Source organism: Blennius ocellaris (genome assembly GCF_963422515.1).
Source record: "Blennius ocellaris genome assembly, chromosome: 15".
NCBI classification, from domain to species: Eukaryota; Metazoa; Chordata; class Actinopteri; order Blenniiformes; family Blenniidae; genus Blennius; species Blennius ocellaris.
Window position 1 is genome coordinate 23,738,547 of NC_137664.1, and position 71,669 is coordinate 23,810,215.

At 47.3% G+C, this 71,669-nt stretch overlaps 2 protein-coding genes across 4 annotated transcripts in view; both read left to right on the plus strand.

The window, feature by feature from the left end:
* The first annotated feature begins 4,719 nt into the window (after positions 1-4,719).
* Positions 4,720-59,272, plus strand: ror2 (receptor tyrosine kinase-like orphan receptor 2). 2 transcript variants are annotated; one of them, XM_080510600.1, is made up of 9 exons: positions 4,720-4,953; positions 27,737-27,808; positions 42,257-42,544; positions 42,637-42,667; positions 51,890-52,011; positions 52,087-52,401; positions 53,385-53,639; positions 56,011-56,216; positions 57,062-59,272. In XM_080510600.1, the coding sequence occupies exons 1-9, from the start codon at positions 4,866-4,868 to the stop codon at positions 58,520-58,522; spliced, it is 2,838 nt and encodes a 945-aa protein (XP_080366726.1). In that variant the 5' UTR covers positions 4,720-4,865; the 3' UTR covers positions 58,523-59,272. The 2 variants fall into 2 exon arrangements, with proteins under 2 accessions (XP_080366726.1, XP_080366727.1); XM_080510601.1 differs by lacking the exons at positions 4,720-4,953; positions 27,737-27,808 and having other exon boundaries at positions 42,494-42,544; positions 42,642-42,667.
* A 9,360-nt stretch (positions 59,273-68,632) lies between these two features.
* The window catches only part of nfil3 (nuclear factor, interleukin 3 regulated), a 7,070-nt gene continuing 4,033 nt past the window's right edge, over positions 68,633-71,669 (plus strand). Inside the window, exon 1 of one of the 2 annotated variants that reach the window (XM_080510395.1) lies at positions 68,633-69,133. The gene's annotated coding sequence lies outside the window, so the exon portion shown is untranslated. The remainder of the gene's footprint in view (positions 69,134-71,669) is intronic. The other variant, XM_080510396.1, reaches the window with a different exon arrangement.

The window sequence follows — 71,669 nt, forward strand, 5'->3', positions numbered from 1 at the left end:
TCATTAATGTTTGGTCAGTAGTTAATAATGTTTGGTCATTAGTTATTAGTGTTTGGTCAGTAGTCATTAATGTTTGGTCAGTAGTTAATAATGTTTGGTCATTAGTTATTAGTGTTTGGTCAGTAGTCATTAATGTTTGGTCAGTAGTTATTAGTGTTTGGTCATTAGTTATTAAGGTTTGGTCATTAGTTATTACAGTGTTTGGTCATTAGTTATTAGGGTTTGGTCAGTAGTTATTACAGTGTTTAGTCTTTGGTTATTAGTGTTTGGTCAGTAGTTATTACAGTGTTTGGTCATTAGTTATTAGTGTTTGGTCATTAGTTATTAGGGTTTGGTCATTAGTTATTACAGTGTTTGGTCATTAGTTATTAGGGTTTGGTCATTAGTTATTACAGTGTTTAGTCTTTGGTTATTAGTGTTTGGTCAGTAGTTATTACAGTGTTTGGTCATTAGTTATTAGTGTTTGGTCAGTAGTTATTACAGTGTTTGGTCAGTAGTTATTAGTGTTTGGTCATTAGTTATTAGTGTTTGGTCAGGAGTTATTAGTGTTTGGTCAGTAGTTATTAGGGTTTGGTCATTAGTTATTAGTGTTTGGTCAGTAGTTATTACAGTGTTTGGTCATTAGTTATTAGTGTTTGGTCATTAGTTATTTCAGTGTTTGGTCATTAGTTGTTAGTGTTTGGTCATTAGTTATTAGTGTTTGGTCAATTGTTATTAGTGTTTGGTCATTAGTTATTAGGGCTTGGTCAGTAGCTATTACAGTGTTTGGTCATTAGTTATTAGTGTTTGGTCATTAGTTATTAGTGTTTGGTCAATTGTTATTAGTGTTTGGTCATTAGTTATTAGGGCTTGGTCAGTAGCTATTACAGTGTTTGGTCATTAGTTATTAGTGTTTGGTCATTAGTTATTTCAGTGTTTGGTCATTAGTTGTTAGTGTTTGGTCATTAGTTATTACTGTTTGGTCAGTAGTTATTAGGGTTTGGTCATTGGTTATTAGTGTTTGGTCATTAGTTGTTTCAGTGTTTGGTCATTAGTTGTTAGTGTTTGGTCATTAGTTATTAGTGTTTGATCAGTAGTTATTAAAGTGCTTGGTCTATAGTTATTAGTGTTTGGTCAGTAGTTATTAGTGTTTGGTCATTAGTTATTAGTGTATGGTCATTAGTTATTAGTGTTTGGTCAGTAGTTATTACAGTGTTTGGTCATTAGTTATTAGTGTTTGGTCATTAGTTATTAGTGTTTGGTCAGTAGTTATTAGGGTTTGGTCATTAGTTATTAGTGTTTGGTCAGTAGTTATTACAGTGTTTGGTCATTAGTTATTAGTGTTTGGTCATTAGTTATTTCAGTGTTTGGTCATTAGTTGTTAGTGTTTGGTCATTAGTTATTAGTGTTTGGTCAATTGTTATTAGTGTTTGGTCATTAGTTATTAGTGTTTGGTCAATTGTTATTAGTGTTTGGTCATTAGTTATTAGGGCTTGGTCAGTAGCTATTACAGTGTTTGGTCATTAGTTATTAGTGTTTGGTCATTAGTTATTTCAGTGTTTGGTCATTAGTTGTTAGTGTTTGGTCATTAGTTATTACTGTTTGGTCAGTAGTTATTAGGGTTTGGTCATTGGTTATTAGTGTTTGGTCAGTAGTTATTAAAGTGTTTGGTCTATAGTTATTAGTGTTTGGTCAGTAGTTATTAGTGTTTGGTCATTAGTTGTTTCAGTGTTTGGTCATTAGTTGTTAGTGTTTGGTCATTAGTTATTAGTGTTTGATCAGTAGTTATTAAAGTGTTTGGTCTATAGTTATTAGTGTTTGGTCAGTAGTTATTAGTGTTTGGTCATTAGTTATTAGTGTTTGGTCATTAGTTATTAGTGTTTGGTCAGTAGTTATTACAGTGTTTGGTCATTAGTTATTAGTGTTTGGTCATTAGTTATTAGTGTTTGGTCAGTAGTTATTAGGGTTTGGTCAGTAGTTATTAGTGTTTGGTCAGTAGTTGTTAGTGTTTGGTCATTAGTTATTAGTGTTTGGTCAGTAGTTATTACAGTGTTTGGTCATTAGTTATTAGTGTTTGGTCATTAGTTATTAGTGTTTGGTCAGTAGTTATTAGGGTTTGGTCAGTAGTTATTAGTGTTTGGTCAGTAGTTGTTAGTGTTTGGTCATTAGTTATTAGTGTTTGGTCAGTAGTTATTACAGTGTTTGGTCATTAGTTATTAGTGTTTGGTCATTAGTTATTAGTGTTTGGTCAGTAGTTATTAGGGTTTGGTCATTAGTTATTAGTGTTTGGTCAGTAGTTATTACAGTGTTTGGTCATTAGTTATTAGTGTTTGGTCATTAGTTATTTCAGTGTTTGGTCATTAGTTGTTAGTGTTTGGTCATTAGTTATTAGTGTTTGGTCAATTGTTATTAGTGTTTGGTCATTAGTTATTAGTGTTTGGTCAATTGTTATTAGTGTTTGGTCATTAGTTATTAGGGCTTGGTCAGTAGCTATTACAGTGTTTGGTCATTAGTTATTAGTGTTTGGTCATTAGTTATTTCAGTGTTTGGTCATTAGTTGTTAGTGTTTGGTCATTAGTTATTACTGTTTGGTCAGTAGTTATTAGGGTTTGGTCATTGGTTATTAGTGTTTGGTCAGTAGTTATTAAAGTGTTTGGTCTATAGTTATTAGTGTTTGGTCAGTAGTTATTAGTGTTTGGTCATTAGTTGTTTCAGTGTTTGGTCATTAGTTGTTAGTGTTTGGTCATTAGTTATTAGTGTTTGATCAGTAGTTATTAAAGTGTTTGGTCTATAGTTATTAGTGTTTGGTCAGTAGTTATTAGTGTTTGGTCATTAGTTATTAGTGTTTGGTCATTAGTTATTAGTGTTTGGTCAGTAGTTATTACAGTGTTTGGTCATTAGTTATTAGTGTTTGGTCATTAGTTATTAGTGTTTGGTCAGTAGTTATTAGGGTTTGGTCAGTAGTTATTAGTGTTTGGTCAGTAGTTGTTAGTGTTTGGTCATTAGTTATTAGTGTTTGGTCAGTAGTTATTACAGTGTTTGGTCATTAGTTATTAGTGTTTGGTCATTAGTTATTAGTGTTTGGTCAGTAGTTATTAGGGTTTGGTCAGTAGTTATTAAAGTGTTTGGTCTATAGTTATTAGTGTTTGGTCAGTAGTTATTAAAGTGTTTGGTCATTAGTTATTAGGGTTTGGTCATTAGTTATTAGGGTTTGGTCAGTAGTTATTTCAGTGTTTGGTCATTAGTTATTTGTGTTTGGTCAGTAGTTATTACTGTTTGGTCATTAGTTATTAGTGTTTGGTCAGTAGTTATTAGTGTTTGGTCATTAGTTATTAGTGTTTGGTCAGTAGTTATTAGTATTTGGTCAGTAGTTATTACAGTGTTTGGTCATTAGTTATTAGTGTTTGGTCAGTAGTTATTACAGTGTTTGGTCATTAGTTATTAGGGTTTGGTCATTAGTTATTAGTGTTTGGTCATTAGTTATTAGTGTTTGGTCATTAGTTATTAGTGTTTGGTCAGTAGTTATTACAGTGTTTGGTCATTAGTTATTAGGGTTTGGTCATTAGTTATTAGGGTTTGGTCATTAGGTATTAGTGTTTGGTCATTAGTTATTTGTGTTTGGTCAGTAGTTATTACAGTGTTTGGTCATTAGTTATTAGTGTTTGGTCAGTAGTTATTTCAGTGTTTTGTTATTAGTTATTTGTGTTTGGTCAGTAGTTATTACAGTGTTTGGTCAGTAGTTATTAGTATTTGGTCAGTAGTTATTACAGTGTTTGGTCATTAGTTATTAGTGTTTGGTCAGTAGTTATTACAGTGTTTGGTCATTAGTTAATAGGGTTTGGTCATTATTTATTAGGGTTTGGTCATTAGTTATTAGTGTTTGGTCATTAGTTATTAGTGTTTGGTCATTAGTTATTTCAGTGTTTGGTCATTAGTTATTAGTGTTTGGTCATTAGTTATTAGTGTTTGGTCAGTAGTCATTAATGTTTGGTCAGTAGTTAATAATGTTTGGTCATTAGTTATTAGTGTTTGGTCAGTAGTCATTAATGTTTGGTCAGTAGTTAATAATGTTTGGTCATTAGTTATTAGTGTTTGGTCAGTAGTCATTAATGTTTGGTCAGTAGTTATTAGTGTTTGGTCATTAGTTATTAGGGTTTGGTCATTAGTTATTACAGTGTTTGGTCATTAGTTATTAGTGTTTGGTCAGTAGTCATTAATGTTTGGTCAGTAGTTAATAATGTTTGGTCAATAGTTATTAGTGTTTGGTCAGTAGTCATTAATGTTTGGTCAGTAGTTAATACTGTTTGGTCATTAGTTATTAGTGATTGGTCATTAGTTATTAGTGTTTGGTCAGTAGTTATTAGTGTTTGGTCAGTAGTCATTAATGTTTGGTCAGTAGTTATTAGTGTTTGGTCAGTAGTCATTAATGTTTGGTCAGTAGTTATTAGTGTTTGGTCAGTAGTTATTAGTGTTTGGTCAGTAGTTATTAGTGTTTGGTCAGTAGTCATTAATGTTTGGTCAGTAGTTATTAGTGTTTGGTCAGTAGTTATTAGTGTTTGGTCAGTAGTTATTAGTGTTGGTCATTAGTTTAAGGAGTTGATTGAGTTGTCATTACACAGCTCATCCAGCAGATGGAGCCCTCCAGCCCCAGCTCATCTCCCGGTCGCTCCGCTCGGACTCTTCTCTGTATGAACGCGCCTTTGTTTCGGTCTGAACCGCATCAGTCCCGCAGCTCGGAGCCCGCGTGCGTGAGGACGTCGAGTTGGAGCAGCAGTGCGTGGCGTGCGGGCTGCTGGAAGCTGCAGAGAGCGTCTGGATGAGAGGGTGAGCTGCTGCTGCTACTGCTGGATGAAACTCTCCCCGGAGCTGTGAAACTTTCTCCCCGGATGGGCGTGCTGGAACTCGGACTGATGGCTCCGCTGCTCCCGGCGCTGCTCTGGATCTTCTGCGTGGCTCCGAACCTCCCGGCGGACGGTACGTTTCTCTCGCTGGGTCTCATTCTCTTCACTTTCCTCTGGTCAACCTGGAACAAGCTTCTGTCTGTCCTGCAGATACAGGGCTGAAAGTCTGACCTGGGTCTGCAGAGACAGTAGAAACAGTCTAACCTGGGTCTGCAGAGACAGTAGAAACAGTCTGACCTGGTTCTGCAGGGACAGTAGAAACAGTCTGACCTGGGTCTGCAGGGACAGTAGAAACAGTCTAACCTGGGTCTGCAGGGACAGTAGAAACAGTCTAACCTGGGTCTGCAGGGACAGTAGAAAGTCTAACCTGGGTCTGCAGAGACAGTAGAAACAGTCTAACCTGGGTCTGCAGGGACAGTAGAAACAGTCTGACCTGGGTCTGCAGGGACAGTAGAAACAGTCTAACCTGGGTCTGCAGGGACAGTAGAAACAGTCTGACTTGGGTCTGCAGAGACAGTAGAAACAGTCTGACTTGGGTCTGCAGAGACAGTAGAAACAGTCTGACTTGGGTCTGCAGAGACAGTAGAAACAGTCTAACCTGCAGAAACAGTGAAAGTGTTTAGTTGAATCCTCCTGATTGATTATTGATTATTGATTGGTGCTTCAGAGTTAAAGTGGAGTTTCAGTTTCAGCCACTTCAGGTCTGTTCCTGCTGCAGCTCGTCGACCTGTTTCTTCCTGGGGGGGTCTGGATCGGACTGAGAGTCTCTGTGTCTTTGTCATGTTAATTGATGAATAGCTGGAGGTGACCTGAGTCTTTGTCAGTCCTGCTGATTCATTTAGGGCTGGCTGGGGGGTGAGGGGGGGGTTTCCTGTTTGTAAGACCCACCATTTGGTTTGAAGTGAAAGGGGCTGTTGGGGGTGGGGCAAGGGGCCGTTGGGGGGGGGGGGGGGGGGGGGGGGGGGGGGGGCTTTACCACCTCTCTGCTCCTCTGGTCTGCAAACAAGCTTCTCTTTCAGTGTTCCAGAGTTTCAGTCTCCCTGCTGAGTGTCTGCTCGTTCAGGAGTCTGAAGAAACGTCATGTTTCTGAATCATGAGGCTCGTTTGACGTTCTGCTGTTTGCATGTTCTTCATTTGCTACTGTTTGGATTTGTCTTGTTAAAAGAGCTGGGGGCCCCCGTCCCCCAACCCACTGAGCAGCAGCAGTCCAAACCCCCTCTTTAATGGACCTTTCTCATTGGATAGTCCAGGACTTGGTTTACTTGGGAGTGTTCGTCATTTGGTTCAGGTGGCATTCACATTGACTAGAGACTGGACCAAACCTCATCAGTGACACCAGCTGCTGTCGCCTGGAACAAACTGACCAGAGAGGAAGTAAAGAAGAAACACGGCTCATTGATTGGTCTGGATCGAAAGAGGAAGTCCCGCCCCTTCAGCCTGTGGCGGTGAGGCGAGTTAGCGCATGGCTAATGGGTCGCTACAAACAACCGTGATATATAATCTTCAGTCCAGATATCAATGAGTCTTCCTCATTACTTCTTTCTCTCTATGTCCTCTCTTCTTCCTCTTCTCTGTGTCCTCCTCTCTAGTTCTTCCTCTCTACTTCCTCCTCTATACTTCCTCCTCTATACTTCTTCCTCTCTACTTCCTCCTCTCTACTTCTTCCTCTCTACTTCCTCCTCTCTACTTCCTCCTCTCTACTTCTTCCTCTCTACTTCCTCCTCTCCACTTCTTCCTCTCTACTTCCTCCTCTCTACTTCCTCCTCTCTACTTCCTCCTCTCTACTTCTTCCTCTATACTTCCACTACTCTACTTCTTTCTCTCTACCTCCTCCCTACCTCCTCCCTACCTCGTCTACTTCTTTCTCTCTACTTTCTACTTCCTCCCCTCTACTTCTTCCTCTTTACTTTCTGCTCTCTACTTCTTCCTCTCTATTTTCTCCCCTCTACTTCTTCCTCTCTACCTCCTCTACTTCTTTATCTCTACTTTGTACTTCCTCCTCTACTTCTTTATCTCTACTTTCTACTTCCTCCCCTTTACTTCTGCCTCTCTCTTCCTCTCTACTTCTTTTCTCTACTTTCTACTTCTTCCTCTCTACTTCCTCCTCTCGACTTCCTCTTCTCTACTCACTGCAATCTGTTACTTCTGATTCACGCAGCTTGCTTTGTTCACTACCCAGAATGCACTGCGCACTGCATCCTCTCACCCCCCCTGCTATAAATTTCATTAGTAAACAAACGGAGACCCAGGCTTTCGAGGGGACCAGGGACCTTGTTTCTCCGATTCAGAATTTGTGGGCGTTTTCTCGTCGTCCAACAGAAAGGTGTCGTCCCTTAAGAGGGCTGCGGTCTGGACCGAACAGGAGAGTGTGAACGTTCTCTCTATACTTCCACAAGACGTCTCCAGGGAGGCCAGCATGAAAGTTCTCTGTACGTCTTTCCTGGACATTGCATGGACGTCCTGTCTGGACGTCATATTGACGTCTAAACAAGACCTCTCGATGTACGGACGCAATGAAGAAAATAAATAAAAGTGACCCCACCTGGAATTGAACCTGAACCTCTTTGATGACCGGCCAGACTCCTGTCTTCTGGACCAACACAACACCCTTATTCTGATTCTGACAATAGTTTTGTAAGCATGTCATTTCTATATGAAAAGTTTTAGTATCGTATGAATCAATGTTGTCCAGGGCTGTTGGTCTGGTTACTATACTTTTAGAAGCTTTTCCTATAGAAGTGACATGCTTACAAAGCTGTTGTAAGAGTTAAGGTACTCTAGAGTATTCTGTTGGTCCAGAGAGGTGGTCATGGTCTTCTTCTCATGGTATTCTCATGGTCTTATCATGGTATTCTTCTCTTGGCCTTATCATGGTTTTCTCATGGTCTTATCATGGTTGACTTCTCATGATCTTCTTGTGGTCTTCTCATTGTCTTGTTCTCATGGTCGTTCTCTAGATGCCTCATCACAGAGCTGCTTTGCTAGGAGCTGCAGCTCATTGTAGACTGCCGACACACTCAGGAGTGTGAAGCTGCTGCACACACACACACACACACACACACACACACACACACACACACACACACACACACACACACACACACACACACACACACACACACACACACACAGTGAGTTTTTGAGGGGCTGCTGGCAGGTATGTGCTGAGGAATGTGTTTTATTGAAGTGCAGTGAACACTCAGGTATCATCAGTGTATCGTCACAGAACACGTGTGTGTGTGTGTGTGTGTGTGTGTGTGTGTGTGTGTGTGTGTGTGTGTGTGTGTGTGTGTGTGTGTGTGTGTGTGTGTGTGTGTGTGTGTGTGTGTGTGTGTGTGTGTGTCTGGTTTGGGGGGTTGGGAGGGTCATGGTGATGAATGAGTGAATGTGTTACGCCCTGTGGAGCCAATGAAGCTCTTTGTTTTGGTGATTTGGATGGATATCCACTATGTAGCTGTATGCCCCCCCCCCCCCAGGTTTTATCAGTTGTTTGGACAGGAAGTGGTCTCCCTAACGTCTTGAACTGGGTTATATAAACTGTATAGTCTACCAGGAGCCCCCCCCCCCCCCCCCCCTGCTACACCCCACCACTGTTCTTCTTGACCTCTGCAGCAGGACTGTTTGCTCTTCTCACTGTTTCCTCTTCTCACTGTTTCCTCTTCTCACTGTTTCCTCTTCTCACTGTTTCCTCTTCTCACTGTTTCCTGTTCTCATTGTTTCCTCTTCTCACTGTTTCCTCTTCTCACTGTTTCCTCTTCTCACTGTTTCCTCTTCTCACTGTTTCCTCTTCTCATTGTTTCCTTTTCTCATTGTTTCCTCTTCTCACTGTTTCCTCTTCTCACTGTTTCCTCTTCTCACTGTTTCCTCTTCTCAATGTTTCCTCTTCTCATTGTTTCCTTTTCTCACTGTTTCCTCTTCTCACTGTTTCCTCTTCTCATTGTTTCCTCTTCTCATTGTTTCCTCTTCTCATTGTTTCTCTTCTCACTGTTTCCTCTTCTCATTGTTTCTCTTGTCACGGTGTTTCCTCTTCTCATTGTTTCCTCCTCTCACTGTTTCCTCTTCTCACGGTTTCCTCTTCTCATTGTTTCTCTTCTCATTGTTTCCTACTCTCACTGTTTCCTCTTCTCATTGTTTCTCTTCTCACTGTGTTTCCTCTTCTCACTGTTTCCTCTTCTCATTGTTTCCTCTTCTCATTGTTTCCTCTTCTCATTGTTTCTCTTCTCACTGTTTCCTCTTCTCATTGTTTCTCTTGTCACGGTGTTTCCTCTTCTCATTGTTTCCTCCTCTCACTGTTTCCTCTTCTCATTGTTTCCTACTCTCACTGTTTCTTCTTCTCATTGTTTCCTCTTCTCACTGTTTCCTCTTCTCATTGTTTCCTCTTCTCATTGTTTCCTCTTCTCATTGTTTCTCTTCTCACTGTTTCCTCTTCTCATTGTTTCTCTTCTCACTGTTTCCTCTTCTCATTGTTTCTCTTGTCACGGTGTTTCCTCTTCTCATTGTTTCCACCTCTCACTGTTTCCTCTTCTCACGGTTTCCTCTTCTCATTGTTTCTCTTCTCACGGTGTTTCCTCTTCTCATTGTTTCCTACTCTCACTGTTTCCTCTTCTCATTGTTTCTCTTCTCACTGTGTTTCCTCTTCTCACTGTTTCCTCTTCTCACTGTTTCCTCTTCTCATTGTTTCCTCTTCTCATTGTTTCTCTTCTCACTGTTTCCTCTTGTCATTGTTTCTCTTGTCACGGTGTTTCCTCTTCTCATTGTTTCCTCCTCTCACTGTTTCCTCTTCTCACGGTTTCCTCTTCTCATTGTTTCTCTTCTCACGGTGTTTCCTCTTCTCATTGTTTCCTACTCTCACTGTTTCTTCTTCTCATTGTTTCCTCTTCTCACTGTTTCCTCTTCTCATTGTTTCCTCTTCTCATTGTTTCCTCTTCTCATTGTTTCTCTTCTCACTGTTTCCTCTTCTCATTGTTTCTCTTCTCACTGTTTCCTCTTCTCATTGTTTCTCTTGTCACGGTGTTTCCTCTTCTCATTGTTTCCACCTCTCACTGTTTCCTCTTCTCACGGTTTCCTCTTCTCATTGTTTCTCTTCTCACGGTGTTTCCTCTTCTCATTGTTTCCTACTCTCACTGTTTCCTCTTCTCATTGTTTCTCTTCTCACTGTGTTTCCTCTTCTCACTGTTTCCTCTTCTCACTGTTTCCTCTTCTCATTGTTTCCTCTTCTCATTGTTTCTCTTCTCACTGTTTCCTCTTGTCATTGTTTCTCTTGTCACGGTGTTTCCTCTTCTCATTGTTTCCTCCTCTCACTGTTTCCTCTTCTCACGGTTTCCTCTTCTCATTGTTTCTCTTCTCACGGTGTTTCCTCTTATCATTGTTTCCTACTCTCACTGTTTCTTCTTCTCATTGTTTCTCTTCTCACTGTGTTTCCTCTTCTCACTGTTTCCTTTTCTCACTGTTTCTTCTTCTCACTGTTTCTCTTGTCGCTGTTTCCTCTTCTCACTGTTTCCTCTTCTCATTGTTTCCTCTTCTCACTGTTTCCTCTTCTCATTGTTTCTCTTCTCACGGTGTTTCCCAGGCCAGATGCTCTGGACTAGAAGACCTGCAGCCGTGTGTCGTCTGTTAGTAATTATGGTGTTTCAGTGTTGCAGGATGTGTTCTCATGTTTTATTGGACATTCTTCTCTACCGGTGTAACTCTATTGTGGGACTGATTGCCTTGAAGTTGACGTAACAGTGGAGCTCAGCTCACATTCCTGCTGTCTCAAACTCTCAAACACTGCTCTGTCCACCACTGCTCTGTCCAATGCTCAGTCCACTGCTCTGTCCACCACTCTGCTCTGTCCACTTCTCTGTCCACTGCTCTGTCCACTGCTTTGCTCTGTCCACTGCTCTGTCCACTGCTCTGCTCTGTCCACTGCTCTGCTCTGTCCACTGCTCTGTCCACTGCTCTGCTCTGTCCACTGCTCTGCTCTGTCCACTGCTCTGTCCACTGCTCTGTCCACTGCTCTGTCCACCAGCTCTGCTCTGTCCACTCCTCTGCTCCATCCACTTCTCTGCTCTGTCCACTTCTCTGTCCACTTCTCTGTCCACTGCTCTGTCCACTGCTCTGCTCTGTCCACTGCTCTCTCCACCTCTCTGCTCTGTCCACCACTCTTCTCTGTCCACCTCTCTGCTCTGTCCACCACTCTTCTCTGTCCACCTCTCTGCTCTGTCCACCACTCTTCTCTGTCCACCTCTCTGCTCTGTCCACCACTCTTCTCTGTCCACCTCTCTGCTCTGTCTACTGCTCTGCTCTGTCCACTGCTCTGCTCATTCCACTTCTCTGCTCCGTCCACTTCTCTGCTCCGTCCACTTCTCTGCTCCGTCCACTTCTCTGCTCCGTCCACAGCTGGAAGTTAATCTGCACCTTATGTGTTGAGCTTGACACTGATGAAGTTTCTTATTAACTGCACTGCAGCAGGAATAAGCACAGCAGAGTCTGTTCCTCTCTGGACCTGCAGGAACAGGAACTGATTCCAGTTGTTTTCTCGGAGCTGCATTGGAAACATTCTGATTGTTGATGTAAAAAACAGCTGATTTTCTGCTGACTGGATTCAGTGATTCTATCAGGAGCTGCTTGGCTCTGAGCTGGGAATTAGAATGATCCGTGCAGTGGTTTACTACCTCTGGAAGAGCTGTGGACTGTCTCAGTGACTCTGGACTGTCTCATTGACTCTGGACTGTCTCATTAACTCTGAACTGTCTCATTGACTGAACTGTCTCATTGACTGAACTGTCTCATTGACTCTGAACTGTCTCATTGACTCTGGACTGTCTCAGTGACTCTGGACTGTCTCAGTGACTCTGGACTGTCTCATTGACTCTGAACTTTCTCATTGACTCTGGACTGTCTCATTGACTCTGAACTGTCTCATTGACTCTGAACTGTCTCATTGACTCTGAACTTTCTCATTGACTCTGGACTGTCTCATTGACTCTGAACTGTCTCATTGACTGAACTGTCTCATTGACTCTGAACTGTCTCATTGACTCTGAACTTTCTCATTGACTCTGGACTGTCTCATTGACTCTGGACTGTCTCATTGACTCTGGACTGTCTCATTGACTTTGAACTTTCTCATTGACTCTGGACTGTCTCATTGACTCTGGACTGTCTCATTGACTCTGAACTTTCTCATTGACTCTGGACTGTCTCATTGACTCTGGACTGTCTCATTGACTCTGGACTGTCTCATTGACTTTGAACTTTCTCATTGACTCTGGACTGTCTCATTGACTCTGAACTGTCTCATTGACTGAACTGTCTCATTGACTCTGAACTGTCTCATTGACTCTGAACTGTCTCATTGACTCTGAACTTTCTCATTGACTCTGAACTTTCTCATTGACTCTGGACTGTCTCATTGACTCTGGACTGTCTCATTGACTTTGAACTTTCTCATTTACTCTGGACTGTCTCATTGACTCTGAACTGTCTCATTGACTGAACTGTCTCATTGACTCTGGACTGTCTCATTGACTCTGAGCTGTCTCATTGACTGAACTGTCTCATTGACTCTGAACTTTCTCATTGACTCTGGACTGTCTGATTGACTCTGGACTGTCTCATTGACCCAGGACTGTCTCATTGACTCTGGACTGTCTCATTGACTCTGAACTTTCTCATTGACTCTGAACTTTCTCATTGACTCTGGACTGTCTCATTGACTCTGAACTGTCTCATTGAGTCTGGACTGTCTCATTGACTCTGGACTGTCTCATTGACCCAGGACTGTGTCATTGACTCTGGACTGTCTCATTGACTCTGAACTGTGTCATTGACTCTGGACTGTCTCATTGACTCTGGACTGTCTCATTCACTGAACTATCTCATTGACTCTAAACTTTCTCATTGACTCTGGACTGTCTCATTGACTCTGAACTGTCTCATTGACTCTGAACTTTCTCATTGACTCTGGACTGTCTCATTCACTCTGGACAGTCTCATGGACTCCGGAGTGTCTCATTGACTCTGGACTATCTCATTAACCATGGACTGTATCATTGACTCTGGACTGTCTCATTGGCCATGGACTGTCTCATTGACTCTGGACTGTGTCATTGACTCTGGACTGTATCATTGACTCTGGACTGTCTCATTGACTCTGAACTTTCTCATTGACTCTGGACTGTCTCATTGACTCTGGACTGTCTCATTGACCCAGGACTGTGTCATTGACTCTGGACTGTCTCATTGACTCTGGACTGTCTCATTGACTGAACTATCTCATTGACTCTAAACTTTCTCATTGACTCTAAACTTTCTCATTGACTCTGGACTGTCTCGTTGACTCTGGACTCTCTCATTGACTCTGAACTTTCTCATTGACTCTGGACTGTCTCATTGACTCTGAACTGTCTCATTGACTGAACTGTCTCATTGACTCTGAACTGTCTCATTGACTCTGAACTTTCTCATTGACTCTGGACTGTCTCATTGACTCTGAACTGTCTCATTGACTCTGGACTGTCTCATTGACTTTGAACTTTCTCATTGACTCTGGACTGTCTCATTGACTCTGGACTGTCTCATTGACTCTGGACTGTCTCATTGACTTTGAACTTTCTCATTGACTCTGGATTGTCTCATTGACTCTGGACTGTCTCATTGACTCTGAACTGTCTCATTGACTGAACTGTCTCATTGACTCTGGACTGTCTCATTGACTCTGAGCTGTCTCATTGACTGAACTGTCTCATTGACTCTGAACTTTCTCATTGACTCTGGACTGTCTGATTGACTCTGGACTGTCTCATTGACCCAGGACTGTCTCATTGACTCTGGACTGTCTCATTGACTCTGAACTTTCTCATTGACTCTGAACTTTCTCATTGACTCTGGACTGTCTCATTGACTCTAAACTGTCTCATTGACTGAACTGTCTCATTGACTCTGAACTGTCTCATTGACTCTGGACTGTCTCATTGACTTTGAACTTTCTCATTGACTCTGGATTGTCTCATTGACTCTGGACTGTCTCATTGACTATGAACTGTCTCATTGACTCTGGACTGTCTCATTGACTCTGAACTTTCTCATTGACTCTGGACTGTCTCATTGACTCTGGACTGTCTCATTGACTCTGAACTTTCTCATTGACTCTGGACTGTCTCATTGACTCTGAACTGTCTCATTGACTGAACTGTCTCATTGACTCTGAACTGTCTCATTGACTCTGAACTGTCTCAATGACTCTGGACTGTCTCATTGACTCTGAACTGTCTCATTGACTGAACTGTCTCATTGACTCTGAACTGTCTCATTGACTCTGAACTTTCTCATTGACTCTGAACTTTCTCATTGACTCTGGACTGTCTCATTGACTCTGAACTGTCTCATTGACTCTGGACTGTCTCATTGACTTTGAACTTTCTCATTGACTCTGGACTGTCTCATTGACTCTGGACTGTCTCATTGACTCTGGACTTTCTCATTGACTCTGGACTGTCTCATTGACTCTGGACAGTCTCATGGACTCCGGAGTGTCTCATAGACTCTGGACTATCTCATTAACCATGGACTGTGTCATTGACTCTGGACTGTCTCATTGGCCATGGACTGTCTCATTGACTCTGGACTGTGTCATTGACTCTGGACTGTGTCATTGACTCTGGACTGTCTCATTGACTCTGCACTGTGTCATAGAGTCTGAATAGTCTCATTGAGTCTGGACTGTCTCACTGAGTCTGGACTGTCTCATTGACTCTGGACTGTCTCATTGACTCTGAACTGTCTCATTGACTCTGGACTGTCTCATTGACTTTGAACTTTCTCATTGACTCTGGATTGTCTCATTGACTCTGGACTGTCTCATTGACTCTGAACTGTCTCATTGACTCTGGACTGTCTCATTGACTCTGAACTGTCTCATTGACTGAACTGTCTCATTGACTCTGAACTGTCTCATTGACTCTGAACTTTCTCATTGACTCTGGACTGTCTCATTGACTCTGAACTGTCTCATTGACTCTGGACTGTCTCATTGACTTTGAACTTTCTCATTGACTCTGGATTGTCTCATTGACTCTGGACTGTCTCATTGACTCTGAACTGTCTCATTGACTGAACTGTCTCATTGACTCTGGACTGTCTCATTGACTCTGAACTTTCTCATTGACTCTGGACTGTCTCATTGACTCTGAACTGTCTCATTGACTCTGGACTGTCTCATTGACTTTGAACTTTCTCATTGACTCTGGATTGTCTCATTGACTCTGGACTGTCTCATTGACTCTGAACTGTCTCATTGACTCTGAACTGTCTCATTGACTGAACTGTCTCATTGACTCTGAACTGTCTCATTGACTCTGAACTGTCTCATTGACTCTGGACTGTCTCATTGACTCTGAACTGTCTCATTGACTCTGGACTGTCTCATTGACTTTGAACTTTCTCATTGACTCTGGATTGTCTCATTGACTCTGGACTGTCTCATTGACTCTGAACTGTCTCATTGACTGAACTGTCTCATTGACTCTGGACTGTCTCATTGACTCTGGGCTGTCTCATTGACTGAACTGTCTCATTGACTCTTAACTTTCTCATTGACTCTGGACTGTCTCATTGACTCTGGACTGTCTCATTGACCCAGCACTGTCTCATTGACTCTGGACTGTCTCATTGACTCTGAACTTTCTCATTGACTCTGGACTGTCTCATTGACTCTGAACTGTGTCATTGACTCTGGACTGTCTCATTGACTGAACTATCTCATTGACTCTAAACTTTCTCATTGACTCTGAACTGTCTCATTGACTCTGAACTTTCTCATTGACTCTGGACTGTCTCATTGACTCTGGACAGTCTCATGGACTCCGGAGTGTCTCGTTGACTCTGGACTATCTCATTAACCATGGACTGTGTCATTGACTCTGGACTGTCTCATTGGCCATGGACTGTCTCATTGACTCTGGACTGTCTCATTGACTCTGAACTGTCTCATTGACTCTGGACTGTCTCATTGACTGGACTGTCTCATTGACTCTGAACTGTCTCATTGACTCTGAACTTTCTCATTGACTCTGGACTGTCTCATTGACTCTGAACTGTCTTATTGACTCTGGACTGTCTCATTGAGTGTGGACAGTCTCATTGAGTGTGGACAGTCTCATTGAGTGTGGACAGTCTCATTGAGTCTGGACTGTCTCATTGACTCTGAACTGTCTCATTGACTCTGAACTTTCTCATTGACTCTGGACTGTCTCATTGACTCTGAACTGTCTCATTGACTCTGGACTGTCTCATTGACTTTGAACTTTCTCATTGACTCTGGATTGTCTCATTGACTCTGAGCTGTCTCATTGACTGAACTGTCTCATTGACTCTGGACTGTCTCATTGACTCTGGACTGTCTCATTGACCCAGGACTGTCTCAGTGACTCTGGACTGTCTCATTGACTCTGGACTGTCTCATTGACTTTGAACTTTCTCATTGACTCTGGACTGTCTCATTGACTCTGAACTGTCTCATTGACTGAACTGTCTCATTGACTCTGGACTGTCTCATTGACTCTGAACTTTCTCATTGACTCTGGACTGTCTCATTGAGTGTGGACAGTCTAATTGAGTCTGGACTGTCTCATTGACTCTGAACTGTCTCATTGACTCTGGACTGTCTCATTGAGTGTGGACTGTCTCATTGAGTGTGGACAGTCTCATTGAGTCTGGACAGTCTCATTGAGTCTGGACTGTCTCGTTGAGTGTGGACAGTCTCATTGAGTCATCTCATTACAGTTTGAACGTGGCCCATGTTGTGTCAGAGGCTGGGAAAGAGCCTCGACCTACAGGTTTTTACAGTCTATTGCTCCGTTAACAGAATATCGTCCTGACGGCACATCTCAACCTCTCACCTTCTCATCCTCTCACCCTCTCACCCTGTCAACCTCTCACCTTCTCACCCTCTCACCCTGTCAACCTCTCATCCTCTCCTCCTCTCACCCTGTCAACCTCTCACCTTCTCACCCTCTCACCCTGTCAACCTCTCACCCTCTCCTCCTCTCACCCTGTCAACCTCTCACCTTCTCGCCCTCTCACTCTGTCAACCTCTCAACCTCTCACCCTCTCACCCTGTCAACCTCTCACCTTCTCGCCCTCTCACTCTGTCAACCTCTCAACCTCTCACCCTCTCACCCTGTCAACCTCTCAACCTCTCACCCTCTCACCCTGTCAACCTCTCACCCTCTCCTCCTCTCACCCTGTCAACCTCTCACCTTCTCGCCCTCTCACTCTGTCAACCTCTCACCCTCTCACCCCGTCAACCTCTCACCTTCTTACCCTCTCACTCTGTCAACCTCTCACCCTCTCCTCCTCTCACCCTTTCAACCTCTCACCTTCTCACCCTCTCACTCTGTCAACCTCTCCTCCTCTCACTCTGTCAACCTCTCACCTTCTCGCCCTCTCACTCTGTCAACCTCTCATCGCCTCACCCTGTCAACCTCTCACCTTCTCATCATCTCACCGTCTCATCATCTCACCCTCTCACCCTCTCACCCTGTCAACCTCCCATCCTCTCACCCTCTCATCGTCTCAGGATGTTCACCACCCCCACCTCTCACTTGGTTCTTGTCTCGTCTCTGAGCCTCCAAATGGCTGAACATCTGAAGAGAAACGCTCAGTTTTTATGAGACGACTGTTGTTTTAACTCAGTCACAGGGATGAAGTTACCCTGGAGCAGCGGGGGGAGGACGGGGGGGGGGGGGTAGGGGGGGGGGTAGGGGGGTTCTACTGGAAGCGGGCGATACCATCTGAGGACCTGGGCAGGACCCAGAGAGGTGCTCATGGTCAGTAGTGGGAGGAGCTTCTCCATGCTCAGTCAGTAGTGGGAGGAGCTTCTCCAGGCTGATGGTCAGTAGTGGGAGGAGCTTCTCCAGGCTGATGGTCAGTAGTGGGAGGAGCTTCTCCAGGCTGATGGTCAGTAGTGGGAGGAGCTTCTCCAGGCTCATGGATTCTTCTGGTGTTTAGCGGCCCAACCAGCTTCACTTCCTGCACATTCAGCAAAAACTGAGGGATCATCAAAAAACTCACCAACGTCCTGAACCTAGATTCGGCTTTAAGCTTCATGTTGATTCAATAATTACTGAAAACAATGAGCATCAAACTCTTAATGAGCATCAAACTCTTAATGAGCATTAAATTCTTAACCCTTTGAGTCATGTTGACTTCTAAAATCACCCTGAAGACGTTCTGTTCATCAAATCTCCTGCAGGGTTCTGTCATGTTCTCACTGCTTATCTGCTCTGGAAGCGAAATGGTGAATGTGTTTCCAATGGTTTGGTAGAGGAGGAGGAGCAGGAGGAGGAGGAGGAAAGGTGTAGCACCAGGGGGAAGGGTGTAGCAGGAGATAACGTGGACATGATGAGGTCACAGGTCAGAGGTCTGACCAGGACTCTGGGCAGCAGCTCCACCCTGTAGATTCTCAACATTCATGGACTGATGGAGCGTCGACGACTCACAGGATGTTTCCACTCCTTCCTACGAGGTCTTCTACTCTGCTTCAATACAAGACTCCAACTTAAAGGAAGCATCAGTGTTTCCTAGGCTAAAGGAGAACCTGTGTTAAGGCTAAAGGAGAACCTGTGTTAAGGCTAAAGGAGAACATGTGTTAAGGCTGAAGGAGAACCTGTGTTAAGGCTGAAGGAGAACCTGTGTTAAGGCTGAAGGAGAACCTGTGTTAAGGCTGAAGGAGAACCTGTGTTAAGGCTAAAGGAGAACCTGTGTTAAGGCTAAAGGAGAACATGTGTTAAGGCTAAAGGAGAACCTGTGTTAAGGCTAAAGGAGAACATGTGTTAAGGCTAAAGGAGAACATGTGTTAAGGCTGAAGGAGAACATGTGTTAAGGCTGAAGGAGAACATGTGTTAAGGCTAAAGGAGAACCTGTGTTTAGGCTGAAGGAGAACCTGTGTTAAGGCTAAAGGAGAACATGTGTTAAGGCTAAAGGAGAACATGTGTTAAGGCTAAAGGAGAACATGTGTTAAGGCTGAAGGAGAACATGTGTTAAGGCTAAAGGAGAACCTGTGTTTAGGCTGAAGGAGAACCTGTGTTAAGGCTGAAGGAGAACCTGTGTTAAGGCTGAAGGGGAGCGTGGGACATGGGGGTCAATATGGACTGTTTTCTCTGGAGGGGCTTCAGACACTGTGACCTTTGACCTTTGCGAGGCGCCTCACTGCACCATGTCCACAGTCACATTCCTGCAGGTTGCGTTCAGAGTTTCCAGCCGCTGCCGACTGGCCTGGGAGAGTCATCATGGTCCATTTCCGTCTCCTTTTTCATCCCGGCTGATTGGCTGGAGCTCGTCCAGCAGGACGGGATGGGAGCTGTCCTGGTTCCTGGAGGAGCCGGTCAGCTCCTCCTCGCTCCTGGTTCCTGGAGGAGCCGGTCAGCTCCTCCTCGCTCCTGGTTCCTGGAGGAGCCGGTCAGCTCCTCCTCGCTCCTGGTTCCTGGAGGAGCCGGTCAGCTCCTCCTCGCTCCTGGTTCCTGGAGGAGCCGGTCAGCTCCTCCTCGCTCCTGGTTCCTGGAGGAGCCGGTCAGCTCCTCCTCGCTCCTGGTTCCTGGAGGAGCCGGTCAGCTCCTCCTCGCTCCTGGTTCCTGGAGGAGCCGGTCAGCTCCTCCTCGCTCCTGGTTCCTGGAGGAGCCGGTCAGCTCCTCCTCGCTCCTGGTTCCTGGAGGAGCCGGTCAGCTCCTCCTCGCTCCTGGTTCCTGGAGGAGCCGGTCAGCTCCTCCTCGCTCCTGGTTCCTGAAGGAGCCGGTCAGCTCCTCCTCGCTCCTGGTTCCTGGAGGAGCCGGTCAGCTCCTCCTCGCTCCTGGTTCCTGGAGGAGCCGGTCAGCTCCTCCTCGCTCCTGGTTCCTGAAGGAGCCGGTCAGCTCCTCCTCGCTCCTGGTTCCTGGAGGAGCCGGTCAGCTCCTCCTCGCTCCTGGTTCCTGGAGGAGCCGGTCAGCTCCTCCTCGCTCCTGGTTCCTGGAGGAGCCGGTCAGCTCCTCCTCGCTCCTGGTTCCTGGAGGAGCCGGTCAGCTCCTCCTCGCTCCTGGTTCCTGGAGGAGCCGGTCAGCTCCTCCTCGCTCCTGGTTCCTGGAGGAGCCGGTCAGCTCCTCCTCGCTCCTGGTTCCTGGAGGAGCCGGTCAGCTCCTCCTCGCTCCTGGTTCCTGGAGGAGCCGGTCAGCTCCTCCTCGCTCCTGGTTCCTGAAGGAGCCGGTCAGCTCCTCCTCGCTCCTGGTTCCTGAAGGAGCCGGTCAGCTCCTCCTCGCTCCTGGTTCCTGGAGGAGCCGGTCAGCTCCTCCTCGCTCTTGGTTCCTGGAGGAGCCGGTCAGCTCCTCCTCGCTCCTGGTTCCTGGGCTGTTGATCTGTTTGGTCTGGGAGCTCCGGCCATCGTAGATCGTCCCTGAACCTGCTCACATTGAAGTGGGAAAGCATCATCGTTGACGTTTTGCTTTAGAAAGCTTTTGGCAATTTGAAAACAATGTCGGTTCCCACGGAAACCGTAGCAACACTGAGAAGGTGGCTTTACGGCTAGCTCACTGCTGTGGCTTGTAAGGTCAGTGTGATGATGGAAACGCCGCTCTGCGTGGTTGACGGCGGCGTCGTGCTCATTGTGACCTGGCCAGAGGATTGAGGGACTGAACAGAAGACAGTCACCCTGCTGCTTCCCGCGTCATCGACTTGTTGAATGTTTGTGGTCAGACCATGACTCCACCTGGTTCACTTTCATACCATCACACACGCACACACACACACTAACTCCTCGAGCTTAATCTCTCCCCTCTCTCATCCCTCCATCTCCACCTCCGTGTGAAGTGGACTGCCTCGTTCCCTTCGTCCTTCGTCTTCCAGCCTGAAGCTCAGTCAGACTCCACGTGTAGAACTGAAGAGACGAGGCGCCTCCTGACTCTCACTGTGTCTTTCTTTACTGCACTTAACTCTGTAACCTGAGAGAGAGAGAGAGAGGGAGAGAGGGGGGGGGAGAGAGAGAGGGAGAGAGAGAGGGGGGAGAGGGAGAGGGAGAGAAAGAGAGAGAGACTGTTTTCATTGCACTGTTTTCAGCTGATGTCAACATTCCCAATAAACATCACGTTTGTCTTGAAATAAAGGAATAATAAATAAAACAAAGGTTATGTTACTCTGGTACGTTCACGCTCTGCAAATTCATCAGAAATAACCTTCTCATCTGAGAGCAGCTCTTAATTATTGTTGAATTAAAACATGTTTCTTGAGGTAATTGTTGAAGGTGCTTTGCTTTTTATATTTTGTTAATTTTGTTCATTTAAAATTACTTACGATTTCCATACCGACTACTTTTGATCTATCTATCTATATCTATATCTATATCTATATCTATATCTATATCTATATATACCCGGTAGATGGTACAGTTTGGTGGTTATGTTCACCAGTGTTGCTGTATGCTGATGTCACAACAACCTCATCCAGCAGGGTCTGTTCTGAACAGAACACAATGATAAAGACATGAAATGACTCAGTATGAATGTGAATATTCATTCAGGTTTAACTAATATAAACAAAGAAATGTCATTGATTAGTGGAAGTGAAAATTCCAGCTCTAGTTATTAATGAGCATTAACAGAAGAGAAGCCGAGGTTAAGTTCTCCTGCTCTGACACACTCTAGTTCTTTTCTACTGCTGCTGCTGTCTGTGAACCACAAAATCAGGCCACACTCCAGTCTGACACACACACACACACACACACACACACACACACACACACACACACACACACACACACACACACACACACTCCGTTCACTTCACTGTAAATCTGTTAACACTTCATCACGTTCAGATCTAATTATTTCTGTAACGAGGACTAACTGTTGTCCTGCAGGAACACGCAGGTCCTCATGATGACTGTAAACACAATTAGGTCCCTACAATGTCAGAAACACACACACACACACACACACACACACACACACACTGCAGCGGAGGGAAGGAAAGTGTTGAGGTGTGCCAGGAGGCCTCAGTCAAACGCCGGTCGCTGCAGCGGCGGCTCGGCCTCGCCGCTCTCAAAGGAGTCTTTCATAGCGGCGGCGGCAGGAATGCGGCCGGCGGCTCCACATGGAAAACGTCCCGGGGCCTTCAGTGCGCTGCTTTATGAGGCTCAGAGCCGTCACCACGTCCACCTCTCTCTCAATGCACCACACAAAACCTCACACGGCATGTGGAGAAATCCTGCTGATGGAGCGTTTGTGATGCTGGTGGCTCTGGAAGCAGCTTCTTGGTGGCTCAACGTGACGCTGCAGCTCAGCGGCAGGCCGGAGCTTCACGGCCGCTTCAGGGAGAGACGAGGAGACGCTTTGGCCTGAATTCAGCCAGGTCCTCCACCAAGTGGCTGAATTACACACTGACCGGTATGCAAGTACATTATGGTTTCACTGTGTTTGTCTTGTGGCGGCCTGACTGAGCCTGACGGGACCAAACCAGGGTGGAGCTGCCTCAGTGCTTCCTCAAAGTCCACTGTCTCCTGGTTTCCATAGTGGACACCTGGTTTCCATAGTGGACACCTGGTTTCTATAGTGGACACCTGGTTTCCATAGTGGACACCTGGTTTCTATAGTGGACACCTGGTTTCCATAGTGGACACCTGGTTTCTATAGTGGACACCTGGTTTCTATAGTGGACACCTGGTTTCTATAGTGGACACATGGTTTCCATAGTGGACACATCATTTCTATAGTGGACACAGTGTTTCTATAGTGGACACATCATTTCTATAGTGGACAGTGTTTCTATAGTGGACACAGTATTTCTGTAGTGGACACCTGGTTTCTATAGTGGACACCTGGTTTCTATAGTGGACACCTGGTTTCTATAGTGGACACATAATTTCTATAGTGGACAACTCGTTTCTATAGTGGACACAGTGTTTCTATAGTGGACACCCGTTTCTATAGTGGACACATGGTTTCTATAGTGGACACAGTGTTTCTATAGTGGACACAGTGTTTCTATAGTGGACACCGCGTTTCTATAGTGGACACACATCGTTTCTATAGTGGACACATCGTTTCTATAGTGGACAACTCGTTTCTATAGTGGACACAGTGTTTCTATAGTGGACACCCGTTTCTATAGTGGACACATGGTTTCTATAGTGGACACATGGTTTCTATAGTGGACACAGTGTTTCTATAGTGGACACCGCGTTTCTATAGTGGACACATCGTTTCTATAGTGGACACCTGGTTTCTATAGTGGACACATGGTTTCTATAGTGGACACAGTGTTTCTATAGTGGACACATCGTTTCTATAGTGGACACCTGGTTTCTATAGTGGACACATGGTTTCTATAGTGAACACATTGTTTCTACAGTGGACACATCATTTCTATAGTGGACACATGGTTTCTATAGTGGACACAGTGTTTCTATAGTGGACACAGTGTTTCTATAGTGGACAGAGTGTTTCTATAGTGGACACAGTGTTTCTATAGTGGACACAGTGTTTCTATAGTGGACACATGGTTTCTATAGTGGACACATGGTTTCCATAGTGGACACATGGTTTCTATAGTGGACACAGTGTTTCTATAGTGGACACAGTGTTTCTATAGTGGACACCTGGTTTCTATAGTGGACACATGGTTTCTATAGTGAACACATTGTTTCTACAGTGGACACATCATTTCTATAGTGGACACATGGTTTCTATAGTGGACACAGTGTTTCTATAGTGGACACAGTGTTTCTATAGTGGACACATCATTTCTATAGTGGACACATGGTTTCTATAGTGGACACATGGTTTCTATAGTGGACACATGGTTTCTATAGTGAACACATTGTTTCTACAGTGGACACATCATTTCTATAGTGGACACATGGTTTCTATAGTGGACACAGTGTTTCTATAGTGGACACAGTGTTTCTATAGTGGACACAGTGTTTCTATAGTGGACACATGGTTTCTATAGTGGGCACATGGTTTCTATAGTGGACACATAGTTTCTATTTTGGACACATGGTTTCTATAGTGGACACATCGTTTCTATTTTGGACACATGGTTTCCATAGTGGACACCTCGTTTCTATTTTGGACACATGGTTTCTATAGTGGACACCTCGCTTCTATTGTGGATACATTGTTTCTATAGTGGACACCTCGTTTCTATTTTGGACACATGGTTTCTATAGTGGACACCTCGTTTCTATTTTGGACACATGGTTTCTATAGTGGACACATCGTTTCTATTTTTGACACATGGTTTCCATAGTGGACACCCCGTTTCTATTTTGGACACATGGTTTCCATAGTGGACACCTCGTTTCTATTTTGGACACATGGTTTCTATAGTGGACACCTCGTTTCTATTTTGGACACATGGTTTCTATAGTGGACACCTCGTTTCTATTTTGGACACATGGTTTCTATAGTGGACACCTCGCTTCTATTGTGGATACATTGTTTCTATAGTGGACACCTCGTTTCTATTTTGGACACATGGTTTCTATAGTGGACACCTCGTTTCTATTTTGGACACATGGTTTCTATAGTGGACACCCCGTTTCTATTTTGGACACATGGTTTCTATAGTGGACACATCGTTTCTATTTTGGACACATGGTTTCTATAGTGGACACCTCGTTTCTATTTTGGACACATGGTTTCTATAGTGGACACCTCGTTTCTATTTTGGACACATGGTTTCTATAGTGGACACCTCGTTTCTATTTTGGACACATGGTTTCTATAGTGGACACCTCGTTTCTATTTTGGACACATGGTTTCTATAGTGGACACCTGGTTTCTATTTTTGACACATGGTTTCCATAGTGGACACCTCGTTTCTATTTTGGACACATGGTTTCTATAGTGGACACCTCGTTTCTATTTTGGACACATGGTTTCTATAGTGGACACCTCGTTTCTATTTTGGACACATGGTTTCTATAGTGGACACCTCGTTTCTATTTTGGACACATGGTTTCTATAGTGGACACCTCGTTTCTATTTTGGACACATGGTTTCTATAGTGGACACCTCGTTTCTATAGTGGACACCTCGTTTCTATTTTGGACACATGGTTTCTATAGTGGACACCTCGTTTCTATTTTGGACACATGGTTTCTATAGTGGACACCTGGTTTCTATTTTTGACACATGGTTTCCATAGTGGACACCTCGTTTCTATTTTGGACACATGGTTTCTATAGTGGACACCTCGTTTCTATTTTGGACACATGGTTTCTATAGTGGACACCTCGTTTCTATTTTGGACACATGGTTTCTATAGTGGACACCTCGTTTCTATTTTGGACACATGGTTTCTATAGTGGACACCTCGTTTCTATTTTGGACACATGGTTTCTATAGTGGACACCTCGTTTCTATTTTGGACACATGGTTTCTATAGTGGACACCTCGTTTCTATTTTGGACACATGGTTTCTATAGTGGACACCTCGTTTCTATTTTGGACACATGGTTTCTATAGTGGACACCTCGTTTCTATAGTGGACACCTCGCTTCTATTGTGGATACATTGTTTCTATAGTGGACACCCCGTTTCTATTTTGGACACATGGTTTCTATAGTGGACACATCGTTTCTATTTTGGACACATGGTTTCTATAGTGGACACCTCGTTTCTATTTTGGACACATGGTTTCTATAGTGGACACCTCGTTTCTATTTTGGACACATGGTTTCTATAGTGGACACCTCGTTTCTATTTTGGACACATGGTTTCTATAGTGGACACCTCGTTTCTATTTTGGACACATGGTTTCTATAGTGGACACCTGGTTTCTATTTTTGACACATGGTTTCCATAGTGGACACCTCGTTTCTATTTTGGACACATGGTTTCTATAGTGGACACCTCGTTTCTATTTTGGACACATGGTTTCTATAGTGGACACCTCGTTTCTATTTTGGACACATGGTTTCTATAGTGGACACCTCGTTTCTATTTTGGACACATGGTTTCTATAGTGGACACCTCGTTTCTATTTTGGACACATGGTTTCTATAGTGGACACCTCGTTTCTATTTTGGACACATGGTTTCTATAGTGGACACCTCGTTTCTATAGTGGACACCTCGTTTCTATTGTGGATACATTGTTTCTATAGTTGGCACAGCGTTTCTATAGTGGACACAGTGTTTCTATCATTTCTATAGTGTACCTGTGTCTGCAGTGTCCCTGTGTCTTCAGTGTCCCTGTGTCTGCAGTGTCCCTGTGTCTGCAGGCCTGAGTGGCTCCTCCAGCGAATGCTTAACGCTTTCCTTCTCAACTCTTCAGAGCCACATCTGTGAAGCACATGCTGTGTGAGGAGCTGCAGCCTAGCGGAGCTAAAGCTTGATTCTGGTTAGTTCCAAGAGAGAGCTGCGGCCAATCAGAGGAACAGCCAATCAGAGGAGCAGCCAATCAGAAGAGCAGCCAGAGTCTCAGTGACTCAGGAGAAAGAGAAGGGATTGTGGACGGCACAAAGCTCTAACGAGGACAGGAAACACCGGTTTCCCAGAACATGGTTGCTGCTGTGCTTGTGGACTGTACGGATCAGCCAAAACATTAGAACCAGGCTGCATGCTGGCGAACACGGTAGCTCAGCGGGACAGAAACCGAGAGAAAGTGAGAGAAATGTGCTTTGACAGTTTGAGACTGTGTTTATCTGCTGTCCATCAGACCTGACCGTGGGCAGTGAGCTGCTTCTCATCAGGGAGGGATCCCATGTGTTTACTGAGCCCGTCAGAGCTGAGAGGAGTGACATCAGACCAGGGTTCGGTCTGGGATTCAACTGGCCGTGTGCTGTCAGCTTCTAGAATGCTCTACGAGAGCTCCACCACATTAAGAGAACATGTTGAGCGTTATTGTTGTCAGCCACTTTGAGCTCCGAGGCATTTTCTTCTTGGTACCAGTGCTCTTTTTTTTTCTACCCCTAATTTGCACCAGCTGTGATGTTTGGTTTTTTTTGTGTGTTTTTTTCTGTTTCATTCTTCCTGTCACATGTTTGTGTGTTTGCAGTTTCCACCAGCAGAGCATCGCTCACTTTGCTGTTTTTGGTTTCTGGTCATATGTCCCCGGTGTGTGTGCTCCTCTTGGTGCTCTGTGGCCACCAGGTACAAAACAATGTGCTTGTCTGATGTCTGCTGTTTACAGCCCAACATGAAAACCACATTATTGTTTCAGTGTTTCTGCTGCTTCCATGGAAGACAGAATTTTCAGAACGTGAAAGTTTTCTGAAAGAAGAAGTGAAGAACGATGCTTCTTCACTTGGAAACAGGTCGACACCAACAGTTTCCGTAGCAACAAAACAGATCAGGCCGTTCTGGTTCTTCCTGCATCCCTAGTGAGATCATTTGTTCTGTCAGCTGTAGCTGTGGTGTGTCCCCCCAGTCCTCAGCCCTGGTCTGGCCCTGTAGTCAGTCCGGGTGGAACAGGTCCTGCCTGTTCCGGCTCTTAATGTCCGGTGGGTTTTTCTTCCCCGGCGCTCTGACCTGCACATGTTTGGTGCCTCTGTGAACTCTTCCTCCTGCCGCCTCCTTCAGTTAAGTTTGGAGGTCTGCAGAATCCAAGGGCTCCAGGGGCTCCAGGGGCTCCAGGGGCTCCAGGGACTCCAGGGTTCTCCAGGAGCTCCAGGGTTCTCCAGGGGCTCCAGGGACTCCAGGGTTCTCCAGGGGCTTCAGGGACTCCAGGGTTCTCCAGGGTCTCTAGGGACTCCAGGGTTCTCCAGGGTCTCTAGGGACTCCAGTGAGTCCAGGGTCTCCAGGGGCTCCAGGGTTCTCTAGGGGCTCCAGGGTCTCCAGGGACCACCGGGCTCTGTGTCGGCCTGCTGTGGTTGTGGTTGTAACTGTGTCCTGTCTGTTCCTGCAGCTGACCCGGGTCTGTCGCTGGACACTGACGGACTCCTGGAGGCTCAGAGTGGATCTGCTCCCACGTCTGAAGGTCAGTGACTCTCCTCCTCCTCCTCCTCCTCCTCCTCACCCTGTTCCTCTGTCATGCTTTAGAACAGACAGGTTTGAATCATCAGCCAGCATTAAGAGCAGCGTTCATCCATCGGCTCGTTATGATGCTGAAACAGAAGCATTCCAGGTTGAAGTGTCCGGTATCTTCATTAAAACTGTTTTCCCATGTAAATCCTGCTGACGTGACAGAAACAGTCTGCGGTCGGTCTGTATTGTGTTGGTGGTCAACTCCTGATGCAGACCAGAGGAATCAGACCAGAGGACTCAGACCAGAGGAGTCAAAACAGAGGAATCAAACCAGAGGAATCAGACCAGAGGAGTCAAACCAGCGGAATCAGACCAGAGGAATCAGACCAGAGGAATCAGACCAGAGGAGTCAAACCAGCGGAATCAGACCAGAGGAATCAGACCAGAGGAATCAGACCAGAGGAATCAGACCAGAGGAGTCAAACCAGAGGAATCAGACCAGAGGAATCAGACCAGAGGAGTCAAACCAGAGGAATCAGACCAGAGGAATCAGACCAGAGGAATCAGACCAGAGGAATCAGACCAGAGGACTCAGATCAGAACTAAAGGAAGCAGACCAGAGGAATTGCCTCAAAAATCCAGCATTTCTTTGATTTTCAGCCATTTCAATGGTGGATCCTATGGTGCGATATTGAGTATGGCTATCAAGGAAGAGGAGGAAGTGCCATGTGCCATTGTTTACAATCGATTGTAGAAACACTGCCGTTCAACCAGTTTGAACCAGAATCTGAGGAGAAGGAGAAGCTCCTGAAGAAGTTCACATTCAGCGGCAGCACATTTCACAGTGTTTACTTAAAAATATGAAGTGTCTGAATCTTACTTAGTTTATGTTTAGTTACAGTTGCTAGCCCCTGCTCACTGCCGTGGTTTTCATATCATCAATGAATTTATTCATCCTGTTGCTCTGCATAGAACTCAGATCTTTTTTTTGCTTCAAGAAGCACATCACACATCTCATGTTGAATGTCTCCTGATATTATCGACTACGCTAGCTGCAGTGCTAACGCTACAGGAACTATCACACTAAATGGACCTGCACAGTAAAGCAAAGCCAAACTAAATAACTTACAGCTCCATGTTCGTAGTTGAGTCGCGGACACTTGAACAGATTCAGTCTTTTTTTTTAAATGTTTCCAACAACCATATTGATCCCCCTCCGTGCAATTCTGACTGACTAACTGATCAATAGCAGCCACACAGAGCAGCGCGCACACACACACACACACACACACACACACACACACACACACACACACACACACACACACACACACACACACACACACACACACACACACACACACACACACACACACACACACACACACACACACACACGGGGCCTTCTCGCAGTGAGGCGAGAGAGTGAACCATTGCTTCAGTCAGATTGTAAGTAAGTGCTCTTTGCGTCCTGGTACAACCACCAATAGAGCAATGCTGTGTGGGAGGGTCAAAAGGAGAGCTACCGTGGCTGTGATTGGTCAACGCCCTCTGTGACAAAGCGCAGGGCAGAGTTCTGATTCGCTGGCCGGAGCACCGGTTCACTAAAAACTGGAACAAGCGGGTGAGAGAGATGACAGGCTCTGTTCACTTCTTCAGCCTCATTAGCAGGTACGGAGACGATTGTTACTGTTGGAAAACCACCAGGAAGCGAGTGTTGTGTAATATGGCCCTTGAAAGCAGTCAGGCTGTGATTGGCCACGAAACACAATGCTGTGGGGAAAATCACAGAAACACTGGAGGTTCAGGAAACATTGCCTGCTGACGCCTGCTGTGGAAAACAGATGATGTAATCCCCCCCCCCCCCCCCCCACGGAGGTTCGCGATGTCATCTAATAACCACAACGATGGCGGATTACAAGCTCCGGGTCAATCGTCAGAACCTACTGATGCTAGCCAGAGGAGGATCAGGACCATAGACCGATAGAACTCAGAGTTATATAGATGTTTAAAAGCACGAGTCTTTTCTAAATTTGTATGAGCTCCGGGTCTTCTTCTGCGTTGTGGGTGTATTTGGTGAGTCACAGCGCCCCTAAAGGCCTGGCATGAGTACTACATGGTCTGAAGCCTCGGGTTCATAGTGATGTGTGGGCGGAATGTTTTTTAAGAATGCCGGGGAGAAAAAAGATAATTTTGGCTTGTGTAGGTCCCCGCCTACCCCAGTGGACTTGTAGAGTTCTCATTATCATGTGGTGGAAGTTGTTTTATTGTTCTGGATATATTCTGTCAGACTTGTACTATCTGTTGATCAGCTTGCACACAACGTGACGGTCAAGCTGTGTGACTCAGACACACACACACACACACACCTTCAGGGAACCAGGCCTAACGTGTTCAGTCTGCTCAACAATCTTCTCCTCAGACCAAACTTTAGTAGATTGTCAATCTGTGGTGAAAGACCAAGAAACTCTGCAAACTCTCAGAAACAGGAAAAGACACTAAAGTCTTGGAGCAGATTTGTTCAGATTTCTCTTTGTTTCACCATTAAATAAACATGTGTGCTGGTTGTCAGCAGGTTTTGGTTTGAGCTGCAGACAGAAAGTCGTCTTCCTGCAACACGGAGATCCTCAGATCACATTCCTGCTGCCTCTCGGCTGGACGGGGAATTTCTGGCTTGTATTACTCTTGTGTTTGTGGCCCACAGAATTCATTTAACATGCCTCACTATTTATTGTGTGGTGGAGCAAATATCAAACATGTTTGATTACAGCTGCGTGCAGGGATCTTGGTTTACCTTGGTTTCAGTGCAGAGTGTAGATTATATTCCCAAGTGATTGCAAATAAAGCCATCTGTGTAATCGCATCATGTGAAGACTAAGTATGGCGGGAACAGGAACTATTTGTTTGTTGTTGGTTGCAGCGCCGCCTGAAGCTGAAGATGATGTAGTTCTTATGTTGGTGGTGGAGGGGTCCTCTGGTGGTGGCGAGGCCCTCTGGTGACAGCGGGGCCTTCTGGTGGTGGAGAGGTCCTCTGGTGGTGGTGGGGCCCTCTGGTGGTGGGGTCCTCTGGTGGTGGAGAGGTCCTCTGGTGGTGGAGAGGTCCTCTGGTGACAGCGGGGCCTTCTGGTGGTGGAGAGGTCCTCTGGTGGTGGTGGGGTCCTCTGGTGGTGGGGTCCTCTGGTGGTGGAGAGGTCCTCTGGTGGTGGAGAGGTCCTCTGGTGACAGCGGGGCCTTCTGGTGGTGGAGAGGTCCTCTGGTGGTGGTGGGGTCCTCTGGTGGTGGGGTCCTCTGGTGGTGGAGAGGTCCTCTGGTGGTGGAGAGGTCCTCTGGTGACAGCGGGGCCTTCTGGTGGTGGAGAGGTCCTCTGGTGGTGGTGGGGTCCTCTGGTGGTGGGGTCCTCTGGTGGTGGGGTCCTCTGGTGGTGGGGTCCTCTGGTGACAGCGGGGCCTTCTGGTGGTGGAGAGGTCCTCTGGTGGTGGTGGGGTCCTCTGGTGGTGGAGAGGTCCTCTGGTGGTGGTGAGGCCCTCTGGTAGCGGCGGGGCCCTCTGATGGTGATGAGATCCTCTGATGGTGGTGAGATCCTGTGGTGGTGGTGAGGCCCTCTGGTGGTGGTGAGGCCCTCTGGTAGTGGCGGGGCCCTCTGGTGGTGGTGAGGCCCTCTGGTAGCGGCGGGGCCCTCTGGTGGTGGTGAGGCCCTCTGGTGGTGGTGAGGCCCTCTGGTAGCGGCGGGGCCCTCTGGTGGTGGTGAGGCCCTCTGGTAGCGGCGGGGCCCTCTGGTGGTGGTGAGGCCCTCTGGTAGCGGCGGGGCCCTCTGGTGGTGGGGGGGTTGTTGTTGCAGTAGGGGGTGTTCACTAGGCCTCCTGGCCTGCGAGCATCAATCAGGCGGTAATTTGAGGGGACGCTCCGGCGCGTCAGCAGCAGCTCAGTTTAACAGCAGGGTGGGAGATGAAACGGCACATTGTGAGCAGAGTGTGAGCAGCAGCCTGCTGCAGGCTGAAGAGAGCATTCGTCCTCAGTAGCCACTGCACACTTCTAATCATCACTTCCTTGTTGTAATGATTATTTTTGAAGCACTTAGTGACTCTGCTCTCCCGGGAGTGAGGCTGGTGTGTACGGAGGTCATGCAGCTCACTTTGTGCACAGGACTGAGTTTTGTTCACGTTGGTCTTAATTTCTCTGCCCGGATGTAAAAGCAAAGCTAGTAGCACGCCGACTTCCTGTCGGTTCTGGCGTGTGTGTGATTTTCTCTTCAACAAATCAAACCTTCATAGTTTAGTGACTGTCTGAGACTTCATTCACACTTCTACTGTTTCCCCTCAGTGAGACTCACCTGAAACCATTTCTGTTTCATTTGGAGAAAAACAAGATGGTGGTCTTGGTGGGCCAGGCTCTGGAGGGATCGGGGGCTCTGGGGGGGTTGGGGGCTCTGGAGGGGTTCCATCCATCCATCCAAGCAGCCAGCTTGCAGAGAAAGCTGCTTTTCATTCCCTCTATCTCCTGAGGATAAGACTAATCAATCAAGCACTTGGGCCTTGATATTTGAGCCAGCCTGGCTTTAAGTACCTCGCTGGGCACAAAGTAGTTTGGACTTGGACCAGGAAGGACGTTTTCAGAATCTCACAGTTGATCAGTGATCGTGAGCCGATAATACACACAGGCATGCTGCGTTTACTGCGCTGCATCAGGGGGAACAGGCGAGGTTTAACTCGGGCCATCTTTATTCCAGGAAACAAAAAAAGTCACGGCGACCAGCCGGAGGTGCCGGCTCACAATAAACTGATGCCTGTGGAAACATTCAGGTTCAGGGTGAAACATCGAGCCAAGAGCCTGCTGCCTCAGCACATACACCCGTCTGCTTCTGCACCAGTGAAGGAGTCGAAGCTTCTTCTCCAACAAAGTCAACAATTCCTACTGGACATGCGCCGATAGCCCGTACCGATACTGACACCAATACCAATGCCGATACCAATACCGATGCTGATACTGATACAAATACCAATACCAATACTGATACCAATACCAATACTGATTCCAATGCCGATACTGATACTAATACCAATACTGATACCAATACCGATACTGGTACTAATACCAATACTGATACTAGTACCAATACTGATTCCAATGCCGATACTGATACTAATACCAATACTGATACCAATACCGATACTGGCACTAATACCAATGCTTATACCAATACCGATACTGATGCCAATACCTATACTGATACCAATACTGATTCTAATAACGATACTGATACCAATACCAATACTGATACTAATACCAATACTGATACCAATACCGATACTGATGCCAATACCAATACTGATACCAATACGATACTGATACTAATACTGATACTGATACCAATACCGATACTGATACCAAAACCGATACTGATACCAATGCCGATACTGATACTAATACCAATACTGATGCCAATACCAATACTGATACTGATACTAATGCTGATACTGATACTAATGCCGATATACTGATACTAATGCCTATACTGACACTAATACCAATACTGATACCAATACCAATACTGATACCAATACCGATACTGATACCAATACCAATACTGATACCAATGCCGATACTGATACTAACACCAATACTGATACCAATACCGATACTGATACTAATACCGATACCGATACTGATACCAATACCAATACTGATACCAATGCCGATACTGATACTAATACTAATACTGATACCAATACCGATACTGATACCAATACCAATAATGATACCAATAGGATACCAGTATCGCCATGGTTCCATCACGCAGTACGTGGCAGAGCTTGGCGGAGGGTCCAGTATGGCAAAGTGCACCCATAGCCCAACTCTGTCACGCGCTCCCACCCAGAAAGTACAGTTAAAATGGAGGCAGGGTTTTGAACGATGCAGGGGCACGTCAGGCGAAGAACATGCAACTCCGTAGCCGTCTCAGTCGTTCTCTGTGACACAGCTTAAACTTTGTCATTGTTAACAGCAGCGTCCAGCTCCTGCTGAAGCTCCTCCTCTCCTGTGAGAGGAGCGTCTGCACCGCCTTGAAAGACCTCGATGTTGTGCCGTGTGCCGGCGTTTCAATAAACCCAGTTAACAAAACAACCAGTGAGAAAAGCAGCGTATGTTGCAGGCAAGTCGAGAGGAGCGATCATCACTACGTGAAAACCCGTCCCGCCCCGTACGCAGCTTATTGGGTCACATTGAGTAATCCTGCTGGTCAAATGTCCCAGAGACAACCGGAGTGTACTACGTCACGTCACGTCACGTCAGCAGCTGGTCACCAGGATAGGACGAGTTTTGTTGCGGTTTGAGATTCTTTAATATTAATGAGAACAACTAACATAAGATTGACTGCGAATAATGTTCTGACAACATGTCAAGAGGAGAAAGATGGTTGGTACAGCTGCAACTTCATCACCAGAAGAGTTCCTGATGTCAGCCCGATGTCGCTGATTAGTTTAACTGCTCCCTGGATCGAGTAGCGCCAAGCCGTACTTCACCCTACATTCTACATGCTACACCCAACATCCTATACCCTACATCTTTCATGCTACATCCTATACCATGGGTGGGCAATCCTGGTCCTCGAGAGCCGCAGCCCTGCACGTTTTAGATGTCTCCTCACATCAATACAGCTGACAGCAATTAGTGGCTCCTTGTCCAGCTTTCTGCAGAGCCTCATCATGATAACAGGTGTGTTTGAGCAGGGAAACATCTAAAACGTGCAGGACTGCGGCCCTCGAGGACCAGGATTGCCCACCCCTGTCCTATACCCTACCTGGTACATGCTATACCGTACATGCTACATGCTATATCCTACATGCTACATCCTACACCTTAGATGCTACATGCTACATTAAACATCCTATCCCTTACATATTTCATGCTACATCCTACACCCTACACAGCACACACTACATCCTACACTTTCATCAGACTTCCCCAATTCCGGGCCTTGAGGTCCGGTGTCCTGCAAGTTTTTGCTCTCTCCCAGCTTCAACACACCTCAATGATGTTGATGTCATCATAAACAAGCAAAGTAACGAGGCCCTTATTACGTTCAGGTGTGTTGCAAGTGGAAGAAATCTAAAACATGGAGGACACCGGACCTCGAGGCCCGAAATTGGGGAAGCCTGCCCTGCATGGTACATGGTACATACTATATCCTACATGCTACATCCTATACCCTCTGTCTTTCATGCTACATCCTACACCCTACATGTTACATGCTACATGGTACATGCTATATCCTACAAGCTACATCCTACACCCTACAGCAGGGGTGGGCAATCCTGGTCCTGGAGGGCCGCAGCCCTGCACGTTTTAGATGTCTCCTCACATCAATACAGCTGACAGCAATTAGTGGCTCCTTGTCAAGATTTCTGCAGAGCCTCATCATGATAACAGGTGTGTTTGAGAAGGGAAACATCTAAAACTTGCAGGACTGCGGCCCTCGAGGACCAGGATTGCCCACCCCTGCCCTACAGGGTAAATGCTGTATCCTACATGCTACATCCTACACCCTACATGTCACATGCTGTATCCTACATGCTACAGCCTATATCCGACATCTTACATGTAACACGCTACGTCCTATATCAGGGGTGTCCAAGTTATGTCCTCGAGGACCCCTGTCCTGCAGAGTTTAGCTCCTCCCAGTTGCAGCACACGTGATTGCAATGAAGGGCTCGTTATTGAGCTTTCTCACAACCTTGGTGATGACATCATCATTAGATTCAGGTCTGCTGAAGCAGGGAGAGACAAAAACCTGAAGGACACTGGCCCTCCAGGACCGAGTTTGGACACCCCTGTCCTACATCCTTCATGCTAAAGAGTTTCAGTTGTCACACATGCTGAACTTGGGGGCTGAGTTGCTGCTCCAGCTTGTCGTTTCATATTAGAAGTGTGTGTAGCATCGACACTAACGCTAGCATCAGTTCGTAGTCGCGCCGAACCTTCAGGTATCGTCTGCATACGGAGTGTGAACTACGCTGATGAGATGCTGCCGTTGTTGGACATTTTGAACGATAACCCAGCTGCTGACTACAACAAGACATCCGGACACATTAGAACAGGATGAAGTGACAACATAACATGTCCAGGGTGTTTTCATTCAGTGGAGGGGAGCCCAAAACACTCAATACCAGATCATCAGATGAGGCTCTCAGATAGATTACAGAATCATTTAACAAATACACACTAACTAAAGAGATCAACACAATAAAACCTGTTTGTATTAATACTGTACACACTGTGTATTCAGAGCCCTTGTTTACTTCCTTGTTCTGTCCTCAGCTGACGACTCTATGGCAGAGCAACACTCCACCATCACTCTCCCCATTTTATGTTCACGTCTTAAGAACGATGAGTCGAATGGAAGCGCTACGTCAGGGCTCATGCCTACTAAAGCCGTGTAAGAAGAAGTTGATCGTAGCGAGTCGAGGCTCCGATTGATGAGCTGCTCAGGGTGTTTAGATTATCATCGTCTCCTACGACAGGAGGTTCCAGAACACGTGGAAACATCCCAACCGCAGTAGATCTAAAACCTTTGTGAGCTGCTATAATTCCTGACCTGACTTGTGGTTCCTGCAGGTCAGTAAGACGGTAGTTTTAGTAGCTGGTCAGCTGTTGGATGTTTTGGTATCTCCCCCAGTCAGCGAGTCGCAGAGAGGCTGAAGACTTAATAATTACAGACTGTGTGGTGACATGAGTCATGATCAGCCGGCTCTGAGCGGAGCTCTGCTGAGCCAGGGCGGGAATCAGGCCACACTTCTCTGTTTTTCCATTGCGTAAACTCCACAGCGACGCTGCTGCTTCAAACGCAGATGTTCGCCAGAGCCACAGGACTTCTGAGCGTCTGCGAGTGTTTATCATCGCCTCCTCTCATCAACCGCTGCGCTATTCCCTTATACAGTCATACGTGCAGCGAGACGACGGACATCAAACAGGCCGGAGGAATAATCCAAACTGTGTTGCAGCTGTGAAGCTTCACCTCACCGAACAATTGCGGAGGCGAGTTTCACTCGTCTTATGATCCTCAATTCAAACCAAACCCACATTATTCAGCTGCAAAGAGAAAATATGGCCATGAAGTCGTTGTACGTTCTAAAGTAATGAGCCTTGTGTATGCGTCTGTCTGCACTTCCATTTGAAGCAGATTAGTTTGAATCACCAGTGGTTCTGCCTCCGGCCGCCACAGAGAGGAAACACTTTCCAGCTGGAGCCCAGTGGCCTGCTTCATGTTACCCTGGCTTTTCATCACTCTGCCCTGGTGTCTCTCTCTCTCTCTCTCTCTCTCTCTCTCTCACTCTCTCTCACTCTTTATCTCTCTCTCCCCCTCTCTCTTTGGCTCTCTCTCTCTCACTCTCTCTTTGGCTCGCTCCCGCTCACCCTCTCTCCCTCTTTCTCCCTCTCTCCCTCTTTCTCCCTCCCTCTCTCTTTCGCTCGCTCTCTCTCTCTCCCTCTTTATCTCTCTCTCTCCCTCTCTCCCCCTCTTTCTCTCTCTCTCTCTCCCCCTCTCTATTTGGCTTGCTCTCTCTCATTCTCTCTCCCTCTTTCTCTCTCTCTCTCCCCCCCTCTCTATTTGGCTTGCTCTCTCTCATTCTCTCTCCCTCTTTATCTCTCTCTCTCCCTCTCTCTCTGGCTCGCTCTCTGTCACTCTCTTTATCTCTCGCTCTCTCTCTCTCTCTCTCTCTCTCACTATCTCCCTCTTTATCTCTCTCGCTCCCTCTTTCTCTCTCCCTCTCTCTTTCGTTCGCTCTCTCACTTACTCTCTCCCTCTTTCTCTCTCTTTCAGTCCATCTGTTTTTGAAACATGTTTCAACAAAGTACAAACACGTCACAGATTTGGTAAAGGAGAGTTTCCCTCCCAAAATAAAACATCTGAATCCCCCCCACTCCCCATCCAACCATTGAAACAGCAGCATTCCTCTCTTTATTTATTTATTAGTTATTTACCTTTTTAGACAATGTATCTTTATTTGTGTAGAAGGTAGCAGAGGCCCTTAAAGAGTAACTGGTTGGAAAAGTAACTCGCGTGTTCTGTTCCAGGGTTTCGTTAGTGAATAGGAAGCTGTACGGTCGTGTTTTCGGTGACACGGTGTAACAACAGGGCTGCGTGCACACCACGTTCACGCCACATACACACTGCATGCACATTAATCAGAACCAGGTGTGACCCTCCTGCTCCCACCAGTCTGTGGTTTGTTGTGAAGTGTTTTTCCTCGTAGTTCACTTGGTCCTCAGTCCCCGAATGAAAACGGCACAAACAAACAAGAAGAAGAGGCCTGAAGCAGTGGACAAGGAGGGAAAACAAACAAATCTGCCTTCATTTGGGACTCCATCACAGGAAGGAAACCTTTACTCCGTCGTGAAAGTAAATCCAGCAGATCCTTGTCGTTCAGACAGAAACCACTGCAGGACAGAGATTACACCGGAACAGGAAGTCCCGGCCTATTAGTGGTGGCTGGAGCCCGTCTGCAGTCACCACATGGTCCACCGCTTCAATCTGGGTGGAAATATTATCAGTGAAAAACAATGATATGAGCCGTACCTCTGCTGCTGGAATAAGGTGGAGGATTGCATTGACAATCTGAGGTGTTTCTCATGTGATGCAGATCAGAGCTTCTTAATCCTGCTCCTGGACCGAGTCCTGATGTTTCACACATCTGGCTGCTCCGTCAGGTCTGGAGACCTGACCTGAGGAGTTGTCCTCCACCTGTACAGGTGATGGTGGAGGTTGTGGTGGACATGTTCTCCACCTGTACAGGTGAGGGTGGAGGTAGTGGTGGAAATGTCCTCCACCTGTACAGGTGATGGTGGAGGTAGTGGTGGAAATGTCCTCCACCTGTACAGGTGATGGTGGAGGTTGTGGTGGAAATGTCCTCCACCTGTACAGGTGAGGGTGGAGGTAGTGGTGGACATGTCCTCCACCTGTACAGGTGAGGGTGGAGGTAGTGGTGGACATGTCCTCCACCTGTACAGGTGAGGGTGGAGGTTGTGGTGGACATGTTCTCCACCTGTACAGGTGAGGGTGGAGGTAGTGGTGGACATGTCCTCCACCTGTACAGGTGAGGGTGGAGGTTGTTGTGGACATGTTCTCCACCTGTACAGGTGAGGGTGGAGGTAGTGGTGGAAATGTCCTCCACCTGTACAGGTGATGGTGGAGGTTGTGGTGGAAATGTCCTCCACCTGTACAGGTGATGGTGGAGGTTGTGGTGGAAATGTCCTCCACCTGTACAGGTGAGGGTGGAGGTAGTGGTGGACATGTCCTCCACCTGTACAGGTGAGGGTGGAGGTAGTGGTGGACATGTCCTCCACCTGTACAGGTGAGGGTGGAGGTTGTGGTGGACATGTTCTCCACCTGTACAGGTGAGGGTGGAGGTAGTGGTGGACATGTTCTCCACCTGTACAGGTGATGGTGGAGGTAGTGGTGGAAATGTCCTCCACATGTACAGGTGATGGTGGAGGTAGTGGTGGAAATGTCCTCCACCTGTACAGGTGAGGGTGGAGGTAGTGGTGGACATGTCCTCCACCTGTACAGGTGAGGGTGGAGGTAGTGGTGGAAATGTCCTCCACCTGTACAGGTGATGGTGGAGGTTGTGGTGGAAATGTCCTCCACCTGTACAGGTGAGGGTGGAGGTAGTGGTGGACATGTCCTCCACCTGTACAGGTGAGGGTGGAGGTTGTGGTGGAAATGTCCTCCACCTGTACAGGTGATGGTGGAGGTAGTGGTGGAAATGTCCTCCACCTGTACAGGTGATGGTGGAGGTTGTGGTGGAAATGTCCTCCACCTGTACAGGTGAGGGTGGAGGTAGTGGTGGACATGTCCTCCACCTGTACAGGTGAGGGTGGAGGTTGTGGTGGACATGTTCTCCACCTGTACAGGTGAGGGTGGAGGTTGTGGTGGAAATGTCCTCCACCTGTACAAGTGATGGTGGAGGTTGTGGTGGAAATGTCCTCCACCTGTACAGGTGAGGGTGGAGGTAGTGGTGGACATGTCCTCCACCTGTACAGGTGAGGGTGGAGGTAGTGGTGGAAATGTCCTCCACCTGTACAGGTGATGGTGGAGGTAATAATGGTAGAAATACCTGGAGCACAGCAGACGCTCCCTGGTTCGATTCCCAGCTGAAGGACTGTCTGTCCTCACGGATTAAATGTGCGGCGCTCTGGTCTCCGTTACAAACACCTCGTAAATAATCTCATGTCAAAAGAAGCCTGAGCTGTTTCTACGGGAGCAGAAAGTCTAGAGAACAGGATACAGATGTTTACTGCTCCAGGTGAAATCCACAGAATCGTCCTTTAGATTTATCTCATTGACTGAGTGACAAGTAATGGATTACAATTCATTAAACAAGGACAGAAAAGTTCATTACATCATATGTACTGTCTATGTATTACGACTGCTATGTTTATTACTATTTTTTTTTTCTTTCTCCAGTTGCTTTTTTAAAATTTGATTAAATTTTTTGTATCACTGGTGTCTGGGGTAACTTCACGGGTTTTTAAGGTAGAGGCTAAAATAAGCCTTGGCTTCAGCTTAGACCCATTTCAGTTACAAGTATATTGTGGAAACAGTGAAAAATCACAGATGTGTGAACTTGTACCATGAACTGCACAAAAATTCATCAACTGCACTTATACTGAAACTGTAACCGAAATAAACCATTCATTCATTCATCCATTCATTCATTCATGTGTTGTTGAACTGCTTTTCCACCATGACTGTATTTTCACAGTAAATGTCTCATATTCTGTTTGTACAGTTTTCTGAGGATTGGGTCCAGTTGCAGGATGGAAGCAACAACCTATTGATCTGTGAACAGGAATCATTCCAGTGTCGTTTTCTAGGCAGCAGTTTGTGGTGACGTTCAAACTTCAGTCATGTCCTTGAGTTTTGAGGGTTTAGGCTATGAGCCGATGTTCAAACCAGCAGCTGTCGGAGTTCCATGTGACATTAAACTGTGCATCATCACAGGGGTTAATATGTACTGCCAGATTGTATATAGTATTTTGTTTTCATAGACAGTAAGTGAATACCTCACAGAATGCTGGAGCCTTTTCTGCATGGCAGCCATCTTGGATGAGGACTCTTTATGTTCTCTTGAAGACGGTTGTCTCTTGACACACTGAGTTGCACACACAATCTCACCTGGTTTGGTTTGTTACAAACTGCAGACTTGTAGTTATCATCAAGGTTAAAATATCTATATATAAATTGATATATAAGTTGATATAAAATGAGAAGGTCCTCATCCAAGGTGGTGGCCACACTGAGCCTCAACGATAGGACTCTAAAAAAAGACTTGGTGAGATTAATTGGATGATCGAAAATCTTGGTCAAGAACATTTCCAATGCAAAAAAAAACAAGCTACCCATGATCGTCACTGACCAATCAGCAGAGGGCTCCTCCTTACAGACCTGGTTCTCAGTGGTAAAAGGGTGGCGGAAAATCGTAGCATTGTGGATGGTACAAAAAGTGCGGTGACCAACACCTGAGCTGCCAGACCTTCAGCAAAGGGAAGGTCAGAAAACCGCTTGTACTTGTCTACTGTGAATGGAACAAAAGGAAGGATTGGATGAATTAAGAGGAAGAGGTGCCGCACAATTTGAATACATGCGTAAGCCTATTGTTGTGAAGGTATGGCGGTCACTGTCATGTGATTTTAGGGTGCAGATGTGCCACAAAAGTGGTTTCAGCACCGCAGACAGCTCCATGTTCTGAGTTGTCATTTTCTGCGTGTTTAAAAGTTTCCAACATAAACAGCGGATGCTGCCATGTCATGAGATGTATCTTGTTGGGAGAGTCTGGAGACTGATATTGAATCGTTGTTTGAGTTTCTTTAATGCTGTTTTACCATCTTGATTTTCCTCGCTACTGTATGAGCCCCGCAGCTCGTTAACATGTCGGAGGGCAGCTTTACGTGATTTCCCTGAACGCATCACTCAAAGCTGTCAGCTCCTGCGGTTGATACCAGACCAACATGGCAGCTCAGACGCAAACTTCCTCTTTTACTCCTGAAACAGTTTCAGTGAAATGTGTTTCTGAAAACATGTCAAGCGAGACATAAGCAGTGCCCTTGAAAAGTGAAGACACTGCTTCACAGAAGTGTGCCTGCTGTGAGGGGGCGTGGCCTCTGAAATCGGCAGCTTCGACAGAAAAAGCTTTCTTTTTTTTGGCAGCTGACTGACGTCACTGCCGAATTTTCTTCTTGTTCTTATGGCTTCTAAATGGGAGTCTGCTGGGGCCTTTAGATGAACATTTCCCAGCCCAACCTGTGATGGAGCATGAAACTGTCATGACACTGTCATTGGTGTCGACATTGGTGCTCTCCATTTGGAACTCCCGGCCTCCCCCAACCCTGGTGCTCACGGCACGTCACTGATAGTTCCACATCAGATGTTATCCTGCAGCTCACCGCTCAAACCCTGTCACCTCCTCAGGTTACTTCCTGGAGTTCCAGGAGCCCGTCAACAACATCACTCACTTCCAGGGCCAGACGGCCACGCTGCACTGCAAGGTGAGCGGACACCCGCGGCCGTCTATCCGCTGGCTGAAGAACGACGCCCCGGTGGTCCAGGAGCAGGGACGCATCACCATCCGCAAGACGGAGGCGGGCTCCAAGCTGCGCATCCAGGACCTGGACACCACCGACACCGGCTACTACCAGTGTGTCGCCACCAACGCACTCAAGGTCATCTCCGCCACCGGAGTGCTCTACGTCAAGCTGGGTGACTCAGACTGAAGTCTTCTGTGTCTTTGGGTCTCTTCTGAAGTGAGAATGCAGACTGGAGCTAATGCTGGTTGTGTTGTGGATTCACAGGACAGATGCCCACACGAGGCCCCGATGAGCCGTAAGTCAACCGCCGCCGTGCTTCAGGACAACCTGATGGTCACGTGATCACTGTTCACTGTTTATCACAGACCTGCTGACTGAGAGTTTCAGGAGGCTGGACGTAGTCTCGCCTCTTGTGTCTGCCATCAGACGCTGCACGTTGAGTATTTGAGGTATTTCAGTTGGTCGTCAGCTGACGTGCCACACAGTCACATGATGCTGATGGTGAGGCGTGTGTGAACAGGAACACTTTCCCAGGACGTTGTGCTCAGGGACGACTGACGCCAGGAGTCACAGGCCTTTTTTAATCCCAGAGATGCTTCAGTGGTGATGAGATTAATGAGTGGTCTGAATATGTAGAGTAGCGCAGTTTGAATTTTAATGGCAGTAACATAAGTGTTAGTAAGCAGGGGTTTCTCACAGAGGGTCAGAAACATTACAATATTCATTTAGTTTCAATATTTTAACGTTGTTTATCTCACCTCACATTATTCTGTAAATATCCTTGTTGATAGTTGTTTAAATAAGTCATTTTAATGTATTTATTGTAACTGTGACAAAAACTGAGCAGAAACCAACCTGACATCTACCATCACTGACATGTACTGCCTCTTGATAATGAAAGACTGAGTCCCTGTCCACACCAGTAAAACCATCGCTTTTCCCCCAACGTTCTTAAAATGTTCCCCATCCACACCACACCATGAAAATGACACAAAACGATGAAGTGCATATGCCAGGCAAGGACATCACGGGGAGGGTGGCGGGGTTATAGGTCGAGAGACGGGCGATGATGTCATCGTTTTGAGTTAATGAGACATGTGTGTCTGGACTGGCCTGTCCTGCACCGCTTCGTGGTCTGGACAGGTGGAGACTCCTCCACCACTCCACCATCTGCACCGGACTATTGCGAATCTCAGTATTTCCTTAAATCAGCTCATCCCGTCTGCCAATCACAGGACAGATCTGTTCCCTTGTGTTCCAGAGCAGACGCCACATCTCCTCTTCAAATGACGAGATTAATGTTTTTGAAAAGTGCTGGAGTTCAGGTCTGGGAGCCGGTGTAGTGTGTACAGGTGTAGCATTAGAGATGTAGCCGGTGTAGCATTACAGATGTAGCAGTTGCAGGTGTAGTATATACAGGGGTAGTATGTACAGGTGTGGCATTGCAGATGTTGCAGGTGTAGCATTACAGATGTAGCATGTAGAGGTGTAGCGGATGTAGCATGTACAGGTGTATCAGTTGTCACATGCACAGGTGTAGCAGGTGTAGCATGTACAGGTGTATCAGGTGTAACATGCACAGATGTAGCAGGTGTAGCATGTACAGGTGTATCAGGTGTAACATGCACAGGTGTAGCATGCACAGGTGTCACTGATGTAGCATGCACAGGTGTAGCATGCGCAGGTGTCACAGATGTAGCATGTACAAGTGTATCAGGTGTAACATGCGCAGGTGTAGCATGTACAGGTGTAGCAGGTACAGCTGTAGCATGTACGGTGTAGCAGGTGTAGCATGTACAGGTGTATCAGGTGTAGCATGCACAGGTGTAGCAGATGTAGCATGCACAGGTGTCACAGATGTAGCATGTACAGGTGTATCAGGTGTAGCATGCACAGGTGTAGCAGGTGTAGCATGCACAGGTGTCACAGATGTAGCATGTACAGGTGTATCAGGTGTAACATGCGCAGGTGTAGCAGGTACAGCTGTAGCATTACAGATGTAGCATGTACGGTGTAGCAGATGAAGCGTGTACAGGTGTAGCAAGTGAAGTTGTAGCATGACAGGCGTATCAGGTGAAGCATCTACAGGTGTAGCATGTACAGGTGTAGCAGATGAAGTGTGTACAGGTGTAGCAAGTGAAGTTGTAGCATGACAGGCGTATCAGGTGAAGCATCTACAGGTGTAGCATGTACAGGTGTAGCAGATGAAGTGTGTACAGGTGTAGCAAGTGAAGTTGTAGCATGACAGGCGTATCAGGTGAAGTATCTACAAGTGTAGCATGTACAGGTGTAGCAGATGAAGTGTGTACAGGTGTAGCAAGTGAAGTTGTAGCATGACAGGTGTATCAGGTGAAGTATCAACAGGTGTAGCATGTACAGGTGTCGCAACTGGAGGTGGAGCAGTGGGTCCAGCTCAAACATGAAATGTCCAACATGAGGGCCATCAGGGTGGAGGCTACAGGCTGGTGTGAACGACCTTTGACCTGCTGGTTGGAGGTCTGAAACCAGCCAGACAAACAGGAAGTGCAGGTTGATGCGAGGTCATTCTGACAGTCGTGACGTCTTGAGACATTATGGAGCTGACGAGGACAAAGCATGAGGAAATAGCTCAATACTGTGGAAAAGCAACAAGTAACTATACTCATACACAGAGTACTGATCCAGATTTCTCAGTTATTATCAGAACACTGTCTCAAAGATGGAACTGAGAGAAGAACAAAGTCAGTGGGAGGTGCAGTCCACCGTCTCTCTGGATGGACACGAATCACTGTTTGCTGTCGAACTGAAACTATCATCACTGAATCAGCGTCTCAGGAATGAAACAGACTTTTCTGATTGAGCGACAAACTGTTTCATGAAGGTCCAGAACCACCAGCCTTCTCTTCTCTCGTCATCAACATCCTGGACTTCCACTGTTCATCAACTCAAATCTTGGAATGTGAGGCAGATGGACAGCTGAGCAGACTTTTGGACCTGCTCACCTGGACTGGTGTGTGTGTGTGTGTGTGTGTGTGTGTGTGTGTGTGTGTGTGTGTGTGTGTGTGTGTGTGTGTGTGTGTGTGTGTGTGTGTGTGTGTGTGTGTGTGTGTGTGTGTGTGTGTGTGTGTGTGTGTGTGTGTGTGTGTGTGTGTGTGTGTGTGTTGGTTCTCTACCTCGGCTTTTCTGCGTTTGTTTTGTGGATTAAGACTTAAGTCCAGCGTGGGAAACTAAACCTTCATAAACAGGAACGGCGACTGACCTCACTTCCTGTGCTTGGAGCCGCATCCCGGCAGAACCACAACAACTTCCTGTGCTTGGAGCCGCATCCCGGCAGAACCACAACAACTTCCTGTGTGTGGAGCCGCATCCCGGCAGAACCACAACAACTTCCTGTGCGTGGAGCCGCGTCCCGGCAGAACCACAACAACTTCCTGTGCGTGGAGCCGCGTCCCGGCAGAACCACAACAACTTCCTGTGCGTGGAGCCGCGTCCCGGCAGAACCACAACAACTTCCTGTGCGTGGAGCCGCGTCCCGGCAGAACCACAACAACTTCCTGTGCGTGGAGCCGCGTCCCGGCAGAACCACAACAACTTCCTGTGGGTGGAGCCGCGTCCCGGCAGAACCACAACAACTTCCTGTGCGTGGAGCCGCGTCCCGGCAGAACCACAACAACTTCCTGTGGGTGGAGCCGCGTCCCGGCAGAACCACAACAACTTCCTGTGCGTGGAGCCGCGTCCCGGCAGAACCACAACAACTTCCTGTGCGTGGAGCCGCGTCCCGGCAGAACCACAACAACTTCCTGTGCGTGGAGCCGCGTCCCGGCAGAACCACAACAACTTCCTGTGCGTGGAGCCGCGTCCCGGCAGAACCACAACAACTTCCTGTGCGTGGAGCCGCGTCCCGGCAGAACCACAACAACTTCCTGTGCGTGGAGCCGCGTCCCGGCAGAACCACAACAACTTCCTGTGCGTGGAGCCGCGTCCCGGCAGAACCACAACAACTTCCTGTGCGTGGAGCCGCGTCCCGGCAGAACCACAACAACTTCCTGTGGGTGGAGCCGCGTCCCGGCAGAACCACAACAACTTCCTGTGCGTGGAGCCGCGTCCCGGCAGAACCACAACAACTTCCTGTGCGTGGAGCCGCGTCCCGGCAGAACCACAACAACTTCCTGTGCGTGGAGCCGCGTCCCGGCAGAACCACAACAACTTCCTGTGCGTGGAGCCGCGTCCCGGCAGAACCACAACAACTTCCTGTGCGTGGAGCCGCGTCCCGGCAGAACCACAACAACTTCCTGTGCGTGGAGCCGCGTCCCGGCAGAACCACAACAACTTCCTGTGCGTGGAGCCGCGTCCCGGCAGAACCACAACAACTTCCTGTGCGTGGAGCCGCGTCCCGGCAGAACCACAACAACTTCCTGTGCGTGGAGCCGCGTCCCGGCAGAACCACAACAACTTCCTGTGCGTGGAGCCGCGTCCCGGCAGAACCACAACAACTTCCTGTGCTTGGAGCCGCGTCCCGGCAGAACCACAACAACTTCCTGTGCGTGGAGCCGCGTCCCGGCAGAACCACAACAACTTCCTGTGGGTGGAGCCGCGTCCCGGCAGAACCACAACAACTTCCTGTGCGTGGAGCCGCGTCCCGGCAGAACCACAACAACTTCCTGTGGGTGGAGCCGCGTCCCGGCAGAACCACAACAACTTCCTGTGGGTGGAGCCGCGTCCCGGCAGAACCACAACAACTTCCTGTGCGTGGAGCCGCGTCCCGGCAGAACCACAACAACTTCCTGTGCGTGGAGCCGCGTCCCGGCAGAACCACAACAACTTCCTGTGCGTGGAGCCGCGTCCCGGCAGAACCACAACAACTTCCTGTGCGTGGAGCCGCGTCCCGGCAGAACCACAACAACTTCCTGTGCGTGGAGCCGCGTCCCGGCAGAACCACAACAACTTCCTGTGCGTGGAGCCGCGTCCCGGCAGAACCACAACAACTTCCTGTGGGTGGAGCCGCGTCCCGGCAGAACCACAACAACTTCCTGTGCGTGGAGCCGCGTCCCGGCAGAATCACAACAACTTCCTGTGCGTGGAGCCGCGTCCCGGCAGAACCACAACAACTTCCTGTGCGTGGAGCCGCGTCCCGGCAGAACCACAACAACTTCCTGTGGGTGGAGCCGCGTCCCGGCAGAACCACAACAACTTCCTGTGCGTGGAGCCGCGTCCCGGCAGAACCACAACAACTTCCTGTGCGTGGAGCCGCGTCCCGGCAGGCAACAGCATCATGCCTGGAGAAGCTTCACACCACCTCCTTAGATCTCTTCCCAAACTTCATGTCTGGAACCGCCACCACTTCTAGACTCTCCAGATCCTCCACTAGACCCACCACCTCCAGACCCTCCAGAAGCCACCACCTCCAGACCCTCCAGCACCACCTCCACCTGACCCTCCAGAACCCCCACCACCTCCACCTGACCCTCCACAACCCCCACCACCTCCAGACCCTTCACCACCACGTCCACCTGACCCCCCAGAACCCCCACCACCCCCAGACCTTCCAGACCCTCCACCAACACCTCCACCTCACCCTCCAGAATGTCCAGACCATGTTTTTGAACATGTTTGTCTGGAGCTTCACTCCACTTCAGTCCTCTGAGGTTCTACCAGGGTATGTTGCTGTGCTGATCACTAGACCACTCCAGACCCCCAGAGGGAGGAGCTCCACCCTCCAGGAGGAGCTCATGGTGGAGCTCCATCCTCCAGGAGCCTCCACACTGAGATGAGTAGGGTGCCCCCTGGTGGAGGAGACCACAATAGCTGCTGGAGCAATTCTGTTTGTGGTTAGGTGTGTGTGTGGGGGGGGGATCACAAGAAAGGTCTGATCCTCTCTGGCCTCCGTCCGGCCACCACTGCCCCCCGTGGAGACGACGTTTCCTCTGCTGCTTGTCCTTCACTCTGAGGTCCAGGACGTCAAACAAGCTGCTGGAGCGTCTCTGATGCCAGCAGATCAATTGTACTGTCACTCTGCAGGACACATGGTGGACCGTCTCTCTGCGAGAAGATAGAATAGAATAGAACTTTATTTCTATAGCACCTTCACAGAGATGAGTCACAAGGTGCTTTACAGCACTAAAAACTGAAAAAATAATATAGAGATAAGATCATTTAAAATGTAGAAGCAAGAAAAATATACATAGTTATACAAAAAAGTAAAATTGAGCAGCAGCAGTTCAAAAGCCTGCCAGAATAGAAATGTCCATAAAAGTAGCACGGGAGTCGACAGTTCTCGGCTGAAGTGGAGGAGAATTCCACACGTTTGGTGCGAGAGCTTCAGATCCAGTCACCTCAGGTTCTGAGAGCAGCTCTGGCGGTTCAGACCAGAGTCTCTGTTTGGCTGAAGGAGGCTGCAAATATCAACAAGTGTTCAGCCAGTCAGTGCTTTAACAGCTGGAACTCTTAGTATTTTAAAATGAACACAGAAGGTAAGCCAGTGAAGAGAGGAGAGGATGGAGGGATGTGGAGGGCGGAGAGGATGGAGGGATGTGGAGGGTGGAGAGGATGGAGGGATGTGGAGGGCGGAGAGGATGGAGGGATGTGGAGGGAGGAGAGGATGGAGGGATGTGGAGGGCGGAGAGGATGGAGGGATGTGGAGGGTGGAGAGGATGGAGGGATGTGGAGGGCAGAGAGGATGGAGGGATGTGGAGGGAGGAGAGGATGGAGGGATGTGGAGGGCGGAGAGGATGGAGGGATGTGGAGGGTGGAGAGGATGGTGGGGTGTGGAAGGAGGAGAGGATGGTGGGGTGTGGAAGGAGGAGAGGATGGAGGGATGTGGAGGGCGGAGAGGATGGAGGGATGTGGAGGGAGGAGAGGATGGTGGGGTGTGGAGGGCGGAGAGGATGGTGAGGTGTGGAAGGAGGAGAGGATGGTGAGGTGTGGAAGGAGGAGAGGATGGAGGGGTGTGGAGGGAGGAGAGGATGGAGGGATGTGGAGGGAGGAGAGGATGGAGGGGAGTGGAGGGAGGAGAGGATGGTGGGGTGTGGAGGGCGGAGAGGATGGTGGGGTGTGGAAGGAGGAGAGGATGGTGGGGTGTGGAAGGAGGAGAGGATGGAGGGATGTGGAGGGCGGAGAGGATGGTGGGGTGTGGAGGGCGGAGAGGATGGAGGGATGTTGAGGGCGGAGAGGATGGTGGGGTGTGGAGGGCGGAGAGGATGGTGGGGTGTGGAGGGCGGAGAGGATGGTGGGGTGTGGAAGGAGGAGAGGATGGTGGGGTGTGGAAGGATGAGAGGATGGTGGGGTGTGGAAGGAGGAGAGGATGGTGGGGTGTGGAAGCAGGAGAGGATGGTGAGGTGTGGAAGGAGGAGAGGATGGAGGGATGTGGAGGGAGGAGAGGATGGAGGGATGTGGACTCTCCAGTTAGACGACCAGCATCAGCATTTTGGACGGTTGTAAGGCGGTTTAGAGAAAAACTGGTTTCAATGGGTAAAAAGGCGTTTTGATGGTGTAAAGAGAGAGAAAAGCAGTAGAATCATCTCCAGTCTAGTTGCCGTTCCTTCTCTGGTAGAAATGTTCAGGTGGAAAAAGCAGGAAGGCGTCAGCAGGCTGACATGGCGGACTATCATCTATCAGCAGAACAGCTTCTGTTTCACTTGTGTTTAGCTGGAGGAAGATGTCACATATCCAAAGTTTGAATTTGAACAGTCATTAAAATGTGAGGTTTATTGCTCTTTGGATTTGAAAGAGTCACATGACTGAAGGTCATCTGCAGTCAGACGGTAAGAAATCCCACTGGAACAGCTAATGATCTCACCCAGAGATACAAGTATAGTGGAAATAGTATTGCACCCAGGACACATCCCTGAGGTACACCACAGGACAGGGCCAACGTGACCCTGAACCAATGCGACTCCTGAACTAATGTGACTCCTGAACCAATGCGACTCCTGAACTAATGTGACTCCGGAACCAATGCGACTCCTGAACTAATGTGACTCCGGAACCAATGTGACTCCTGAACCAATGTGACTCCTGAATGGGTCTGACTCCTGAACCAATGTGACCCTGAACCAGTGTGACTCCTGAACCAATGTGACCCTGAACCAGTGTGACTCCTGAACCAATGTGACCCTGAACCAGTGTGACTCCTGAACCAATGTGACTCCTGAAATAATGTGACCCTGAACCAGTGTGACTCCTGAACCAATGTGACTCCTGAACCAATGCGACTCCTGAACCAATGTGACTCCTGAAATAATGTGACCCTGAACCAGTGTGACTCCTGAACCAATGTGACTCCTGAACTAAAGTGACCCTGAACCAGTGTGACTCCTGAACCAATGTGACCCTGAACCAATGTGACCCTGAACCAATGTGACTCCTGAACCAATGTGACTCCTGAACCAGTGTGACTCCTGAACCAATGTGACTCCTGAACCAGTGTGACTCCTGAACCAGTGTGACTCCTGAACCAGTGTGACTCCTGAACCAATGTGACTCCTGAACCAATGTGACTCCTGAACCAGTGTGACTCCTGAACCAATGTGACTCCTGAACCAGTGTGACTCCTGAACCAGTGAGAGCCTCCTTTAGCCTAGGAAACAGTCATGCTTCCTTTAGAACCTCATTTTGCCCTTAATCCCTTTAGGAATCCTCCTAACACCTTTCCTTAACCACTTTAAGAAGCCTCCTAACACCTTTCCTTAACCCTTTTAGGAAGCTTCCTAACACCTTTCCTTAACCCTTTTAGGAAGCCTCCTAACACCTTTCCTTAACCCCTTTAGGAAGCCTCCTAACACTTTTCCTTAACCCTTTTAGGAAGCTTCCTAACATCTTTCCTTAACCCATTTAGGAAGCCTCCTAACACCTTTCCTTAACCCTTTTAGGAAGCCTCCTAACACCTTTCCTTAACCCCTTTAGGAAGCCTCCTAACACCTTTCCTTAACCCCTTTAAGAAGCCTCCTAACACCTTTCCTTAACCCCTTTAAGAAGCCTCCTAACACCTTTCCTTAACCCTTTTAGGAAGCCTCCTAACACCTTTCCTTAACCCCTTTAGGAAGCCTCCTAACACTTTTCCTTAACCCTTTTAGGAAGCCTCCTAATACCTTTCCTTAACCCTGTGATGTCATCCAGGGGTTTAAGGTAAAGTCCATAGATAAGGAGGCAGGAGGGACATTTGGGACGTACCCTCTGTCTTCGGGCTCCATCCCACCGCTGGTTGAGTTTAGTTAATAGTTTAACAGGTTTTATTCAGGATCTTAAAAATGTGACACTGCATCAATCAGACGATGAATTGTTTTTGTTTTAATTAATTTATATTAATTAATCAAGATTTGATGTTACTTTGTCTTTTGTATTATTTTTAAAATGCAAACTCATGAGGTGGACCAGGTGGAGCCCTCTGGAGGCCTGGATCCAGACCACAGCAGGTTAGGGTTAGGTAAGTCTAACCCTAACCTGAACCCTGCAGGAGCAGGTGTAGTAGGTGCATCAGGTGCAGCAGGTGTAGCCCGTGGAGCAGGTGTGGCAGCAGTGTAACAGCAGTGTCTCCCTGCAGGTCTGGTAATAAAGGCTTCTGCCAGCCGTACCGCGGCATCGCCTGCGCTCGCTTCATCGGGAACCAGAGCATCTATGTGGAGTCTCTGCAGATGCAGGGCGAGAGCGAGAACCGCATCACGGGTGAGGACTGTGCAGCTCCCCTCTGCTGCTCTCTGCTACAACGAACTGCCTGACGCTCCCTCTTGTCCCTCCCAGCGGCCTTCACCATGATCGGCACCTCCACCCACCTGTCCGACCAGTGCTCCAAGTTTGCCATCCCGTCTTTCTGCTACTACGTCTTCCCGCTGTGCGACGAGGGCTCCCGGGTTCCTCGCCGCCGCCAGCTCTGCAGAGACGAGTGCGAGGCGCTGGAGAACGACATCTGTCAGGCGGAGTACACCATCGCCCGGTCCAACCCCATGATCCTCATGCAGCTGGAACTGCCCACCTGCCCCCTGCTGCCCCGCCCCGGCACTGCGGACGCCGCCTCCTGCATGAGGATCGGCGTTCCCTCCGACAAGCTGGGGTCATGTAGGTGGAGCTTCGCCATGCCCTCTGCACCAACACCACACACACACACAAACACACAAACACACACACACACACACACACACACACACACACACACACACAGAGGCAGAAGTCCACGGCCACGTGGTGCAGTGGTTAGCACCTCTCAGAGTGGAGAGTTACAGTCCCTCGGAGGCCTGACCATCATGCTCCCTGACCACTGCACCACCCTACTCCATGACCACTGCACCACCCTACTCCATGACCACTGCACCACCCTGCTCCCTGACCACTGCACCACCCTGCTCCCTGACCACTGCACCACCCTACTCCATGACCACTGCACCACCCTACTCCATGACCACTGCACCACCCTGCTCCCTGACCACTGCACCACCCTGCTCCCTGACCACTGCACCACCCTACTCCATGACCACTGCACCACCATGCTCCCTGACCACTGCACCATCATGCTCCCTGACCACTGCACCACCCTGCTCCCTGACCACTGCACCACCCTACTCCATGACCACTGCACCACCATGCTCCCTGACCACTGCACCATCATGCTCCCTGACCACTACACCATCATGCTCCCTGACCACTGCACCATCATGCTCCCTGACCACTGCACCACCCTGCTCCCTGACCACTGCACCATCATGCTCCCTGACCACTGCACCACCATGCTCCCTGACCACTGCACCATCATGCTCCCTGACCACTGCACCACCATGCTCCCTGACCACTGCACCACCCTACTCCCTGACCACTGCACCACCATGCTCCCTGACCACTGCACCACCATGCTCCCTGACCACTGCACCACCCTACTCCCTGACCACTGTACCACAGTGCTCCCTGACCACTGCACCACCCTGCTCCCTGACCACTGCACCACTCTGCTCCCTGACCACTGCACCACCCTGCTCCCTGACCACTGCACCACCGTGGCACTCGGTGCAGTGAGCTGTGTTTCCATGACGATCCCTTGTGCTCCACAGATCCCCCGTCAGAGTTCACCTGCTACAACGGCAGCGGGGAAGAGTACCGCGGCTCGGCCAGCAGGACGAGGTCCGGTCTGCACTGCCAACCGTGGGCCGCCCAGTACCCCCACAGCCACCACCTGGCCAGGGACTACCCCGAGCTCTGGGGCAGCCACAACTTCTGCCGCAACCCTGGAGGCCAGATGCAGGCGCCATGGTGCTTCACCCTCGACCCCGACGTCCGGCTGGACCTCTGTGACCTCCAGCCCTGCAGTGAGAGCCGTCTCTCTCACACACACACACACACACACACACACACACTCAGATGTTTTCCTTCCAAACCAGCACCAATAAATTAACATTTATATAACACAAAGAAAGACAGAAAGATGAATGGATGGCTTCAGGTGGTTTTTAACCCCCGATTGACCTGCTGTCTTCATGAACAGAGATGCCTGGTCTGATTGATGGTATTTTCTTTCATGCAGACGAACCCGAGCTGTTTGTGCGCTGGCAGCTTTAATGCCTCCTGATCTCCTCAGTTTAGTGTTACCGCCGGTTTCTGTCTCAATGTACAGACTGAAACTGCAGCCTTCAGGAGCTCCATCACTGTCAAATCGTCATTGTCTGCAGGACAATTTAGACCTGGACTTCTGTTGGGAATCAAGCGGCTCGTTCCGTCAGAGCTGGAAGAGCATCAGGACCCAGCGGTATAACTTGTGCTGTGCGGTGTGCACCGTGATGGGCTGTATGATGTGCAGGGCAGTTACTGGAGGTTGGACGGTGTTTCCGCCGAATGTCTCTGTGTCAGAGCGTCAATGTTCGTTTTCACTTCATGTCCATGGAAAGAAAACCTCAAATGTTTGGAATGCTGTAGTTTTTAGCAGTATGGTTTGGTCCAGGAACCAGGAGACGGACTGTAACAGTGGTTTGGCCCCTAGTGGCCAGAGAGAAAAAATAAAAACCTGTGAATGAGCTTGGGGCTTATTTTTCAACATTTGGGCATTACTTAGTGGATTTCTGCTCCTTTCACTTGAATGGAGGTGTAGAATGATAGGACGCAGCTCTACAGCCGTTTATAATGGAAACCTATGTAAACACACACTGATTAAAGTTCTCTTTCACATGAAGCCATTAAAAGGCTCATTTTATGGTTAGAAAATCCAGCTTTCATTTACAATAGTATGTAGTTTGTTTCAGAAAAGCTCCTTTAGAAAGACATCCTGAAGGACACCGAGCCCAAGACTCATTGTGTTACTGTGTCACACTCAGTGTGTTACTGTGTCACACTCAGTGTGTTACTGTGTCACACTCAGTGTGTTACTGTGTCAGACTCAGTGTGTTACTGTGTCAGATTCAGTGTGTTACTGTGTCAGACTCAGTGTGTTACTGTGTCACACTCAGTGTGTTACTGTGTCACACTCAGTGTGTTACTGTGTCACAATCAGTGTGTTACTGTGTCAGACTCAGTGTGTTACTGTGTCACACTCAGTGTGTTACTGTGTCACACTCAGTGTGTTACTGTGTCACATTCAGTGTGTTACTGTGTCACACTCAGTGTGTTACTGTGTCACAATCAGTGTGTTACTGTGTCACACTCAGTGTGTTACTGTGTCAGACTCAGTGTGTTACTGTGTCACACTCAGTGTGTTACTGTGTCACACTCAGTGTGTTACTGTGTCACATTCAGTGTGTTACTGTGTCACACTCAGTGTGTTACTGTGTCACAATCAGTGTGTTACTGTGTCACACTCAGTGTGTTACTGTGTCACACTCAGTGTGTTACTGTGTCACAATCAGTGTGTTACTGTGTCACACTCAGTGTGTTACTGTGTCACACTCAGTGTGTTACTGTGTCAGACTCAGTGTGTTACTGTGTCACACTCAGTGTGTTACTGTGTCACACTCAGTGTGTTACTGTGTCCTCAGTGTGTTACTGTGTCACAATCAGTGTGTTACTGTGTCACAATCAGTGTGTTACTGTGTCACACTTAGTGTGTTACTGTGTCACACTCAGTGTGTTACTGTGTCACACTCACCTGCAGGATCATGAAGCATCTGTTCACACACACACAACTTCCCTGATGTAAGCTTAATGGCTTCAATCCGCAGCCACACAATGTGCTCGGGGGTCAAATGAACACAATGTTATTGTCAACAAGCTAGTGGCTGAGTGGAAACCGACGAGAATCATTATTAGAAATGTTTCATTCAAGGTTTCTCGGTGATGTGACAGTGTCACAAATCAGTTCATGTGAGGTCAAAGGAGATCTCTGTACATGATCAAATGTGTGTAGAAGTTAGAAAGATCAATGAACCTGAGGACAAACAACGTGATGGAAGCTGAATCTGTGTCAACGTCTCTGAGTTCATGTGAACAGATTCTCTGTTTGAACTGCAAAACTTCACATCCATTTGACTTCTGTATTTAGCATCAACTAAACATTTATGAAGGGCTTGCATACTTTCCTTTACTCATAAACTCTGGTTCAAACTGTACGATCTTTCATTGGGCTCACCGCTTTCATTAAAAAAGGAGCAGCTGCAGCGTTACTTCCAGCAGCTGAGAACGTGAAGCTGCTGGTTGACTTTAGCCTGCAGCAGAGCTCGCAGTGACGATAAACTCTCCGGTTGCTTCCTGCAGATCCTCCAGAAAACCCTCGGAATGCCATCCTCCTCATCATGATCCCCGCCATCTTGGCCCCGCTGGCCACCGCCTGCCTCCTCTTCCTCGTCTGCATGTGCCGGAATAAACAAAAGGCTTCGACGGAAACGCCGCCAAGCTGCCAGCTCAACAGCTCGCCGACACAGGACCTGGAGCTGTCGCTGCTGGGCCAGCAGAAGAACCAGGTAACCTCTCTCCACATCCCTCCACCCTCTCCTAGGTGACACACCTCATCCAGGTAACAGATCTCATCCAGGTAACACACCAGGTAACACACCCAGCAGACACTGTGTTTCACATATTGTGTGTCATTTGTCATTTTAAAGTCAGGACTTCACACCAGCCCCACAAACCCATGAATCTTTGCATAGGTTGTCAGAAACTGGATTTTTTTTTATCAGATTGTTGTTTTGTCCACATGATGCTGTGGGTGAGGAGATTCAAACAGTTATTATGTAAAAAAAAAAAATGGGTTCCACTCCTGGTGTGAATTCATCTGAAAACGTTCACTCAGCATCTTATAAGCACTGACATCTTCACCTCTGAGTTTCATGAGTTTGCTTCATGTCCTTCTGCAGTATTTCTGTTTTTCCAGCTCAACTGCAGGTCTGGTATAAATACTTGGGCATTGGTTTCATGTGGACAGAATTCCTGTAATGCCGATGTTCTCGAGCTTTGAGGTACAGTCTCCTAAACTCTGAAGTCAAGGTCACATTTCAACAACGTGGACGTTTATAGAAGCAGCTGCCAATAGCTGCTGAGTCATTTTCAAAAACATGCAGGCAGAAACTTTAGGTTTTTCATAAAAGGTATTGGAACGATCCTCATATGCACTCAAACGTTCTCATCCTCCTGATGCTGTGTGAGGGTCTGACCCACACTGAGTTTAGTGTAACAGTAAAGTTGAAGTTATACAGGAAACCCTCAGCAGGCAGATGAAAACAGAGCCGATCTTCCAGCCAGAGGTGTAACAGGTTTTATTGCTGCTCGTACACTTTGATGACATGTGTTGGTGTCTCTGTGCCTGCAGCCCAAGCTCCGGGAGATAAACATGTCAGCGGTGCGATTTATGGAGGAGCTGGGCGAGGACCGGTTTGGAAAGGTTTACAAGGGCCACCTGTACGGCACCGCCCCCGGCGAGCAGACCCAGGTGGTGGCCATCAAGACTCTGAAGGACAAGGTGGACGCCGCACTGTGTGAGGAGTTCCGCCACGAGGCCATGCTTCGCTTCCACCTGCAGCATCAGAACGTCATCAGTCTGCTCGGCGTGGTCACCAAAGACCAGCCCATGAGCATGGTCTTCACCTACTCCAGCCTGGGAGACCTGCATGAGTACCTGGTGGTTCGGTCCCCCAACTCCGACGTGGGCAGCTCGGACGACGACAAGACGGTGAAGTCCACACTGGAGCAGGCCGACTTCCTCCACGTGATCACGCAGGTTGCTGCCGGGATGGAGTACCTGTCCAGTCACCAGGTTGTCCACAAAGACCTGGCCGCTCGAAACATCCTGGTGTTTGACAAACTCTCTATCAAGATCCTGGACCTGGGCCTGTACAGGGACGTCTACTCCGCCGATTATTACAACCTCATGGGAACGAGTCCGTTTCCTATTCGCTGGATGTCGCCAGAAGCTCTCATGTACGGGAAGTTGTCCACCGAGTCCGACATCTGGTCCTACGGCGTGCTGCTGTGGGAGACCTTCAGTTACGGTCTGCAGCCGTACTGTGGATACTCCAACCAGGACGTGATCGAGATGGTGCGGAACCACCAGCTGCTGCCTTGCCCGGATGACTGCCCCGCCTGGATTTACACCCTCATGCTGGAGTGTTGGAGCGAGTTTCCCGCCCGGAGGCCTCGCTTCAAAGACATCCACGCACGCCTGCGCTCCTGGGAGAGTCTGTCCAACTACAACAGCTCCGCCCAGACGTCAGGCGCCAGCAACATGACCCAGACCAGCTCCCTCAGCACCAGCCCGGTGAGCAACGTCAGCATGGGCACCGCCAACACGTCCCGCTACGCCAGCCCCAAGAAGAGCTCGCCATTCCACCAGCCCCAGTTCATGCCCATGAAGGGTCCCATGCACCGGCCCATGGTGCCCCCCCAGCTCTACATCCCCGTCAATGGGTACCACCCCATGCCCGCTTACCCATACCTGCAGAACTTTTACCCCATGCAGATCCCCATGGCCATGCCCCACCAGCAGATGCACCAGCCGCCACACCTGGTGAACAAAGCCGGTTCTCACCACAGCGGCAGTGGATCCACGTCCACCGGCTACGTCACCACCGCCCCCTCCAACACGTCCGCCACCGAGCGAGCCGCCCTGCTTGCCGAGGACTCCAAGACTACCGAGGGAGAGGGTGCGGACCGGGGGTCCCAGGAGGAGGCGTCCCGCCTCCAGGACACGTCTGTACCTGAGACGGAGCTGCTGGGCGACAGCGAGGCTGCTCAGACTGACGACTTCCTGCTTCACTCGTCCCCGGACACATAAACCGCCGGCGAAGCAGCAGAGCCTCAACGACTAGTTAAGGGGTCTCCAACTCTGGTCCTCCAGGGCCCCTGTCCTGCATGTTCTAGTCTCTCCCTGCTTCAGCAGACCTGAATCTAATGATGATGTCATCACCAAGGTTGTGAAAAAGCCCAACAAGGAGCCCCTCATTGCAATCAGGTGTGTTGAACAGGGAGGAGCTAAACCCTGCAGGACAGGGGTCCTGGAGGACCAGGGTTGGACACCCCTGGTCTAGTTGGTCTTCTTTAGATAGTCCTCGTGTCCAGCTGCTCCATTCTCAACCCGTCACAGATCAAACCGTGCAATTCCTCTTGCCTTTCTACGTCGCCGTTCAGAAGATGTTGCTGTGCAACACAAAGCTTCTTCTGGACTTCAGAAGCCTTCGGTCCAGCTTCCTTCAGCGGCTCATCAGTGAAGTACTGACGGAGTTACAACCTCCACAACCACAACCACAACCGGTGGGCCCTCTTTGTGGGAAGAAGCAGCCATTGAGAGGGAATAAAGGATTAAAATGAGCCGAGGTGTTTGATGTTTAATGTTCACCAATCACAGGAAGCGCTGAGCTCGGTGTTTTTAACACTCCGTTCATCAAAACTGTTTGATTTGTCGTTTCTGCACTTTGGTTTGAACTTTTTCTTTGTTTGAAGGTTGCGAACTGGGTGTTTATACGATGATGTTATTTGCTGGCATGTACTGAAATAATGAATAAAATCTGTGTTTTTTTTAACGTCACCTGTTGCTTTGAATTCAAAATGATCATTGGAAGTGTTGAAATCAAATTAAATTCATCTGGAGCCACAAGACAGGTTTCATATTTAAACCATGGCTCATAGAGATTTAGTTGTAGTTTTACTCTAAAAACTGACTCTCACGTTGCATTTATGAAGTTTGGTAAATACAATTTAGAACAATATTCTTCAACAGTATTTTGGAGCTTTATTTCTTTTTATCCATTTATGCTCAGTGTTCTTGAGAGAAACCATTTCCAGTGGTTCCATGCTGTTTTAGCTGCCATCTTTTTTAAACTAACGATGTTATTTTTGCCGTGTCAACGTTTTAAGGGTTTTTAAGCCTTTTAGCCCTTTTGGCTGTTTCGTCTTCCCCCAGTCATCACCAGTGTTTCATTCTCTCCAGATGTTGGGCAGTGGTGGCCACAGACATAAAACACTACGTGCTTCACAGCGCCGCCATCTTGGGGAGGTCTCCCGCTGGTGCGAAACATAAAGATCCCAGGCTAGAAAATCTACAAAAACATTCGTAACTCACTTGCTAGTCCACATAGCAACACAAGTAATACCTCATAATAAAGCTGAGGAAAAGTTCTGTCACGTGGAAACCCCATGGAAAAAGTATTGGGAGGGAGGGAAAAGTCTTCTATGGGATAGAGCTTTTCCTCAGCTTTAAAATGAGGTATGAGCTGTGTTGCTACGTGGACGAAAAAGGCAGCTACAAATGTTTTTGTGGATTTTCTAGCCTGGGATCTTTATGTTGAGCACGAGCAGGAGACCTCCCCAAGATGGCGGCGCTGTAGGCACGTCGCGTCAACAGGCACTGATAGGCCGTCTGGCATCTTGTGTTCTTGGTGGGGGGTGGGGCCGCTGTCCCAAAGGAATCTCCTCAAAGGGATTAACAAAGCATGATGAAACGAAAACAACAAACTCCTCAGTAGTTTAGTTTTATTTTGTATATATAGCCCTGGTGATGTCGGCCCCAGGCTGAAGTGAGAGGCAGGAAGAGGATCAACTAATCAACCTTTCTTTACTTTAAATGAAACAACTGGAGTTTGGCTGGAGAGAAAACACATCCTGTATGAATGAGTGAAATCCTGGAGCCTCTGTTGGATGAAGATGTTCCAGATCCTTGTTTTGCACCGTCTTCATGTTTCCGTTCGATGCCTTCAACACACTGCGATGACCCTAACCCGTGGATTATTCTCAGTCTGACCTCTGAACTCTAGTGCCCATCAAACACGCCGCCGCAAGCCTCACACTTAAAACCTTCCAACCAGCAACCTGCTCAAACTAAGACCTTTCAAACCTAAAAACAAGACCATATTGGATCATTCATTCCGATGGAGTCAAACTCATGTGTAGGATCAGATGTGCAGTGAGATTCACTGTGTGGTTTCTTTACTCTGACTCCAGAACAGGATGTCAAACATATCAACTCAGTTGTTGGACGACTTTACAACCTGCATTGATTAGAAATAAACATAAAAGATGTATTTAAAGTAACAACGGCATGCAATGAGTTCTCCGGGATCCGTTCCAATGAGCCAACTGATCAGTAGAGACCAGCTCCTCTAAAAACAGCCGACTGCAGCCAGGCTGTCGCTGTGAGGGTGAACCGGTGAAAACATGAGGAAGGTTCTCCTCTAGAGAGACGAGTCATGAGGCAGAGGGTTCAACCGCTCTGACAAATCACTGAGGAAGGCATCACTCTGGACTCGTCACTAGACATTGTTTAAAATGACATTTGTTGAAAAGGTTTTGTTACCTTTTGCTTTGTGAAACGATTACCGTATTCCCCAGGATATAAGTCACAGCTCAGGAAGAGAGAAAAAAACACATTTATTCTGCAGATGTAAGTGTGTTAATGCAGATCGAGCAGCTTCCAGAACCTTCTGTGTGTTTCTGCCTCAGCCTTCCGTCCACGCTCGTCTTCATTTGTTTCTTCATCACGGCAACAGTTTAATTTATCCTCCACAAGGTTCTCGCTCATCTGTTTTTCTGCTGCGTTCTCCGTCTTTAATTCTGCAGTGGGCGATTTTCTTTCTGGAGACGTTTTTCTTTCTGGAGACGTTTTTCTGAGACATGACTGGGACTTGTTCTGTCAGTCTAATCCAGCAGTAATGCCTGGTTTTCTTTGGTCCTGTAGCAGCGTCGTGTGGGCAAACACCGCCATCTAGTGGTCACAGATGGTATGTACAGGTATCGCACAAGCAGCCAAAAAACTGAAACATCTCATTACAACCCACATTATGTAAAGCTTCTCTGAGCGTTTTAAAAAGGGATATATAAGCAAAATGTATTATTGTCATTATCTTTTATTATTATTTAAAAAGTTGTGACTTTAAGTCCAGAATATATGATAATATTCATTCCATTACATAACACGCTGAAACAAGTCATTAAAGGAGGAAGCTTGTGTCATGGGTTTATTGTTTAACTATTATGTTTATAGTCAGTTTATTGTGATTCTCTTTATGGGATATTGTGTTCATATTCATGTCACGCTTGTTTTCACAGTCTGGATTCATTTATTTAATCAGTGAAAGATTGTTGTTCATACATTTTGTGCACATTCCAGTGTTATAGTGTGTTTATTCATCGGTTTGAGTTTATTTGTTTCTGCTCCGTTTCCCGGAAGTGGTGAAATCAGATTGGTGTTTTAAACTGTACAACATTCAGGAGGGCGACTCCAACGTTTCCACATGATAGAACAAGCAGCGGTTCATCTGTGCAGTTCGTGAGGCCTGGTCCTGCTGTCAGGGAGCAGCCTGGAGAAGCTCAGAGCAGCACAGCCAGGAAACAACACCACACAGTCTCTGTTGAGGAATGCTCATGTGGTTTTCTCCAGCTACCAGAAAATATGTGTGAGGAGGTGAAATCTGAGACAAGGGTGTTTTCTGTCGGACGGATAATCTGAGGAAAGTTTATTCAGGAGAGGACGGATTATTGAAGGTTAAAGGGCCTCGGCACACGTCAGAGAAAAACTCAATACGAGATCAAAGTGCTCCTCTGAACCAAGAGACAGGATGGGACGTCTTATCTGTAACACACCTGAATGTAACACACCTGACTGTAACATATCTGAATGTAACACACCTGACTGTAACACATGTGACTGTAACACACCTGACTGTAACACACCTGAATGTAACGCATCTGAGTGTAACACACCTGGCTGTAACACACCTGAATGTAACGCATCTGAGTGTAACACACTTGGCTGTAACACACCCGACTGTAACACACCTGAATGTAACGCATCTGAGTGTAGCACACCTGACTAACACACCTGACTGTAACACACCTGACTGTAACACACCTGAATGTAACGCATCTGAGTGTAACACATCTGACTGTAACACACCTGACTGTAACACGCCTCAATGTAATGCATCTGGCTGTAACACACTTGGCTGTAACACACCTGACTGTAACACACCTGACTGTAACACATCTGACTGTAACACACCTGACTGTAACACACCTGACTGTAACACACTTGAATGTAACGCATCTGAGTGTAACACACCTGGCTGTAACACACCTGACTGTAACACACTTGGCTGTAAAACACCTGACTGTAACACACCTGAATGTAACACACTTGGCTGTAACACACCTGAATGTAACACACCTGGCTGTAACACACCTGACTGTAACACACTTGAATGTAACGCATCTGAGTGTAACACACCTGAATGTACCACACCTGAATGTAACACACCTGGCTATAACACACCTGAATGTAACACACTTGGCTGTAACACACTTGAATATAACACACTTGGCTGTAACACACCTGAATGTAACACACCTGAATATAACACAATTGGCTGTAACACACCTGAATGTAACACACAACACATATACCACATATAAACTATTTACACACTAAAGAAAACAACACAGAGCAACAGAGAGCAGAGGTTTTGCTCCAGTTAATCCAGATTTAATCTGTTTGTTGTTCATTGTGTTGTTCTTCCACATCTAAACTCAGTTAATGGATTCCCATTAATACACAGTGAAGGTTTGTTTCTAAATACACACATCTCTCTTTCATCATATTTACAACAACTTCTGGATACTGAGGGGCGGCTGAAGGGTATTTACTCTGCAGGAATTGAAAGATTTTAAAATTTGTCAGTATTTTCAATTATTTATTTACTTATTTTTAGGTTTTGTCGTTTGATAAACAGGATTTAGTAGATTTATTCATGTAAAATTAAAAGACACTTTGGGATGAGGCTCTGAAAGTCAGAGCTTAACATAATGTGGAGATCTCAAAGGTTTCAGATTAATTTCCGTTCAGCTTTGTAATATGTAGAGGGACAACATCAAGGCCAGAGGGTTGTGGGTTTGAATCTGGGTCGGGTTTTTCTGAGTGGAGTCTGCATGTTCTCCTTGTGGCTGTGATCCTGAACTCAATGAAGTTGTGCAGGAGATCACATGATGTTAACATTACGTTGTTATCATGAACATGTTCTGCTCCTGAGGTTCTGGTGTGCAGTAGCCATTTTGAGTGTGAACGCACAGGAATCCTCAGCTGCTATACAGCAGTGACCCCTACTGGCGAATATGAGCAAGTGCAACCTGAAGGAGACACAAGGGTGCATGGAAATACAACAAATACAGTGAAAACATTTCCTTTGTTTTCATGTGTTAAGGACGTCCAGTTTTCTCTCCATACTCTAGGTTCTCCAGTCCAGAGGGTCTACACTGTTCAAAACTAAGTTTCTCTTTCCCCCCATATACAGTTTCCATGTCAGCCATTCATCTGGATTCACTTTATCACCATTTCTCTCGCAATACAAGTATTGTCTTTCTCTGTCTGGATCATTTTAAACTATTTCCCCTTTCATGACCTCAAATTAAACCTCATCCACCATCCAGAAAGCCTGAAGGTTTTTTGTTTTTGTTTGTTTGTTTGTTTGTTTTAAAATGAATTCTCATTAAGTTTTATCCAGCTTCATTCACCTCGATTGACATTCTCAAAAGATTTCATTTATTTTAAGTCTTGATATTTTAGTCTCCTGCAGTCAATAAACACGTTATGGTGATCCTGACAGATCTGACTCTGTATTTCTGTTGCCTTCCTCTAAAAGATGTGGCATCATGACTAAAACCTGAAGAATGAAAATATCCAGAATGTATTGTTTTTGTTGTTAAGTAGAGAAAAACAAAAGAATAAAAGAACAACTTGAATTAAATTATTTATTTTAGATTTCATACCTTGGTTTTAACAAGAACATTTTCTGTGCCTCTCCCCTCTGTCACATGGTCACACCCAAAGGTTTAGTGCTCAGAGGTCTGTGAGAGGGTGAAGTGTCCAAGAGAGGGTCTGTGAGAGGGTGAAGTGTCCACGACAGGGTCTGTGAGAGGGTGAAGTGTCCAAGAGAGGGTCTGTGAGAGGGTGAAGTGTCCACGACAGGGTCTGTGAGAGGGTGAAGTGTCTAAAAGAGGGTCTGTGAGAGGGTGAAGTGTCCAAGAGAGGGTCTGTGAGAGGGTGAAGTGTCCACGAGAGGGTCTGTGAGAGGGTGAAGTGTCTAAAAGAGGGTCTGTGAGAGGGTGAAGTGTCCACGAGAGGGTCTGTGAGAGGGTGAAGTGTCCAAGAGAGGGTCTGTGAGAGGCTGAAGTGTCCAAGAGAGGGTCTGTGAGAGGGTGAAGTGTCCACGAGAGGGTCTGTGAGAGGGTGAAGTGTCCACGAGAGGGTCTGTGAGAGGGTGAAGTGTCTAAAAGAGGGTCTGTGAGAGGGTGAAGTGTCCAAGAGAGGGTCTGTGAGAGGCTGAAGTGTCCACGAGAGGGTCTGTGAGAGGGTGAAGTGCCCATGAGAGGGTCTGTGAGAGGGTGAAGTGTCTAAAAGAGGGTCTGTGAGAGGGTGAAGTGTCCAAGAGAGGGTCTGTGAGAGGGTGAAGTGTCCACGAGAGGGTCTGTGAGAGGGTGAAGTGTCCAAGAGAGGGTCTGTGAGAGGGTGAAGTGTCCACAAGAGGGTCTGTGAGAGGGTGAAGTGTCTAAAAGAGGGTCTGTGAGAGGGTGAAGTGTCCAAGAGAGGGTCTGTGAGAGGGTGAAGTGTCCACGAGAGGGTCTGTGAGAGGGTGAAGTGTCTAAAAGAGAGTCTGTGAGAGGGTGAAGTGTCCAAGAGAGGGTCTGTGAGAGGGTGAAGTGTCCACGAGAGGGTCTGTGAGAGGGTGAAGTGTCCACGAGAGGGTCTGTGAGAGGGTGAAGTGTCCACAAGAGGGTCTGTGAGAGGGTGAAGTGTCCACGAGAGGGTCTGTGAGAGGGTGAAGTGTCCACGAGAGGGTCTGTGAGAGGGTGAAGTGTCCAAGAGAGGGTCTGTGAGAGGGTGAAGTGTCCACGAGAGGGTCTGTGAGAGGCTGAAGTGTCCAAGAGAGGGTCTGTGAGAGGGTGAAGTGTCTAAAAGAGGGTCTGTGAGAGGGTGAAGTGTCCAAAAGAGGGTCTGTGAGAGGGTGAAATGTCCACGAGAGGGTCTGTGAGAGGGTGAAGTGTCCAAGAGAGGGTCTGTGAGAGGGTGAAGTGTCCACAAGAGGGTCTGTGAGAGGGTGAAGTGTCTAAAAGAGGGTCTGTGAGAAGGTGAAGTGTCCAAGAGAGGGTCTGTGAGAGGGTGAAGTGTCCACGAGAGGGTCTGTGAGAGGGTGAAGTGTCTAAAAGAGAGTCTGTGAGAGGGTGAAGTGTCCAAGAGAGGGTCTGTGAGAGGGTGAAGTGTCCACGAGAGGGTCTGTGAGAGGGTGAAGTGTCCACGAGAGGGTCTGTGAGAGGGTGAAGTGTCCACAAGAGGGTCTGTGAGAGGGTGAAGTGTCCACGAGAGGGTCTGTGAGAGGGTGAAGTGTCCACGAGAGGGTCTGTGAGAGGGTGAAGTGTCTAAAATAGGGTCTGTGAGAGGGTGAAGTGTCCAAGAGAGGGTCTGTGAGAGGCTGAAGTGTCCAAGAGAGGGTCTGTGAGAGGGTGAAGTGTCTAAAAGAGGGTCTGTGAGAGGGTGAAGTGTCCAAGAGAGGGTCTGTGAGAGGGTGAAGTGTCCACGAGAGGGTCTGTGAGAGGGTGAAGTGTCCAAGAGAGGGTCTGTGAGAGGGTGAAGTGTCCACAAGAGGGTCTGTGAGAGGGTGAAGTGTCTAAAAGAGGGTCTGTGAGAGGGTGAAGTGTCCAAGAGAGGGTCTGTGAGAGGGTGAAGTGTCCACGAGAGGGTCTGTGAGAGGGTGAAGTGTCTAAAAGAGAGTCTGTGAGAGGGTGAAGTGTCCAAGAGAGGGTCTGTGAGAGGGTGAAGTGTCCACGAGAGGGTCTGTGAGAGGGTGAAGTGTCCACAAGAGGGTCTGTGAGAGGGTGAAGTGTCCACGAGAGGGTCTGTGAGAGGGTGAAGTGTCCAAGAGAGGGTCTGTGAGAGGGTGAAGTGTCCACGAGAGGGTCTGTGAGAGGGTGAAGTGTCTAAAAGAGGGTCTGTGAGAGGGTGAAGTGTCCAAGAGAGGGTCTGTGAGAGGGTGAAGTGTCCACGAGAGGGTCTGTGAGAGGGTGAAGTGTCTAAAAGAGGGTCTGTGAGAGGGTGAAGTGTCCAAGAGAGGGTCTGTGAGAGGGTGAAGTGTCCAAGAGAGGGTGAAGTGTCTAAAAGAGGGTCTGTGAGAGGGTGAAGTGTCCAAGAGAGGGTGAAGTGTCCATAAGAGGGTCTGTGAGAGGGTGAAGTGTCTGTGAGAAGGTGAAGTGTCAAAAAGAGGGTTTGTGAGACGGCTAGGGTATGTTTTTAACAAAAAAGAACTTTTCTTTTGAAAAATGTGGGCAGCTTTTATTCTGAAAGCCAACTAAACTCTAGGCCACCACCAAACCCTAATGTTTGTGGTTTGCAGAGAGAAGGATCTACAGGGGTGTGGATGGTGGCACTTTCAGCTCGGGTCAGTCCTGAATCCTGACCTAGGGTGGGGTCAAGAGTGGGCGGGACAAAGCTAATTAGCTAGCAATCTGTAACCTGAGCCCCCCCCCAGGTGACTCCCCAGGGGTCCCTGACCTGCAATGTGGTCTTATCTGAATTTGCTAAGCTAACTGGCCTCGCATTAGCATTAAAGCATTAAAACCCAACTCACCTCAAATATAGCTAATCCCTAAACATCCCTTCTTTCAGGTTGCGGTGTCATTTTTAACAGACAAGGACTTTCATTTTGAAAAGAATTGGGTTTTTTTATTGTGAAAGCCAGCTCACCCCGAGCCGAGCTAAACACTTTATAACTTATATAACTTTGTAAAATATGTGTTTTAATATAAAATGTGTATTTTTGTGTGAAATGTGTTTTATTGTAAAATTAGTTTAGAAATTGGGTTTTACTTATAAAAGGCGTTTATATAATGTGTTTTAGTGTGACCTGTGTGTTCTAATATAAAATGTGTGTTTTAGTGTCAAATGTGTTTTAAGCAGAAATGTGTGTATTAATAAAAAATGTGATTATAAAGTGTGCTTAATTGTAAAATGTGTGTTTTAGTGTCAAATGTGTTTATGAAGTGTTGCTTTAATGTAAAATGTGTGTTTTAATATAAAATGTGTGTTTTAGTGTAAAATGTGTTAGTGAAGTGTGTAAAATGTGTGTTTTAGTGTAAAATGTGTTCAATTGTGTAAAATGTGTGTTTTAATATAAAATGTGTTTTGGTGTAAAATGTGTTAGTGTGTAAAATGTGTTTTAATATAAAATGTGTGTTTTAGTGTAAAATGTGTTAGTGATGTGTGTAAAATGTGTGTTTTAATATAAAATGTGTGTTTTAGTGTAAAATGTGTTAGTGTGTAAAATGTGTGTTTTAATATAAAATGTGTGTTTTAGTGTAAAATGTGCTAGTGTGTAAAATGTGTGTTTTAATATAAAATGTGTGTTTTAGTGTAAAATGTGCTAGTGTGTAAAATGTGTGTTTTAATATAAAATGTGTTTTAATATAAAATGTGTGTTTTAGTGTAAAATGTGTTAAAGTGTGTAAAATGTGTGTTTTAGTATAAAATGTGTGTTTTAGTGTAAAATGTGTTTTAATATAAAATGTGTTTTAGTGTAAAATGTGTGTTTTAGTGTAAAATGTGTTAGTGAAGTGTGTAAAATGTGTGTTTTAATATAAAATGTGTGTTTTAGTGTAAAATGTGTTAGTGAAGTGTGTAAAATGTGTGTTTTAGTGTAAAATGTGTTAGTGAAGTGTGTAAAATGTGTGTTTTAATATAAAATGTGTTTTAGGCTCCATATCAATGACGTAACAGATTTGCGGTCCTGCTCACAGACGAGGCCTCTCATTGGATGAGGCGGCAGCAAGCTGCGCTCTGATTGGCTACAGCAGCTGTCAGTCAGTATGACGCTGGGGTACAGTTATAAGCAGTGACCTACTAACACACATATTGAGTGGAGTGTCCTCGACAGGAGGTAGCGGGAGGAGCAGCAGGAGGCACCGAGAGGAGCAGCAGGAGGCACCGGGAGTTGGAGCAGGAGACACCGGGAGGAGGAGCAGCACCAGGAGGAGCGAGGAGGAGAGCGAGATCCGGTCACTGCGGGAGGACCTCGGCTGTTCTCGGTTCCTGGTCCCGGGGGGAGGGAGCGCCTCGGAGCTCCAGGTGGAGGAGAAGGTGAGTGAACCGAGCCGAGCTGAGCCGGTCCGGGTGTGTTTGCTGTGTCTGTTTGTTGGGTCCAGCTCGCAGCTCCCCGGAGCCATGTGGCCCGTGTCCCGGCTGCCGTCCGGTCGGAGGACGGAGCGTGGAGGCCTACCGCCGGACCTCCGCGCCGTGCGGGACCGGCTCGGAGGACGCAGTGTATCGGTCAAAGAGCTGCTGTGTCCCCGGGGAGGGGAGGACCGGGGCTGGAGGCTTGTTTGCGGCGTGTTGAGGCAGTTTTCCGGACACTTCGTGAGTTTTTAGGGCGTCGATCCGCTGGGTGTCATGAGGAAGCAGCAGTGATGTCATGAAGCTCTGACACATTGAATCAACCTGCAGACACACAGCCCGTTACACACATACTGTTACACACAGCCTGTTACACACAGCCTGTTACACACAGCCTGTTACACACATAGTGTTACACACAGCCTGTTGCACATAGTGTTACACATAGCCTGTTACACACATAGTGTTACACACAGCCTGTTACACATGTAGTGTTACACACATAGTGTTATACACAGACTGTTACACATATAGTGTTACACACATAGTGTTACACACAGCCTGTTACACACATAGTGTTACACACTGCCTGTTACACACAGCCTGTTACAGACATAGGGTTACACACAGTGTTACACACATAGTGTTACACACAGACTGTTACACATATAGTGTTACACACATAGTGTTACACACACAGCCTGTTACAGACATAGGGTTACACACAGACTGTTACACACAGACTGTTACACATATATATGTATATATATGTTACACATATAGTGTTACACACATAGTGTTACACACAGCCTGTTACACACAGTGTTACACACAGCCTGTTAGACACACAGTGTTACACACAGCCTGTCACAGACATAGTGTTACACACAGTGTTACATATAGTGTTACAGACATAGTGTTACACATAGTGTTGCACATAGTGCCACACATCGTGTTCCACACAGACTGCTACAGACATAGAGTTACACACATATTGTTACACATAGTGTTGCACAAAGCCTGTTGCAGACATAGTGTTACACCTAGTGTTACAGACATATTGTTACACATAGTTGTATACATAGTGTTACACATAGTGTTACACATAGTGTTACACACAGCCTGTTACAGACATAGTGTTACACAGCCTGTTTCCGACATAGTGTTAGACACAGCCTGTTACACATATAGTGTTACACACATAGTGCTACACACACAGCCTGTTACAGACATAGGGTTACACACAGTGTTACACACATAGTGTTACACACAGACTGTTACACATATATATGTATATATATGTTACACATATAGTGTTACACACATAGTGTTACACAGTGTTACACACAGCCTGTTACACACACAGCCTGTTACACACAGTGTTACACACAGCCTGTTAGACACACAGTGTTACACACAGCCTGTCACAGACATAGTGTTACACACAGTGTTACACATAGTGTTACATATAGTGTTACAGACATAGTGTTACACATAGTGTTGCACATAGTGTTCCACATCGTGTTCCACACAGCCTGTTCCACACAGCCTGCTACAGACATAGAGTTACACACATATTGTTACACATAGTGTTGCACACAGCCTGTTGCAGACATAGTGTTACACATAGTGTTACAGACATATTGTTACACATAGTTGTATACATAGTGTTACACATAGTGTTACACACAGCCTGTTACAGACACAGTGTTACACAGCCTGTTACAGACATAGTGTTACACAGCCTGTTTCAGACATAGTGTTACACACAGCCTGTTACAGAGCCAGTTAGATGGCCTGAGTGAAACATCTTTCAGTCACACTGAGCTTAAAGACATTTGACCTGGATATTAAACCTCTGTCCTCCACATGAAACTCTCTCAAGACACACACTGAAAACACAAGCTCTCAGAAGCACAGCTCAGAAAATCAAGAATGAATGAATGAATCATTATTTCAAACCACAAACGAATGAGCCATAGTTTCAGAGTCTATGTGACCAGATGTGCCAGTCTGGGTTAAAGTGTTGTGAAGGGAGGAGGAGGGACTACAGACTGATTTAGTCCCTCCCCTTTGCATCTTTGTCACCACTTCATTTTTACACACAATCAGTTTTTCTTCACCAGTGTCGATGTTATTACGCACTAATTTCTCGTTAGGATTTCTATTACAGCGTCTCCATAAGCACCTCCTGGTTGTGGTGACCAGACCCTAACCCTCCCCAGAATCAACTTTTCGTAGGTGTTTTTAAATGGAGTTCAGCTTGAATCTTGTTCAGTCTGGTCACATAACTGAGTCCTTCGTTTTCTACGCGGATGGTAACACAGACCAGAAGCATCGCTTCTCTGCAGGAATCTACCAAATGTCACAAAGCTCCAGTCTTCTCACCGGTTTAATATAAATGCTGTCGTGGTTCAGCCGTCTGGGTCTGAGATTGTTTGCTGCTGTAATCTGATGTAGTCGCAGTACCATGTAATCTGTCTGTGTGGTTACTGCCACATGGGCTGATGTTGCGTAATGTCTGGGGGCCAGGGGCCGAGTCAGGAGCCGGGGTGGGGGTAGATCATTGTGTAACGCTGACACAATGAAGGAATGTGGGGCAATAGGCGGCGCTCACGCTCACGCTTTCATCGCGTGTGTCTAAATTTAGTCGTGATGTCACAGCGAGCCGAGGTGACGCAGTGACGGGCGGCAGACGTCAGCGTGTCAGGAAGACAAACAGAACCAGAACCCCCCCCCCCCCCACCAGCAACTCTTATAAACACTGAAGTGATTCACG

Coding starts and splice junctions, on each gene's coding strand:
- ror2 (XM_080510600.1), top strand. CDS start 4,866: ATGGGCGTGCTGGAACTCGGACTGATGGCTCCGCTGCTCCCGGCGCTG. Junction 4,954..27,736: donor TCCGAACCTCCCGGCGGACG/GTACGTTTCTCT, acceptor CTGTTCCTGCAG/CTGACCCGGGTCTGTCGCTG. Junction 42,545..42,636: donor AGTGCTCTACGTCAAGCTGG/GTGACTCAGACT, acceptor GTGGATTCACAG/GACAGATGCCCACACGAGGC.